Source organism: Sparus aurata, chromosome 20, assembly GCF_900880675.1.
Source record: "Sparus aurata chromosome 20, fSpaAur1.1, whole genome shotgun sequence".
Classification (NCBI taxonomy): Eukaryota; Metazoa; Chordata; class Actinopteri; order Spariformes; family Sparidae; genus Sparus; species Sparus aurata.
This window is the reverse complement of record NC_044206.1, coordinates 8,026,358-8,098,219: the sequence shown is the minus strand read 5'-3', so window position 1 is coordinate 8,098,219 and position 71,862 is coordinate 8,026,358. Positions and strand designations below refer to the sequence as shown.

The window sequence follows — 71,862 nt, the reverse complement described above, 5'->3', positions numbered from 1 at the left end:
CCTCGCCGTTGATGAAGGCGATACTGTGACATCCTCGACATTGACTGACAGGTCCATGCGAGGGCAGTCTTTTCCGGGAGTGAAGAGAAGTTCAGTTTATAAAGGCTGAGCTTGAGGTGATGCACAGTTGTCCAAGCGCAGATGTCTGCCAGACATTCCAAGATGCGTGTTTTAACGTGGGTGTCAGAGGATGGGGAAAAAGAGAGGAACAGTCGGGTGTCGTCTGCATAACAGTGGTAAGAGAATCCATGTGATGTGATTGCAGGGCCTTGTGATCTAGCGTATAGCGACAACAGAAGTGGTCTTAGTATTGAGCCTTGAGGGACACCAGTTTTTCTAGAGAGCTAGTTTAGACAAGGAGCCATTCCTATGACCTGAAAGGTGCGATTTGTCAGGTAGAATGTGAACCAAGTTAGAGGAGAGTCAGCGATGGCAATTTCAGCCAGAGAGGAGAGGAGGATGAGGACAGATGAGTGGGACGAGGCTGTGGAGGCAAGGAGGGTATCTGTGAGGAAGGCTGTCTCAGTGGAGTGAGCAGTCCTGAAGCCTGACTGATTGGAGTCAAGGAAGTCATTTTGTGAAAGATAGGAGGACAGTTGGTTGTAGACACCGTGTTCCAGGGTTTTAGAGAGGAATAAAAGAAGAGATGCAGGTCTTTACTTTGAGATGTCAGCTGAGTCTAGGGTGGGTTTCTGTGTTCAGGATTTAATGGGCGGGTCAGAAATCATGCAAATCATGGCCGTGTTACGTAATGCGGCCATGATTTGCATAAACCCGGCCCTGCTGCGGAAGTGGTATAAATACCTTCAGCGCGTCAGCTTCAGCGGTTCTCCCACTCGCCCCCAGTCTTGGATAGCATTGCTTACAATAGTTTGCAGCTAGCTAACCAGTCAACCAGTCAGCTAACCAGTCATGTCTCCTCCACATCACTCGTGCATCTTTCCTGGATCCCACAGTGTGCAGGGTGACAGCGCTGTTAGCTTATTTAAGTTTCCTTCGGATGACAACGTAAGGAAACGGTGGATCGATTTTGTCACCGACCCTCTCCATCCCGCTGACAGCGGGTGCCACCGGCATAATGTGGCCGCCGCCGCCGACCCTCTCCCTCCCGCTGACAGCGGGTCCCACCGGCGGTATGTGGCGGTAGTATCAGGGCCGCATTATTGGCGAGCCGTCCCAGTCTGAACGGATAATCCTGAGGCACGGAGCGAGGGCGTGTCGGTCTGACAGTCTGATAACTTCACAGGTTCTTCACTCAACTAAATACAGAGCAAAGCAACGTTACATTACCGAACAAAAGTAACGTAGTAACTGTAACTGTCTTTGGCAACTTATGAGGAAAACAAATACCACAGCTGTATGTGAAGAAGCGTCTGTCCTCCTGTCCGTCCTCCGCCTGTCCTCCCGCTCAGAAAACAGCGTTTGTCCCCGGCAAAAACTTTAACTCACCGTGTGTTTGTGACGAAAATAAATCACCGCGACCGCCAGCCCTCCTGAGCGAGACTTCAGGGAACTTTCCCCTAGAAAACAGCCTCCGTCCCCGCAAGTGACAGAGTCAGACAGCGTCCTGTTTACTGATGGTGATTATGTATATTTATGTAATTTAGCGTGAAAAACTTCACTCCATCACTTTCCAGGATGTTTGGTGGGTCAGGATCTCAATCACTACACATGATAACAGCATCCATAAGATTATAAACTGTCCGCGGGTTTAGATAGACAAGGGGAACACCTGGGGAAACACCGACGTCATTAACATGACGTGTACCGTCACACCTCTTTAGGAGCCGCAGTGCCAGCTCTCTGTGTGAATTCCCCACCGCACATGGGCATGGTTCCAGCACCTCTAACTGACACGCCCCCAGCGTTTCACAGTAGAAAGACGTGCTTGTTTTTCCATGATTTTGAGACCTAAATTTTATATACTTAAAATTGTTTTAATCTTTCAAATTTGGCTCAGTGGTCAATGATACATGTTTCTATGGTGTGACAAACTCATAACACAAATTTTTTGCCACTTTACACGGACTTTAAACACTCTTGTTCCTCTTTCTAAGAAATGACGGTGCACCAAAGCTTGTCTCAATTATATCAAAGAGGTTTCTTCTTGCAAGTCAGAACATCACTGTTAACTCCAATGGTTAGACCAGTGAGCGATTTATTATTCACTCACTGTCATATTTGGGACCCAGGATGCCTTTCTCCATTCGCTGTGGCCTGACATGTGGGTGTTTATCCATGCTGCCTTTTCTACTGGTACAAGGTGTGTTAATGACTACTAATGACTTTTAGAGTCCTTGATGTGTAACTTTCATGATTAGGAGAATCTATTGAATGTATTGGATATGACATTGAATAATACGCTTATCAGTGTTGAAACGAAAGTTGTATCTCTTATTCTGAAAAGTTAATATTTAAGGCACATTGTATATATATATATATATATATATATATACATATATATATATATATATATATATATATATATACATATATATACATATATATATATTGTATAATAATGATATTTCTTATTTCTATGCATTCTGGAGCAGCCTGTGATGTTACGATATTTATCCTATGACATTTGAGGCACTGCCTCGATCAATTAGTTTGTATGTGTTATTCACTGGCTTCAATGGATGTGTCTCTCAGTGACTTCAAAACATCACACACTCTTGTTCCTCTTTCTCTGAATGATGGTGCACTCTTTCCCTCATGCTAATCTAATTTATACCAAGGAGGATTCTTATTGCAAGACAGATCATCACTGTTCATGCCAAGGGTTGGACCAGCGAGTGTTCAGAATAACGTTATTAATTATTCACTCACTGTCATATTGGGACCCAGGATGCCTTTCTCCATTCGCTGTGGCCTGACACTTTTGTGTTTAACCATGCTGCCTACCCTCCATGCACAAGGTGTGTTAATGACTACTAATGACTTTTAGAGTCCTTGATGTGTAACTTTAATGATAAGGAGAATCTATTGAATGTATTGTGTCGAAATTGAATAATACACTCATCAGTGATTAAAAGAAATTTCCGAAAAGTTAATATTTTAGGCACAGGAAGTTTTAATTTTGCATGGTACAATAATGCTGTAGGATATTTGGTTGTCTACAGGCTATCAGCTGCACTGTACTAGTTGAGGGTTAAGAACAGATGTAGGCTAGGCTACGTTTTTCTGTCCATGCACTGGGTGGGGGTGTTCTGGTCCCCTCTGGTTTTTAGATTGTTATATTGTTGTTCATTCAGCATTTTGGGAAATGTGTTTATTCACTTCATTGCTGAGAGTTATATGAGAAGATCAAAACCACTCTCATGTCTGTACAACTCACTAATTAACAGGTTATATCTGTATCCAAAGTGTTATTTAGGCCTTCTATCTGTTATATATCTGTTAAATTCCAAGATTTTACTTTGACGGGGAATCAAGCTGGCAACATTTTACAGATTTTTGCTCATAAAAAAAGCTGTCCTGAAAGAATATTTTCCTTTTCCGAGAATTGATAATAAAATGGCTGTTGTTCTATGCATTGCAGTGTTTTCGCTTCAAACCAATGGCATTTACGGACCTTCTCCCATCTGCTGTATGGAAGCCTCAAAAGGGGCCTTTAACGAACATGTCACCGCCTGCTTTGTACAAAAGAAGAACACATTTTTTGGTTGTAGAGTACATGCTTATATGTAAGTACAAGGTAGTAGTGTCATCTTTTGTCCATTATTTCATGGTGTGTTAGGCGGTGCCACCTAGCCAACGCAGCTGATCATGAGCAGACAACAAAGAATAATATGATGAATGAGAATCTTTGGCACAACAATGTTAGTTTGACATGCTGGGAAAAGACTCTTATTGGCTTTATTTCAGAGTTAGACGTGAAAATCAATACCACTTTTGTGTATGTGTAATGTGCGACTTGTGCCAGAAGAAGTTTACCTGGGCAACTTTTTTGGTAGGTAATGTTTGTGTGCTAAGTCTAGAGGTGATGCTTTGCATAAAGATTGGTAGCAGTGGAGAAATAGGTAGCCCGGATCAGTACCTCTTCAACATGATGAGACCGTGTTTTCATCTACTCTTGGGAACGCTGTTCTAAAGCGGTCTCCCTAGTAGCTCAGTTGTATTACGTGATTGTAATTTAGTTGCTTTCTTGAAGAAGACCAAAATCCTAAAAGGAGGTAACTTGGCTAACAAGCATTGATAACAAGTGGGAGCTGTATTGTTTAAATAGTGTGTACTTTCTTATTGCATGTCTATATTGTATTTTTATGTTCAGGACCCCAGGAAGACTAGAGGCACAGCCTTGTGATTCTAATGGGGATCCTTAAATAAACATAATTATCTGTATCATCTACTTTTTGGGCCTAAATTCACCATTTTGATAATACAGATATTTCTGTTTAAGACACATTGTATATATTTGATTATTGTTTTCTTTTTTTTCTGTTCTTGCAGTCAGCCTTCATATTGCTTTTGTTTTGCTTGTTTTTTTTTTACTCTTCCCTGTCTTCTCAACCCTAAAGCTTTCGCCCTCCTCCCCCAGAGAGGAATACGTTGCCGTATCCTCTGACGGGTGTTCACTAGCCACACTGAATATAATGCATCACGACCATCTACGAAACAATCTGGACACTCTCTCCTTCTTTTTTTCTGATGTTTTAGAGCAAATTATCAACTTCCTCTTCTTAAAAGTACATTTAGATATGGTAATAATATCTTTTTATATGGATTTTTATTGTCTTCTAAACTAATAAAGAGTTTTAACCATTTTCTCACTGTGCTGTGTATTTATTGTATTTACAGTAAAAAAAAACCAAATGAAATATTCTTAATGTCTCTAGCACATAATATCTTATTACTTAAAATGACTTAAATTAACTTAAAATGTTTTGGTTGGTAAATTAAAATAGGACTTCATGATAGTAATGAAAATATCATTAAACAAGCCTTTAACACATTTACTGAAGACAATGTATCTACGTAGAGATATATTTTTTATCCTTATAGGTAGTCACAAATTAATTGGGTTGCCACTTAAAAGCAAAAAAAGTGTTTGTGTTGTTCCTCTTTCTCTGGAACTAGTATGTTTTTGTCCCTTTAAGTTAAACTCATTTGTAACCAAGGAAGTTTCTTCTTGCAAGTCAGAGCATCACTGTTTACTACAGAACCTAGAATAACGGTTATTGAACAGTTCACTAATGTGTCTAGTATGATTTACTAATGGTGTTGGTGTTAACTGAGGCATGCATTTATAAATGTATTAATACAATTATAAATATGCAATTAATATTATCTGATACAAGTCATATTAGGTACATATCCATGGTCAATGTAAGGCCTACAATAGATGGCAGTAAGCAAGCCCCCAGTTTGGAGAAGCAGCAGGAGTAAAAGCAAAGGGAAGCTCACAGGCAGCAGCAAAACATATATGCTAAAAAAATATATACTGAATGTATCCTCTTATTTGATGAGTTGAAGTAAAACATTTTAGAATTTTTCTGTGAAGCAAAAGTGTGAAAAAACAGGTTTATTCTTTTTAAATTCTGATCATTGCCTCTTCCATGATAATCCAGCCACCCGACAGGTGTGGCATATATGGATGCTGATTAAACTGCAGGATTAGCACACAGGTTTGCCTTGGACTGGTCACAATAAAAGGTCAGTTTGGGGTTAGGGATCATTGCGACATGGTGCAATGCATCATGATGAAATATGAGGTGAAGGCAGTGGATGAAGTGTACAAAAATGGGCCTCATCTGTGAATTCACATTGACATCAATAAAATCCTGGGTTTGTTGTCCATAGCTTATGCCCATGAAAACCTCGATCGATTAGTTTATTTGTGTTATTCAGTGACTTCAATCAATGTGTCTCTCAGAGACTTAAACACATCACACACTCTTGTTCCTCTTTTCTGGGATGACAGTGCGCTAATCTCATGCTCGTTTCATTTATATCAAGGAGGTTTCTTCTTGCAAGACAGATCATCACTGTTCATGCCAAGGGTTGGACCAGTGAGTGTTCAGAATAGCGCTATCAATTATTCACTTGTCATATTGGGACCCAGGATGCCTTTCTCCATTTGCTGTGGCCTGACACTTTTGTGTTTAACAATGCTGCCTCTCTTCCGTGCACAAGGTGTGTTAATGACTACTAATGACTTTTAGAGTCCTTGATGTGTAACTTTAATGATAAAGATCCATTGAATGTATTAAATAGAAATTAAATAATGCACTTATCAGTGATAAAAAGAAAATTGTATCTTTTATTGCGAAAAATGTATTTGTTAGGCACAGGATGTTTTTTTTGTATTGTATAATAATGGTGAATGTTTTTTTTTTATTATTTCTTTGCATTTTGGAGTAACCTGCGATGATGATATTTAGCCTGTGACCTTTAAGGAAAATGAAGATCTGATGCTGCTGTAAGATATTTGGTCTTCTACAGGCTATCAACTGCACTGTACTAGTTAATGGGTAAGAACAGATGTAGGCTAGGCCATGTTTTTCTTTAGAGGCACTGGGTGGGGGGTGTTCTGGTCCCACAATTGCTTTAAAAGACTGCTAGTTAGGGTTCATTCAGCATTTTGGGAAATGTGTTTATTCACTTTATTGCTGAGAGTTATGCTAGGGGATCAAACCACTCTCATGTCTGTACAACTCACTAATTAACAGGTTTTATCTGTATCTAAAGTTGCTTTAAAGCGAAACTTTAGCCACAATGCACAATCACAATTTTTGTGATTGTACCCAAGTCAAACCTTCGTGTAAAAGCATAATTACAACGAAAGATGCACTTCTAAGATTTACTGTATTTTTGTTTTCGGATCAAACTCATCTTCAATGGGAGTGCTTGGGGCAAATTAGCGTTAGCATCAAAATCGTTATTTTTAAAACACTAAGGAGGCTCGACACAACATGAAACTTAGTTCGTAGTATCACCAGAGTCTCAACACATGAACACGAGCATTGAGAACATTGTTGGTGTAAATAGTGTTTACTAAAAAGAAAGTTTTTGATCAAGTCATGTTAGCAGTAGCTTGTTCCGCTCCCAGTCGTCATGGCAGCCGAGAAGTATCGATCTCAGAATGCGACGTAACATGGAGGACAGTTAAGGTGGACGGCTACTTTATTCCGGCAACAACGCAACGCGAAGTCTCACAAGAATTTTCCCGCTTTTGATTTTAGTATTGTTTCTTATATGAGGCTCCTTTTTCAACTTCAAGGTCAGAATTGTTTTTCGCAAGTGACAAAACAACGAATTGTCCATGAATTTATATGGAACTAAGCTTTAGGAGCGGTCCACCTTAACTCTCATCCATGTTAAGTCGCATTTGGAGATCGATACTTCTCACTGGCAGGACGGCAGCTAGTGGAACAAGCATCTGCTAAGGTGAGTTGTTCAAAAACCTTCTTTTTCGTAAACTCTGTGTACACAAACAATGTTCTCAATGCTCGTGTTCATGTGTAGAGACCCTGGTGATACTACGAGCAAAGTTCCATGTTGTGTCGAACATTCTTAGTGTTTTAAAAATAGCGATTTTGGTGCTATAATAGTAGTGCCAGTAGTACTTCCATTGAAAATGAGTTTGACCCGAAAACAAAAATACGGTAAATCCTAAAAGTGCCTCTTTTGTCGTAATAATGCGTTTACATGAAGGTTTGACTCGTATACATTCACAAATGAGCCTAGGTTGCATTTTGGCGAGAGTTTTGCTTTAAGCCTTCCATTTGTTTTTTCTTCACAAACTTTCAGCACATAATCAATATTTGCTCTAAAAAAAAAACTTTCCTGAAAGGATATTTTTCTATTCCTAGATATAATAATAGTATGGCTGTTGTTCTGTGTATTGCAGTGATTTCTCCATGTACCCAGGGCGCATTCTCACCCCCAGGACCTGCTCCTCCCTGCTGTATGGAAGCCTCAAAAAGCACCTTTAACGAACCTGTGAACACCTGCTTTGAACAAAAGAAGAACACATTTCGGGGTTGCAGAGTTCACGCTTACGTGTAAGTACAGGGTAGTAGATTACACTCACAAAAGATTCACCTTGTGTCCATTATCTCATGATGTGTTAGCGGGGTCACCTAGCTGACACAGCTGATCATGAGCAGACAATGAAGAATAATATGACAAAGAGAATCTTTGGCACAACAGTGATAGATTGACATGCTGGGTAAAGACACGTCTTGGCTTTTTCTTTCAGAGAGTTTGAGGAGAAGATTAATACCATTTTTGTGTATGTGTGCTGAGTGTGTAACTCATGCCAGAAGAAATATAGTTTGCTTGCTAGGTAATGTTTGTTCACTAACTCAGGAGGTGATGCTTGGCATGAAGATTGGTGTCAGTGGGGAAATAGTTAGCCCTGCTCAGTACCTCTTCAACATGACTAGACCTTGTTTTCAACTACTCAGGGGAACACTGTTCTAAAGCGGTCTCTCTAGTAGCACAGCTGGATTACATAAACATAATGTGGTTTCTTTGTCGAGGAAGACCAAAATTCTGAAAGGAAGTAAAACCATCATCTTGGCTAATAAGCATGGATAACAAGTGGGAGCTGTTATGTTGGCTTTCAGTGCAGCGTTCAACCTGATTGAGCAAACCTTGCTTATTGGCAAGTTAGCGTTATGATCTTACACCCAATGCAAGTTCATGGTTCAAAGATGATCTCTTAGGAATAAAGTATTTTTTAATGCCAGCTTCTTATACTGCACTGTCACTGACTGGGATTCCGCAAGATAGCTGCCTGGGGCCTTTGTTATACTCCATCTCACCAATGACCTGCCAGTGTGCACAAAAAACACCAATGTATGCTGATGACACCGCTTCATACAGTGCCACGATATCGGTCTGTTTCTTCAGCTGATGCCCTGCAAAACATACAGTTTATGAGTGGCAATAGGCGCCAACAATATTGAACAAGTAATTATATTAAAACTTCTAAACACATAAATAACATAGTCATAAGCATCAAAATCTGACCTGAAAAAGCTGCAGGTTGTTTGAATTGAGCAGCTCATTTGGCACTTGGTGTCACGGCTGGTAAGTGAGCAACAGGAGTTGGACCCAAACACAGAAGAAAAGGCGAGGCAGCAGGAAAGCTTAGTGATGATTTCAAGAGAGCTCAGGTAGTGGTTGGTTGGCAGGTACATAGGAAAAATAAACAGGCTGGCAGGTTCACAAAAAAGTCTGGTTAGCAAAAACACAAATGCAATATGGAAACAAGGAACAGAGTATCATATAGGTTGGGGTGAATATACTGGGTTAACAGGTGAGCAGAGTTGGTTTGATTGTGTTGGAGTGGCTGGTTGACTGGGCAGGCAGAAGTGAGCAGGTGACTAGAAATGCAGAAATGTGTCATATTTTATTCTTTCCTGTCTTTTCATCCCTAAAGCTTTCGCACTACGAGGAACAATGATTGGTGTGCGGACCCAGAAGCCTGGTGGATCCCCCAAAGACTCAAGAGATTACAGCAAGTAAGTCCAATTTCACAACCTGTTTCAAATCTGTCCTCCTTAATTTATATCAGTTCTCTCTAACAAATACTCTTGATGAGTTAATGCCAAAATACAATCTGTTGTGAGTTTTTTCTCTTTCACTTCTTAGTATTTAAGAAGTCAAGGTTTTGACTTCAAATCAGATACAGTCTAAATAAATACATAAAGACTTTTTTAATCCTACAATATGGGACTTTTAACTAAAATTCTTCTCCCCCAGAGAGGAATACATTGTCAAGTCGTCTGACGGGTGTTCAACAGTCACACTGAAGATAATGCATCACGACCTCCTACGCAGGAATGTTGACATGTATATAATATCTTTGCATGAATTGTTATTGTCTTCTAGACTAATAAAGAGTTTTGACCATTGCTGTCTCTGTGCTGATAATGTATTTACAATGAAAAAGAACAGTGATTGAAATAGCACATACACACAAATAAACATACTGTTTGTTTTTTAAATCTGAGCCATTACATGACCACGTCAGCCGAGAGCGACGCCAATATTTCAGAAGTGGCCCACTTCTGAATTTGAATCAGCTGAATCTGAATCTACGTGTCTCATTCAGCCAGTATAGGGAAGACATTTCTGCACTGAATTAGCTGAAATGGGTGGTCATGTGACCCCCTGAATCAAATTCCCTTCTGGAAGAAAATGAAAATATTAATATAAAATTTGAACAAATAAAATGACATTTGTCTTGTTTGATTTGTACAGGAAGACATTTCTGCATTAAATATGAGTCAGTAAGTCATATATTTTTTGACTGTTGTGGAAAATCCAACTGAAGTCTTTCAAAAGACAGCTCAGCAGTCCAGCAGCATTAAACACGTTGAATAAATCATCCACAGACCTGTGTAGACAACCAAGAGAGACTATGACAGTCTCATTGTTCACATCACGTTATAATCCGCTGACATATGACCATTAAAAAATAATTGATTTACATCTAAACCGCTACATGCTGTTAAATTTTGTTACAAGTTTAGTAAAACAACGGCATATTTCACAGACTGGATTCAAAATATCAGACAATTCATGACATTATAACTCCAATTTAATTAAAACATTGTCATCTGGTTTGTGTATAATTACCAACTGTAATCTGATTATGTCATCCCAATGCAGTCTATGTCTACCCAACATCAAATTGCACATCCAACATCGCACATCATACTGGCCTCCCTGTCGATATGATCAACAGGCACTCCTCCATCCTCAACACTGTTCAACACTACCACCAGCAGATGGCAGTGCTGTCTCTTAAATAGCAACACAAACGATCTCAACATATGAATTTATCTGCACTTCATCGCGAAAACTGACAAAATTGCTGATCTAAAACAGTTCAATTGTTATTTGACCAAAACATGACGTAAAAAACCTTCCATCAATATCAATCAAACAAATGAGTCACGACCTTTGCAGAATGAAATCCTCATCTCAACACATCTCAGTGCTGCTCCAAACAAAGATATCTGCCCTCTGAGCTGGAGCGAACCCGTCTCAACCTGGAAGCTATCAAACAGACAAATCCAACTGCAATACACAATTCAAATACACTCACCATAAAGTGTTTGTTTAATATGATTTTTTTTTTAAAGAAAAGAAAAGGAAAACAAAGCAATTTACCACCTGATGCAGTAGGAATAAGTTCCTCTGGTTTGGTGCAGGCCTGTTTCCAGCTTCAGAGGGCAGCAAACCTCCGCAGCCTCGTTATCCACTCATCATCACAACTGTTACTGAATAGAATAATTTATTGATAGTCAGAGACTATGACATCATCTTTGCATCTATTTGAACCATGAGCACAAACATCTTTTCATTGGTTAGATTTGGACAGCTCAAGGCTCTTGGCTTTAAAGATGTGAAAAATGGGGGAAGTAGTGGGCTTTAGTGATCTGGGTTGTAGTTTATTTATAGCCTGTACAAGATCTGGGCAAGATACTGAACCCCAAACTGCTCCTGATGTGCTGGTTGGCACCTTGTATGGCAGCCACAGCCATGTATGTATTAATTACTGTAAGTTGCTTTGGACAAAAGCGTCTGCTAATTGGTATTTGATTGATGATGTGGTAAGAACCTGAAATACAATGTAAATAGATGCATTCAATTGAGCAAACCTTGCTTATTTGCAAGCTATAATGCTCCAGTTTTTACATCCAATGTAATTTCATGGTTCAAAGATGATCTCTGTGGGAGAAAGTCTTTTTCAATGCCAGCTTCTCATACTGGCCCGTCACTGACTGTGGGATTCCACAAGGAAGCTGTCTGGGGCCTTTGTTATATTCCATCTTCATTAATGATCTGCCAGTGTGTGCAAAAAACAAATGTATGCTGATGACACCACTTGGGACAGCGCAGCAATATCGGAGCAAGCTTTAAAGGTGCATTTTGCAAGATCTCGACATTATTTAAGTTTAAAACATTTAAATAATGAATAAATCCTACCAACAGAGTTTGGAGAAGTAGCAGTTCTGGAGGGGCGACAGTGAGTCACTGTAGCGTATTGTGTGCCGCAGGTGAGGGTGAGGAAATTGAGCCGTCCGGAGGGAATGGCTACCGCAAGTTTATAGCCTCAGTTAGTTATTCAGTGAACACAAAGATGAAGGGGCTGCAGCAGAGCCCCAACTTCCATTTCCTGCTGAACCTTTGTGCCAAATAGTGTTTTAAATGTGTAACAGAGGAATACCTAAATTCTCTCAAACCGCAGTGAACTCATTAAAGAGTATAATGTTAACTGAAATGGGAATGTAACTTGAGGTCAAAGATCAGTGAAGAAGGATGGCGGAGAGCGGAGACGTAAAAGCCCGACACCCAAACCCACAAAGGTCTAGATGGGCCGGCTCACCAGAAATGTTATGAAAGTGAAGCCCTCGGAAAAAAAATCAGCATTTTTATTCCCATTACTTCTTTTAATTTTGCCATTACATGTATCAAGGAACATCACATCATGTTAGGTGTATTTAACACAATAGCAAGTCACAGACAAACAGTCAGGCATAGCCCAGAACTGTTTTCAGTTTTGCGAGTGGATTACTTGTAGTGCAAATATCTTAAAATAATAGCGCAACATTACAACATGGTTCCAGACCCTACTGCTATTTTTTTTTTTTTTTCAAATACTGTCTTTGTCAATGGATTCTGGTGGCTTTGAAGAAAGCAGCATAATGGCTTCAGTTCCCTGCCAGAGAAAGGTCTGACCACAAGGTTAAGCAGTGAAAACATTAAAAAATAAACGATTCAGATTCAGATTGGGGCCATTTCTGGTTTATTGGCTGCGCCTTCACCTCATGCGCTACATGGGCTGGATGATCTGGGACAATGCTGCCAAAAAACAGACATGGCCATTATGAAAATGATGTAATGGCTTGTTCAATGACATTTTCATTACTATTATGGAGTGCAATTGTAATTCACCAATCAAAAATGTTTAAATGCATTTAAAAGTCATTTTAAAACTGTATTAGTGTGAAGATATTACGTGCTCCAAACATTAAGGATATTTAAGGATACATTAAATACACAGCACAGAGACAACAGTGGTCAAAAATCTTTATTAGCTCAGAAGACAATGATAACTCATACAAATATATCATTGCCATATCTAAATGTACCAATAAGCAGAGAAAGTTGATCATTTCCTCTAAATTATTAGAAAAGAAGAAGGAAACAGTGTCAACATTTCTGCGTGGATGCTCGTGATGCGTTATCTTCAGTGTGGCTGTTGAACACCCGTCAGAGCATTTGGCAATGTATTCCTCTCTGGGGGAGAAGAATTTAAGATAAAAGTCACATATTGTAGGAATGAACTTCTTTGTTTATGCTGCATGGGATTTGAAGTCAAAACCTGGACTTACTTGCTCTAATCTCTTGAGTCTTTTGGGGATCCACCAGGCTCCTGGGTCCACACACAAAACACGTTTGCTCGCAGTGTGAAAGCTTAAGGGTTGAAAAGACAGGGAAGAGTAAAAAAACAAGCAAAACAAAAACAGTATGTAGGCCGATAGCATTAATAGAAAAAAAGAAAAAACATACCAACTATAATCAATGTGCCTTAAACAAAAATATCTACAGTAGCAAACTGTGAATGTAGGCCCACAAAGTAGATGATACAGACGTTTATGTTTATTTAAGGATCCCCGTTAGAAACACAAGGCTGTGCCTCTGATTCGACTGGAGTCTGCCCTGAGAAAGTACAAACTATTTAAACATTTAAGCTCCCTGTTGTTATACCCAACATGACCTTGTTACCTCCTTACAGGATTTTGGTCTTCCCTGACAAAGCAACTTAATTATGCTCACATAATCCATCACCTCCTGACTTAGCACACAAACATTACCAGGCAAATAAGAGAGCCCACCTAACATTCTCCTTGCTTCAGTCATACATTTAGCACACATACACAAAAGTGGTATTGATCTTCTCATCTAACTCTCTGAAAGAAAAAGCCAATAAGAGTCTTTTCCCAGCATGTCAAAACTATCACTGTTGTTCCAAAGATTCTCATTCGTCATTTCATTCTTTGTTGTCTGCACATGATCAGCCGTGTCAGCTAGGTGACACTGCCTAACATACCATGAGATAGTGGACACAAGAGGAAGCTTTTGTGAATGTAATCTACTACCCTGTACTTACACATAAGTAGATACACAACCCTGAAATGTGTTCTTCTTTTGTACAAAGCAGGCGGTGACAGATTCGTTAAAGGCGCCTTTTGAGGCTTCCATACAGCAGGGAGGAGCAGGTCCTGCAAACACTGCAATGCACAGAACAACAGCCACACTGTTATTAAGTCTAGGAATGGGAAAATATTTTTTCATGAGCAAAAATCTGATAAGTGTTGCCAGTTTGATTCCCGGCCAAAGTTAAATTTTAGCACTTATGAAAACAGACAAAAGGTCTAAATAGCTCTTTGGATCTAAATAAAACCTGTTAATTAGTGAGTTGTACAGACATGAGAGTGCATTTGCTCTTTTCATATAACTCTCAGCAATAAAGTGAATAAATACATTTCCCAAATGCTGAGCGAACCCTAATTAACAATCTTTTAAAGCAATTGTGGGACCCAAACACCCCCACCCAGTGCCTCTACAGAAAAGCCTAGCCTACATCTGTTCTCGACCCTGACCTAGTACATTGCAGCTGATGGCCTGTCAAAGACATAATATTCTACAGCAGCATCTTCATTTGCTTCCAGTGTCATAGGACAAATATCGTAACATCACAGGCTACTCCAGAATGCAAAGAAATTAAAAAAAAAACGTTCTCCATAATTATACAATACAAAATTAAATCTTCTTGTGCCTAACATATTAACTTTTTAGAATAAGAGATACAACATTTGTTTTAACACTGATAAGTGTATTATTCAATTTCTATGCAATACATTCAATATATTCTCCTAATCATGAAAGTTACACATCAAGGACTCTAAAAGTCATTAGTGGTCATTAACACACCTTGTACCAGGATGAAGGGCAGCATGGTTAAACACAAAAGTGTCAGGCCACAGCGAATGGAGAAAGGCATCCTGGGTCCCAATATGACAGTGAGTGAATAATTAATAGCGTTATTCTGAACACTGGCGTGAACAGTGATGATCTGTCTTGCAAGAAGAAACCTCCTGCGTACAAATGAGGTGAGCATGAGGGAAAGAGTGCACCATCATTCAGAGAAAGAGGAACAAGAGTGTGTGATGTTTTGAAGTCACTGAGAGACACATCCATTGAAGTCTGTCAATAACATGAAAAAAACAAGCTCCTGTGTCCTGCTTGAGAAAAAGTCATGTTGTTGTCAATGGAGTCTGGTGGCCTTGAAGAAAGCTACATAATGGCTTAGGTTTACTGTCAGAAAGGGCTGACAGGAGCATTTTATTGATGTCAGTGTGCCATCTCATGGGGCATCATAATGCACCGCCCCATGTCCCAATGATCCCAAAGGTCCCAAAGTGTTCACCAACATCGATTTGTACAAATTTCTGCTCAGGATTTGGGAGAAATGTGTTTGTTTTACAGAAAAGATCTACAATGTTTTTCTTCACCTCATCAAATAAGGGGATAAGTTGCATTTATATTTCATCTATATTATTGCTGCTGCCCGTTAGCTTCCTTCTGCTTTTACTTCTAAAGCTTCTCCAAACTGGGAGCGTGCTGACTACCATCCATTGTAGGCTTTACATTGACCATGGATAAGAATCTGATATGCCCCCACTTCAAAAACAAATATACCTTTTAAGCAAAAGGTTAATTATATATTTTTTAGACACTGCAGACAAAACTAATCAAATAGTAAAATATCAACTGAAATGTAAATGTCACTTTGGGTCAAAATCAGCAAAGAAAGAATGAGAGCGGAGACCGAGGAGCCCAACATCCAAACCCACAAAGGTCTATCTGGGCCAACTGATCAAAAGTGATATCAAGGTGATTATTTAAAGGCAAAATGCAACACACGTCCATTATTGGGAGACATGTATACGTTATTTCAATAATAAACATTAACTAACAATTAATTAACTGGTAATTAATCTGCAATGAGCTGTTAATTATTTTTTTTACTGTATCAGATACTATTAATAGCATCTTTATAATTCTATTAAGAATGTGTAAATTGATGTTTCAGTTAACACAACACCATTGGTTAATCATACTAGACACATTATTTTACTGTTGAATAACCGTTACTCTAGACCCTGTATTGAACAGTAATGCTCTGACTTGCAAAAAGAAACTTCCTTGGTTACAAATAAGTTAAAGAAAGAGGAACAACACAAACACTTTTTTATTTTTTTTCAGTGGTTACCCAAGTTATTTGTGATACTGTTTTTCTCCTATAGCGAAATAAATATCTGTTTCAGATATATTTTCTTCAGTAATGGTGTGATGTGTTGAGAGACACTGTTTGAAAGGGTTGGTTTGGATTCACTGAAGACACAAAATATCACAAACGTACAAGTCGAGGCCAGAGACTAGACTAGATTTAGGAGTCCTAGAGTCCTAGACTTAATCAAAGCATGGCTGTTATTCTGTGTATCCACCTGTTTCCTCGGGAGCCTATGGGGGCTGCCATGACAGATAACTACTTCCGCCGGCGGTTTTCTGTTTCCTGTTGCCTTGCAACTGCATGATGGCCGCTGCCGCTAAGCTAGCCCTAAACAACTAGCGTTAGGTCATAAGTGCTAAATTGTTTTTAAAATGAGCTCAGGTACAACATGTGCCGTTGTTGGTTGCCACAACAATTCATGAAAATTGAAGTTTTTTTCCGAAACGTCTCGTGTCGTACATCAACCACTTAGACAAACTTGTCCGTGCCCTGCGCCCTGCACGCCATGCTGGAACAGGAGGAACAGAGACTAGCGCGGCTCGCGGCTTTGACACTAAAATACATATTTGGGTTCATGAATATCTTCCACAGAATAGCTGCTGCATGACTTTCCTAACCCGGCAACGTCCGAGCAGCCGCCTGTCTCCACGACTTCACTTTCCTTCAGCATTATCCAAGCTGTATATTTAGCTTGATTGACACTCTGGCTGGGCACTGCTGCCTTCAGAAATAACTCGCTGTGTTTCTTCAACAGTACTTTCCCTATGTTGTTACTGTGCAGGTAGTTGTATGCTTTCTGTGCTTTTGTAACTGCGTAATTCTCCGCCGTCAACATCTTCAGAAAATATAAGATAAGCATTAGACCCATTAGCACGGCATTAGCCCGACGTTAACGTCGGGCTAATGCCGTGCTAATGCTTCATGTCATCTGCCCACTCCGTGAGAACTGTCCTCACGACTTATTAAAACATCTGTACTGTGTATCCACCTCCGATTTTTATCCATTCTGTCGCTTTCTTTGTGTTAAAAACCGGTTTTTAGAGCGAGCATGACAGCTCCGTTAGCGTAAACACCGAGGTCAGCCAGTTCAACCGGAAGAGCATAACCGAATACCGCTATGAACCATGGGTAAACTCACGAAGTCAGGAATAAGGTGGATTGCAGTGATTTCTCAGTGTACCCAGGGCGCATTCGGACCCCCAGGACCTGCTTCTACCTGTTGTATGGAAACCCCAAAAAGCACTTTTAACAAACTTGTCAACTCCTGCTTTGAACAAAAGGAAAACATAGTTCATGGTTGTAGAATATGTGTAAGTACAGGGTAGTAGGTTACACTTCCAAAAGCTCCATCTTGTGTCCATTATCTCATGGTGTGTAAGGCAGCGTCACCTAGCCGACACAGCTGATCATGAGCAAACAACAAAATAATGATATGACGAATGAGAATCTTTGGAACAACACTTGTAGTTTGACATGCTGGGAAAAGACTCTTATTGGCTTAATTTCATAGAGTTAGATGAGAAGATCAATACCACTTTTGCGTATGTGTGCTAAATGTGTGACTGAAGCCTAGCTAGCTTATTTACTAAGTAACTGGTAAGTCAGAAGATGTAGCTTGGCATAAAGACTGGTATCAGTGGCGAAATAGCTAGTAGTACCAGTACCTTTTCTACATGACTAGACCTTGTTTTCAGAAACTCTTGGGAACAGGCCAAACTGGCATTAAATTGCTTACAGGTCAGCCCAACCTACATCAAAATATAAGCAAAAAACATGAAAATCTAGGGGAAATGCCCAATAAACAAATGCATCTTCGGGTTATAATTCACAAGTGCCTCCTACAAGCACCAGGGGAAATAAAAAGGTAAATTGAAGGTATATAGGGGCTTGGGTTTTTAAGGGGTTCCCAAGTAAACACAGTTTCCTCACTCAAAGTTGTGGGCAGCCAATACAATAAAAAAAGAGCCTAAACAGATCAAAGTTTCTAGCTGGCAATCAAAGGGTTCGCAAGGGCAGGTCAGGGACAGATTTAGACTGACGGTGCGAGCCACCTGTGTGCCATTCTCCCCCTCCTTTAAGCCTTCAGAAAAGGGTGTCATTACACCATGATCGGCTGGGAGGGAAATTCCTCAAGCTGCCTCCACTCCTCAATCAGGAGTCAGTCTCCCCATCTGTCTGTGCACAGGTGATCTGAATCCCCAGCAATTAGTCAGGACGGAAAATCAGCACAAACAAAAGAAACATAGCAAGCCTCAAACAATTGGACTGCTACAAGCTGAACTCATTTGTAACCGAGTAATAACTTATTAATGTGTCTAGTATGATTTACTAATGGTGTTGGTGTTAACTGACACATTCATTTAGAAATGTATTAATACAATTTAAAAGATGCAATGAAAATCTGATACAGCAACAAGCATTAACCAAAATGCTAATTGGACATGAATTACCTGTTAATTAAATGTTAGTTAATGTTTACTATTGCAGTAACCGGTCAGATGTTTCCCAATAATGAAAATGTGTTCGGGGCTCTTTTACATGTGTTACCTTTTGCCTTTAAATAATCACCTTGATACATTTTTGATCAGCCGGCCCAGATAGACCTTTGTGGGTTTGGATGTTGGGCTCCTCGGTCTCCAGTCTATGTCATCCTTCTTTGCTGATCTTGACCAAAAGTGACATTTACATTTCAGTTGATATTTCACTGTTTAATGACATTACAAGTGTCTGCAGTGCCAGAGATTAACAGTTATATATTGTACGAAAATATATGATTCACCTGTAGCTTGAAGGGTTAGTTCAGCTTTTTGAAGTGGGGTTATATCAGGTACCATGGTCAATGTAACAGCTACAATAGATGGCAGTCAGCAAGCCCCCAGTTTGGAGAAGCAGCAGGAGTAAAAGCAGAGGGAAGCTCACAGGCAGCAGCAAAACATATATGCTATAAAAATATAAATGCAATTTATCCTCTTATTTGATGGACGAAGTAAAACATCTTAGACTTTTTCTGTGAAGCCAAATCTTTTATTTCTCTCAAATTCTGAGCAGAAACTTGTTAAAACCCATGCTGGTGAACATTTTGCCTCTTCCCAGATAATCCAGCCACCCGACAGGTGTGGTATATACAGATGCTGATTAAACTGCAGGATTAGCACACAGGTTTGCATTGGACTGGTCACAATAAAAGGTCAGTTTGGGGTTAGGGATCATTGCGACATGGGGCAGCGCATCATGATGAAATATGAGGTGATGGCAGCGGATGGAATGCACGACAATGGGCCTCATCTGTGAATTCACATTGACATCAATAAAATCCTGGGTTTGTTGTCCATAGCTTATCCCTTCCTATGAAAGCCGCTGCCTCAATCGATTAGGTTGTTTGTGTTGTTCAGTGACTTGGGTGAATGTGTCTCTCAGTGACTTCAACACGTCACACACTCTTGTTCCTCTTTCTCTGAATGATGGTGCACTCTTTCCCTCGTGCTCATATCATTTATATGCAGAAGAATTCTTCTTGCAAAACAGATCATCACTGTTCATGCCAAGGGTTCGACCAGCAAGTGTTCAGAATAACGCTATTAATTATTCACTCACTGTCATATTGGGACCCAGGATGCCTTTCTCCATTCGCTGTGGCCTGACACTTTTGTGTTTAACCACGCTGCCTCTCCTCCATGCACAAGGTGTGTTAATGACTACTAATGACTTTTAGAGTCCTTTTGTGTAACTTTCATGATTAAGAGAATCTATTGAATGTATTGCATAGATATTGAATAAAATACTTTATCAATGTTGAAACGAAACTTGTATCTCTTATTCCGAAAAATGCATTTGTTAGGCACAGGAAGTTTTATTTTGTATTGTATGATAATGGAGAATGCTCTTGTTTTTTTTTTTTTATTATTTCTTTGCATTTTGGAGTAGCCTGTGATGACGATATTTAGCCTATGACCTTTAAGGCAAACAAGGATCTGATGCTGCTGTAGAATGTTTGGTCTTCTACAGGCTACCAACTGCACTGTACTAGTTAACGGGTGATAACAGATGTAGGCTAGGCCATGTTTTTCTGTCGAGGCACTGGGTGGGGGTATTCTGGTCCCATAATTGCCTTAAAAGATTGTTCGTTAGGATTCATTCAGCATTTTGTGAAATACGTTTATCCACTTTGTTACGCCCCTGATCTAGGGGAATCAGAGACATAGCATGATGTGCTGCTCCCCATTCTTCCCACTCTCAAGAAGGCCAGTGTCACAGGAACTTTTAAATTAAAGGTAGCATTTTATTTTTCTTCAGAGGGAGAGAAGGCCAAAACAACAAACAAAAACATCTATCTCCCTACCTTCCCTTTACAAATCAAGAGTATTAACAAAAAGACAAAATCTTACCTAACTCCTAAACAAGGGAAAACAGGAGAAAAAGGGTTAAAGAAAAGGCTTCTCCCTCCTACTGGGATACCACACACAATTGTCTAAATGTACAAAGTTACAAAAGACTCAGGTTGACAATTTACACTAAGTTTCACAAAACCTAAACTCAAAATCCTAAACAAGCTAGACACCGGTCCCAGTTGGACGTGGGTGAATGGTTGGAGAGGGAGACTGCAGTCAGCCAGTGGTTCAAAAAGGGCTCCTCTCCCACCTCTGGCCAATCCTGGAGCAGCAATCAGACGGCTTCAGCCAATCAGTAGGTCCAACCTGCTATCAATCATCCACACACACTTGGAGCAGACTGCTCACACACTTGGAGGAGGAGGGACAAAGCAGCATCATATATATATACACACACAAAATAATAATGACCCAGGGTCATAACAACTTCACTGCTCTGAGTTATACAAGAAGATCAGAACCACTCTCATGTCTGCAACCTCACTCATTAATTTCTATCTGAAAATTTTACTTTGGCGGGGCATCAAAAAGCTGGCCTGACAGAATATTTTACAGAGTTATAATATGGCTGTTGTTCTGTGCATTGCAGTGACTATTCAGCGTCCCAGGGGCAGGACCGGACACATGGGACCTTCTCCCAAATGCTGTATGAAAGCCTCAAAACACGCCATTAATGAACCTGTCACCGCCTGCTTTGAACAAAAGAAGAACACATTTTGGAGTTGTAGAGTACATGCTTATATGTGAGTACAGGGTAGTAGATTACATTCACATTCACAGCTTCATTTTGTGTCCATTATCTCATGGTGTGTAAGACGGTGTTACCTAGCCGACACAGCTGATCATGAGCAGACATCGAAGAACAATATGACAGAGAATCTTTGGAACAACAGTGATAGCTTGACATGCTGGGATTTACACTATGTGTGCGAAATGTGCGGCTTATGCCAGAGGAAATTTAGCTAGGCTAACTTATTTGCTAGGTAATGTTTGTTTGCCAAGTCAGGAGGTGATGATTGGCATAAAGATTGGTAGCAGTGGGGAAATAGCTAGCAGTACTAGCAGCTTTTCTAAATGAATAGTCCTTGTTTTCAACAACTATTGGGAACACTGCTCTCAAGCTGTCCAGATGGATTACATGATAATTATTTAGTTGTTTTGTCGAGGAACACCAAAATCCTAAAAGCAGGTAACAGGGTCATCTTGGCTAACATGTGGGAGCTGTAATCTTGGATTTTAGTGCGGCATTCAACCTGATTCAGCAAAGCTTGCTCATTGTCAGACTCTTTCCTGTCTTTTCACCCCTAAAGCTTTCGCACTCTGAGCACCAATGAAGAGTGTGCGGACCCAGGAGCCTGGTGGATCCCCCGAAGACTCAAGAGATTACAGCAAGTAAGTCCAATTTCGCAACCTGTTCATAATATCGCAATATCTGTTTTCATTTTTATATTCCTCTTCAATTTCTACCAGCTCTCTCTGACAAATATTCTTGACGGGTTTTTGTCGTAATACAGTCTGTTGTGAGTCCTACTTCTTAGTTAGTATTTAGGAATTCCAGGTCTTGACCTCAAATCAAATACAGCACAAGTTAAGACATTTTTTAATTCCTACATCAAGGGACTTTTACCTTAAATTCTTCTTCCCCCAGAGAGGAATACGTTGCCAAGTCCTGGGTGTTTAAGAGCTTCACTGAAGATAATGCATCACGACCATAGGCGCAGAATTGTTGACGAATTGTTCTAATAATCTAGAGCAAATTATCAACATCCTCTGCTTATGGGTACATTTAGATATGGTAATAATATCTTTGTATGGATTTTTATTGTCTTCTAAGCTAATAAAGAGTTTTGACCATTGTTGTCTCTGTGCTGTGTATTTAATGTACTTACAGTATACACAAATAAAATATCCTTAATGTCTGGGGCACGTAATATCTTGACACCTGGTAGAGTTATAAAATGACTTTTTAAATACATATAAAATGTTTTGATAGTCAATATAAAATGGGACTCCATGATGGCCATGTCTGCTTTTTGGTTGACTTGTCCCAGATCATCCAGCCCATGTACCACATGGAATGATGACACCTGGGTGGCCCCCTGTTTTCCAAATCTGAGCTATAATCACATGTCAGCCAAGAGTGAACCAAATAAACCAGAACCGGCCCAAATCTGAATCTCGACATTTCGAACAAACTTTGCTATCTGGGGTGGCTCTAGAGACTGCAATGTTAGTTGGTCCCTGTCTTTGGTACAAAGCCTCAACAATTATGGGAGGTGTTCCCATGAACTTTGTCACAGGCAACCCTGGTCCCTTACTTTTTTTTTTTATCTGTGTTAGCATCAGGTCATATGAATATTGGATTTTGAACAAATACTTGTTGGCATGCTTGTGTGAGCAGCAACTCCAAACTGAGGAACTGAAAAGGGTAAACATGATACCAGCTAATCATCAGCATGTCAATCATTTCGGTTGCCTTCATTGGTTGGATTGATTTGGCTAAGGCATGGAGAGTGAGATTAGCTCAAGAAAAAGCAATCAGAGGCAGAGAAGGGTGTGTATAAGCAAGAAAAGCATTCATAAAGACATGTCATGAGCGATCTTAGCATTCTGACATTAGCATTCAGCTTAAATGCCTGTTGTGCTTCCGTGAAGTCTAGACGAGCCAAACTAAACAGCTGTGTGTAGCTCTATAACTTACCCATAGCCTGGCAAGTGAAAAGAGGAGATCAAATCCAGTCATTATGTTTTCACCCCAATTCCGATGGAAAATAGATTCATTTTCGTAGTCTATTTCTGGAGCTTTACAGCAGAATATCGAATTGCAGCATTCTCATAAACAACTGAGGTCCATTGGGGAAACAAAACAAAAAACATAAATGGCTCCATACAGCTTTTTTTTTTTACACAATCCAAATGTGTGTAAAGCCTGAGATCCTGAATGGACTTGAAAACACAATATTTACACCCTTCACAAGCGAGCAAGCTTGTTTACCCCCTTCAGACAAGGTGCATGCTAACGCGTTTAGCTTAGCCGTTGCGGTTTAGGCTTCACCTTTAGAAGGGTGTAAGTATAAGGGTGTATTATGACTGAAATGAAACTCAAATGATCTCATATCTGTCCCTTATAGATATCAGACTACAGAGACTACTACCGAGACTACTATCTGCAGCTGTGCTGTGGCTCCCTGCAGATCATCTTATCTCATCTCCCTGGGTTAGGGTAACCTCAGCTATCTGTTTACAATTAGTAAATGTTAATAGAGAAAACTTCCAAAATGAAGTGCACAGTATGTTATTGTTTTGTTTTGGGCAAATCAAAAGCAGATGATAATGCAAGCCTATACAGTGTGGCATATCAAGATGTTTCTTCGACAGCATGATGATTACACACAATGTTCAATTCAGCGTTGGACATTCTAATAATCATGTTGTTCAATCAGAATCTTGATATGCTACGTGGATGGATTAACTTAAAGAGGCAAAGATGAGCTCACTTACACAGATTTTAACATATTTCTGCTCAGAATGTGAGCGTAATAAGAGATTTCTGAGCACAGAAAGACTTGGATGGTTTCCATCAATTTGTGTAAATCAATCAAATTGAAATAAGCTTAAGTATACAGTTAAATTGGAATATTTTCACTGCTGTACCCAGCTGTTAGACCTCTCTGATGGGAACTGAAACTATAATGTTGCTTTCGTTAAAGCTGCCAGACTTGATCTGTCAGTTTGTTTGTGACTTCGATGAATGTGTCTCTCAGTGACTGTAATAACCGAAGACAATACATCCAGATTTTTCTTAAATCCCCATAGGGAGGAAAGACACTTAAAAAAATTATCAGTTAACCATAAAAATGACAGTGTCTTGTTCCTCTTTCTCTGGAATGAGTGGGTGTGTGTTTTACCGCAAGCTTGCCTCATTTATACCAAGAATGTTTCTTCTTTCTGATCAGAGCATGACTACTATTATTTTACTACGAGGGGCGGAACAGTGACAGTTCAGAAGAAGGCTCTTAATTATCCGCTGTACCAGATATCTACTGCATAGCTGTCACGCTGGGACCCAGGATGCCTTTCTCCATCCGCTGTGGACATACTGTCGTGTGTTTAACCACGCTGCTTTTCCTCATCGCACAAGGTCTGTTTACAATCACTAATGACTTTTAGAGTCCTTGAAGTGTAACCTAAACAATAAGGAGAATCTAATGATCTGTATTGAATATAAATTGGATAGTACACTGGTCACTTAAGTTAATATTTTGGGCACAGGAATGTATTGAGCATTATTAGAGAAAGCCTTTTTGTTTCTTTGCATTTTGGAGTGTCCTTCATATTTTTATTTAAGATCTTTGAGGCAAATTAACATCTGATGCTGCTGAAGGATATCTGATACAGCAGCTACTAGTTAAAGGGTGCATCCTTCTATAGAATAAATATGTACATGCAAGGAAAAAAAACATTGTCACCTTAAAATAATGGCCTAAGTCCTATATTCAAGTTTTTCAAAAAACAGAAAAAGCTAAGTATATGATATTTATTAATCATTTCACACAAAAAAGGTTATGATAATAGATGACTATTTACAAGATACTATGTCTTGAAAAGCTTATACAATTGGCTAAGTCACTCTGCCTTGTAACTTGGGCAAAATGACGATACTCTTGACATAGACTATTATACTACAGGGTTAGGATTGCATGATCGGTTCAAGTGAGGATGTGGATAATTTTAGCAGAAGCTGTCAGCATCAGAAAGAGCTAAGCAAAGAAAAAAAAAAAATTGAAGAAGGTGACGACATTTAGTCTTGCTTTGGTGTGCGAGAGCATTGAGAACGGGGATGTAGGCGACATTTTTCTGCTGATGTGTGGTGGTGGTGTAGTTCTGCTCAACAGTAGCTTGAAACGATGGCTAATCAGGGTTCATTCAGCATTCTGTAGGACGTGTTTATTCACTTTATTGCTCAGAGTTGGCAGGGTCTGTACTGTACAGTCGATATGATGCCACGGCTAGCAGCCTGGTTCGCTTAGTTTAGCGAAAAACAAGCTGAAAGCTAGCCTGGCTCCATTTGAATTGGCTGACTGGCACCTCTTCAACTAATTACCATGTTATACCTTTATCCAAACTGCTATTCAAGACATCTTTCTTTGTTTCTTTATGAATACTGACAATGTAACTTTTGGTGGGGAAATAAAACTAGTAGTATTTCACAGATTTTTGCTCAATATAGCTGCCCTGAAAGAATATTTGTCTCTGCCAAGACCTTAATGCATTTGTTGCTCTGTGCATTGCAGTGCATCCTCAGTGTTTCACGGCTCGGCCCAGAGGTACAGGACTCGTGTCTCCTGACTGCTGTATGAAAGCCTCAAAACACGCCTTTAACGAACCTGTCACCGCCTGCTTTGAACAAAAGAAGAACACATTTCCAGGTTGTGGAGTACATGCTTATATGTAAGTACAGGGTAGTAGATTACAGTCAAAAAAGCTTCATCTTGTGTCCATCATCTCATGGCACGTTAGCCGGTGTCACCTAGCCGACACATGACAAGATCAATACCACTTTCGTGTGTTTTTGCTAAATGTGCGGCTTATACCAGGAGAAAGTTATCTTGGCAAGCTAATTGGATTAGTTAATGTTTGTTTGCTAAGTCAGGAGGTGATATCTCCCCAGCCTAGTCTGATTAAGTGATTACAATTTATTTGATTTGTCGAGGGGGACCAAAATCCTTAAAGGAGTTAATAAGGTCATCCTTAGGAGATAATATTAATAATAATAACAATTATTATTATTATTATTATTATTATTATTATTATTATAACTTTATTTATATAGCACTTTTCAAAAACAAGCTACAAAGTGCTTTACAATAAAACCTCTAGGCAGGGAGTTCCATAGTCGAGAGGCACGAACATGTTAGATGTTTCGCCTGCTGATACCAGAGTAAAGTGCGTTACAGTAGTCCAGTCTGGAGGAGATAAAAGCATGGATGACCTTTTCTAAGTCAGCAGAGGACAGGAATGACCGGATCTTTGTTAGCTGTCTCAGTTGGGCAAAGCATGACTGCACCACTTTAGTCACCTGAGTATCATAAGATAATTCTGAGTCAAAGATGACACCGAGATTGCGGGCCTCTTTTCGAACATTGTTAGTTAAGGCGCCCAGACTAGAGGAGAGCTTGGTATAGTTACTAGTGCTGGGGCTAGAGGGGCTCATGTAACAATGTCTGATTTGCAAGTTCATGGTTCAAAGATAATCTCTTAGGAATAAAGTCTTTTTTAATGCCAGCTTCTTACTGCACTGTCACTGACTGTGGGATTCCGCAAGATAGCTGCCTGGGGCCTTTGTTATACTCCATCTCACCAATGACCTGCCAGTGTGCGCAAAAAACAACAATGTATGCTGATGACACCGCTTCATACAGTGCCACAATATCGGTCTGTTTCTTCAGCTGATGCCCTGCAAAACATACAGTTTATGAGTGGCAATAGGCGCCAACAATATTGAACAAGTAATTATATTAAAACTTCTAAACACATAAATAACATAGTCATAAGCATCAAAATCTGACCTGAAAAAGCTGCAGGTTGTTCAAAATAGAGCAGCTCATTTGGCACTTTGTGCCACGGCTGGTAAGTGAGCAACAGGAGTTGGACCCAAACACAGAAGAAAAGGCGAGGCAGCAGGAAAGCTTAGTCATGATTTCATGAGAGCTCAGGTAGTGGTTGGTTGGCAGGTACAGCGGACAAATAAACAGGCTGGTAGGTTCATAAAAAAGTCTGGTTAGTAAAAACACAAGTGCAATATGGAAACAAGGAACAGAGTATCATTGAGGTTGGGGTGTATATACTGGGTTAACAGGTGAGCAGAGTTGGATTGATTATGTTGGAGTGGTTGGTTGACTGGGTAGGCAGAAATGAGCAGGTGACTAGAAATGCAGAAATGTGTCATTTGTTATTCTTTCCTGTCTTTTCATCCCTTAAGCTTTCGCACTACAAGCAACAGTGTTTGGTGTGCGGACCCAGAAGCCTGGTGGATCCCCCAAAGACTCAAGAGATTAGAGCAAGTAAGTCCAGTTTCGCAGCTTGTTCATGACATTCCACTGTTTGTTTTCATTTTTCGATTTTTACATTTTTCCTCTGTAATCTTTCAGTTCTCTCGAACAAATACTCTTGATGAGTTTATGCCGTAATGCAGTCTGTTGTCAGTTATCATGTCTTTCTTCTGACTATGCATTTAGGGATTCCAGGTCAAATGCACGAAAATAATGACATTTTAATGTTTCCTCTTCTCCCCCAGAGAGGAATATGTTGCCAAATCCTCTGACGGGTCTACAACAGCCACGCCAAAGAATAACACATCACGACTTTCTACGCGGAAATGTTGTCTTCTTTTCTTTTCTAGTCATTTGGAATATGTAGAATATTCAGATATGTTAATAATATATTTGTATGAATCTTTATCTGTCCCAATAATGTATTCACAGTTTATATTAGGGTTAGCCTTAATGTCTGCAGCAAGTGACGTCCCCATACCTTTGAAAGTTTTCAATCATGCACAGTCATGCCCCCATTCAGCCCTTTTTTCATCTTTTTTTTTTGGTCATCCAGCGTCATCATCAGATCAGTCATGCAAATGCTGACATTGTCCTCTGTGTAGTGCTGTTTGTGTGTTAGCTTGTTGTTAGCAACACGCTAAACTGAAATATTAACAGTCGAGGGATGCAAATCAGTATATCTACTCAATTACTCAACTTGAGTACAATTTCAAGGTATTTGTACTTGAGTTTTCCCACTTTTTCGCAACTTTATACTTCCATTCCGCTGCATTTTGGCGGCAAACACTGTATTTTTATTTCTGCTAATCAGAAAAGTGCTAATTGTTGAATCTGATAGTTGGCCAGGCGTAACATAGTCTACAATATACATGTAAATATACTGTTTGTATAATTTACTTTTACTCCTACTTTTTATACATTCAGTAAATGTATTAGCAGATACTTTGAGACTTCATATGGGGGATTTTCCCTTTAAAAAGAGTTATATCGTCTTTACGTTCACTCTAGTGTGACTTTTGGGTACTTTTTAAAACACTGGATATTGAACATGGTAAACATTATAGCTGCTAAACATCAGCATGTGTCATTGCGGCGTCATCGCGGATCCTGCTGCTTGTCTTGCGTTGGTTCGGTTGGTTGGGTCCATGCTGCAACGCCGTTCTGCTGTGAAGCTCCAGAAATGTTTTGTGGACTACGAAACGTCACCCCGCCTTACATCAGCATGGGGCGTGCGTAGATAATGACTGAATTTTCTTTTTTTACGTGAACTTATCCTTTAAGCATTATCCAACAAAACTGTCATTATTGATATTTGCCAGTGCACTTTGGCACATCTGTCTGGAGGAAACAAATCCGCTCAGTTATTTGGTACAATGTATTATGAATGATGAGACAAATGATCTCATAACTGCTGTTAATAAATGGCTGGCTACAGAACAGATTTGTATGATTTTGTAATTGGTTGTGGGATGTTTAAGCTCAGGCTTAAGGGCCTCGGACTGCTCATCCAGATGTTTTGGCCGTCCCTCTCTGCGGCTGTGCTGTGGCTCCCTGCAGACCATCTTATCTCCCTGAGCACACATTCCCTCTACAACAAACACTCCGCCTTTACAACCGTCTTCATATACGCGGTTCAGCAGCAGTTTGCTCAGTGAGTTTCCAGGATCGGCTCGTCGCTGTTCATGACTGGACCCAGCATGCCTTTCTCCGTTAGGATTGGAGTGCGTCTTTGCGCGTATTTAACTATACTGCTGATCCTCCCTGAACACGGTGAGTGTAACTTTCAAGTGACTTCTAGGGTGATTTAAGGACAGCTGAGAAATGGTGTGAAATAGCGCTTTATAAAGCACAGATCGGATTGAATGCCATTGTATCACCGCAGACGCATCACTGTCATCATGTTCAGCTCATTTAATCTAAACGATGAAGGAGATCATGCGGGGAGAACAGGAAGGGCCAGAGTTTCTGACGAGTTCACCTAGAGCCTGAGCTGAACTAGCTCAGAGTCAACGCCCGTACAGTCGGCACATTGGGCAGCTTACGGCAAATAAACACACAGGGTCCAGTGGTCAAATTTGCACGAATGATGCGGGGTGAATATAAATGTCCTTGTCGGTCCAAACACACATGGAGCATGGGGATGTAGATTCAGGTAGACGACAACGTAAACCTGTTCAGATTTGTCTTCTGAGAAACTCTGATCCACAAAATGAAAATGTATATTTCGAGGCCTGCTAGCTGACGTCAACGTTGCTCACACTAGCCAGCTAATGTTTGGGCAGTACAGTGTCCCGGGTGCATACTGTACAACTCCATTTTTAGGTTTTTGTTCTGCAAACTGGCAGCTACCAAGACTCTTGATGAGACACAGGTCTACGCCACGTGATACAAACAGCGTGCGTTATGGTACTGGCCCACAAACTTGGCCCAGCTGGTCTGACTGTCTGGTACGCTTGAAAAAATCAATATAAAATATTCCAAAACTGAATAAACAATCACAATATTGTTTTTAAGGAGAATAGATACGTTTTTCGTTCATTTTTCTACCTGCAAAATATGATTTGACTGCATAAAGAATATGATCAGTATGACCTCTAACTCGCAGAAATTGGCCTCCATGCGTTAACAATGTATTTGTGCTTATCCTGTGTGTTTGTGTTGCATTCCAGGGCGTCCTCAGTGTTACAACCCCATGCCCAGGGCTCCAGGACCTACACCCCCCTGCTGCATGGCAGTCTCAAAGTCCCACATTAATATGCCCATCGTCTCCTGCGTTGAACAGAGGCAGAGCACATTTCGTCACTGCAGGATACACGCATTCATGTGAGGAAAAGCCTGCGCCCGAAAACACAGGTCTCATTTTCTGTCTGCGTTTCGGTCGTCGACCCAAACTTTCCAGGCGTGGTCGCACAAATGTACAGCTGCGAAGACATGTCGATCGAGAACAATGGGCCTCATTCACCAATATCTTCTTAAGAATCTTCTTAGATTCTTTCTTAAGTTGTTCTTAAGAGGTTCCTTAAGAAAACCCTACGTCAGATTCACCAACTCGTTCGTAAGCCCCAGAATTGTTCGCAGCTGTGTTCTTACATTGATGAAAGCGGCAGGAGCAATATATATGCCATTGTTTTGCGGGCCTTGGATGGAGAAATGCCACGTATAAATATGGTGGGGGGGGGGGGTTACTAATTGATGGCATGTTTCTAATTTACTTGATTTATCTTAAATCATTGGCACATTTAATTTATTTTAGAATTTAAATTCTTTGTAAATTACCAAAAATATGAAATAAAGAAATAAATGAATAAATATGACAGAATGATCACTGTAATATTGCATTTTATTGAACTACACAAGAGAAGAAAACACAACCATGCCAACATTTTCGGCACTGAAATGTGCGTAAGAGTACTCCTGAGTGTTCGTAGGATTTGTTCTTGCCTAAGAAAAAATCCTAGATGAGAAAAAATTCATGAATGCCACAATCTTCGTAAAATCTTCGTAAGTGGGACTTGAGAACAAATTTGTTCGTAAGAACAGTTCATGAATGAGGCCCAGTGCTCTTTACGGAATGTCATCACCTCAAATTACATTTTTTTTTTTTTTTTTATAAGGAAAATGTAATCGTTTGTGTCTCTTATTTGTCTTTGCAACTCTACAGTTTCACCACTGCCAACAAAACAGACCACTGTGTGGACCCAGCGGCCACATGGCTCCCAACGCGATTCGAAAGGTTACAAAGGGTAGGTCTAATGTCATGCTGCAGATTCTGTTTTGTTTTGCTCTAATATTTACATTCCTTTTTTATTAATTGCATTGCAGTCCTAGATTTCCTGTTCCCGCAATAACAATAGCCCTTTTTTTTTTTTTATCACATGTGGCTAATCAAATACAGCACGAAAAGGATCGATGTGAGTTCATGTCTAATTTCCGATCGAATCGATGAGCCTGACTTGTTTCTCCCCACAGAGACAGATCTGTTGCTACCAGCTCTGACGGGCTCCTTAACAGCCAGGAGGAAGAGGACGCAACGTGAAATCTACACGTTTACTCATTTTGGAAGATCAGTGTACAACTTTGATCTATTTATTACATACCGAGATATTTACCATGACTTTGGAATTATCTCACTGTACAGCTATTTACACAAACCTTGTAAATCTGTGGGGGATTTCAAAGTAAAGTCTGATAAATTCTTTATGTTTAGGGAACAATGTCTAAAGGCCAGATCAGGCAGACATGTTGACATTTTTATGCAATAGAGGACTTTTAGTGTATCAAGTAGAAGTATGGTAATATTTTGTATTTTTGTCAATGAAAAGACCAAAGCTGATGGTTTTGTGTATGGGCTCAGTCAACCTCTGAAATATCTATTGTTGTCCAAAATGATTAGCATTATTAAAGACACTTAGGCGAGGTCAGCTGTTACACTCTTTGTTCTTTCATGTTGGTGAAAGAAATAAATGAAAACTGCAGACATGATCTTTGCATTTTCAAAGGTTTTTTTTTTTGCCAGCTGACGTCCAAACAGCTCTTAGCACTTCCAGCTGCTGACGCTACCTATAGCAACCTACCGTCTTACATGATGGCCCTGGTGAGCCGGTCACCAAGTCACATTACAGCAGTCATTGAAAATCAGATCTGATGTGCGGGAATGGGATTTTGACACATCGGCGTGTGACAAAGTGCTAAACTACGAGCACCTGACACAAGGACACATGATCAGAGCATGAAAACAATATTTTTTTTATTTTACGCCTGTAAGGGACAAAAGGAACAAAACAATCGAAGCAGTTGAGACCGCTTTAATTCCACATCTTTCGTAGTGGATTTAAAGGGCAACTCCACCAGGTTTACAGATTAAATTGAGTAGAGTAAATCAAGAAATTGCCTTCAGCTATATCACTCAGTGGCTAAATTGCACTGTGGGTCATGTAGGCAACAGGCTGTGAAAAGCGGTCCACTGGCAATTTGTAGGATTATATGCAGCTTCCTCTGGAGCCATAAAAGGCTTTATAACATGTTTCACATGTGCGAGACCTGCACACCTCTGAGACCTGTTAACACCCTTTATACCATGGTCTGGGGGAATACTTGATTCTGATTGGCTGCAGGGTGTCCATTAACCCCTGATATATGGACACCTACTAAGTAGTTCCAGTCAAATTGACAGTTCACCGCTGTAAATCAATGCGCTAGCTGGCGTATCAAATCTGAATATTTTATTTACAGCACTGAGTTCAGTCCGTCAGTCCTTCAGTGTCTTATCCTCTGAACACCACAGGGTGGCGACTGTAACACACAAGCTGCAGAAAGTTCACTTCCCCTCTAAATTTACTGATACGCGAATAATCTCACGTCCCGTTTGCTGTTCAGCTCTCTGCTTCAGGCTGCGGCCACAGTAACGTTACACACGGACGGTCATTTGTTTGTGAAAATCTTGATATTGATTTGGGGACAATGACATGACTGGATAGTTAGCTAATCGTATTAGCTAGCATACTGTCAAATTATATTAACTGTCTGTCAAACGTATGCAATGTTATTGACTTTGAATCTTGCTAGCATAGCGTTAGCTTTCTGGCTCATGGCTGAGTGGACTAGAATATCTCCCGTTGCCAAGTCGTATCTATGATCCGTCCTATTTGCTGGAGGAGTGAACAACGTCTCCGTTGCATAAGAACCTTACGGGAGAGTAATGATTGTTCCAGGTATTAGTCAAACCCTCAGGCGTTACCAGGGAAACTAAGTTATGGCTTGTGAAAAACTTTATATTTTGATTGTAAAACGCATGAAAATGTAAATTAATGGTCCGAATTTATTTTCTTTGGCAAGTGACCATGGTATAAGCGGGATAATGCCCGACGAGGTGTCCATGAACAGAAGTTAATGGACTTCGCGGAGGCAACCGTCCTCCGCGCCTCCGCGTCGTCCATTAACTTCTGTTTATGGACACCTCGTCGGGCATTATCCCTTACCCAATGTGAAAAATTGGTGGAGTTACCTTTTAACCGTTTCATGCAATTGTAATACCAATAGTTGGCCAGCAGATGGCGCCATTGTGACTGTAGCAAATGCTCTAAAATAATGAACAAGTTGGCAATTCACATGTCTGATACAGAAAGCTTCAGTTCGCCCATCATCAGCTAACAGAACTGGATCAATGGATTAAAAAAACGGTTGTTTTTTAATCCATTTTTAATGAGTGGCTAGCTCTTTACTGGATCTACTCTCTTGGTCCCTCAAAATAAGAACAAAACAATGCACGTAATGTGTTAATCTTCCAGCAGGTGAGATAAAAATGAACACACCTATGCAGTTTATTTTAAATAAAAAATATTCACTGAAATGCCAAAACAACATCTCCATATATTATACACTTTATCTTATTTACACAAAGGGTCGATACAATAAGCGCCCAGAAACATCAGACAAAAAGGCCGCAATGCAGCGCAGTGTCTTCCTGAACATCCTGAACCCTCAGAGCACATCATCATCCTCATCGTCACTCTCACAGCACTCTTCGCCTCTAATGTGCTTTTGCGGGACTCGTGCCGTCAGCTCATTAACAACAAACTGTGCGACGCGTCAAGTTCACAGCAAACGCCGCCCTTGCGGGTTTTTGAAAACAGCGAGCTGTGTTGCCGTAGCGGGTCAGGGTTTGGTGTCCCCGTCCGCTTGGCTCGGAGGAGGATCGACCAGGTCCTTGAATCCCAGTTTCTCCAGAGGCTCCTTGGTCATCAGCTGGCTGGAAAACACGAGAGAACAGAGGGAAGTATCCGGTTCTGATGAAAAGCAGCGTGAACTAACTCCCGTCAATAGATTTAGGGATTCTGTGCTGTATGACTAATGAGGTCTCTTACTTGTCCATGCGGCACTGCAGGTAGTCTTTGGACTGCAGTCGGCACTTGGAGTTGTCGAAGCTGTTCTCCCTCAGGCATTTCATAAACGTCTCCTTGAAGGCTTTACACTCTCCTGGAAGAATAACGAGGCACTGTCAGCATGAAGGTCCAACATGTGGGTTTCTGCTCAGATATGTCGCAGCCTGGCATAAACTCAGACATTATTCCTCTGATCCCCTGTTTATACATTACTAATTTAGTATGGATTTATTGTTATCTACCTGAGTAAGGCTTGGTTCCAACCACTTAAGATCATTTCTTTTACGACACAAGTTTTTATGTCATTAAAAAAAGAACGTTGTGCATCAGCTTGGCTGCTGTGCCTCTTAAGTGTTCCTATGGCACTCGAGTCAAGCATCTGCATTCCCAAAAAAGTGAATGATGTGAAGACACTTCCTGCTGCCCTGAGGGTTTATCCTGAATCCTCAAACACTTTTCGGAGCATCTGGAGGAAGAAATAATCCGTCTGCAGCACAGTATAAAAACAGTTCACACGTTTCTCAAGCTGTGCCTCTGTTTACTGTCCAGGTGTGTATAGATATCACTTAGAATAATAATACAATCAATCATATTTTGATGAAATATAAAATATTAATATATAAAATATAATATGAATAAAATATATACAAATATTTCTGGCTGCCATATTTGTCATTTGTATATATTTATTTTTGTAGACAGCTTTGTTCAGTAATTTTCAAGTCAGTTCGTGGACTGAACGACATAACAGGTATGGGGAAGATGAAATGAGAATTGATTATACATTGACACAGTGTGTAATCGGTTTGCAACCCTACATTTTGATTATTTTAACTCCTGCATTCATTTTCTTATTAACCTCACTCAGTAAGTAAAGTCAATAAGAAACGTATGTTCACTCCGTTCCTACCTGTTTACCAGCTACCTACCTGCTCAGTATCAAAAAGTCTCAAGAAACCAATATTCCAGTATGACAGTGGACATCACAGGGTTTGATAATCCTGACTTTTTATTTATTTCACTGTAGCATTTCTCTCCTGTTGACCTAAAAACCTTTATTCTACTTGTCAAAATACACAAAAAAGGGCAATTTCGCCGCTTTTTTCATGTCTAGACTGCACGAGAACAGGTCCAGATCAGAAAACACTATATATAAGACTCATTAAATCCATACTTCTTTATCTTAGAAAGGCTAAAGACTCTAAAATACAGTTTAGGATTTGTGAAACTTTTATTGAAAATGCTAAAAAAAAAAAAAAAAAAAAAAAGGGCCAGTTCACAGCTGTTTTTATGTTTAGAGCACATCAGACCATGGCCAGGATCAAAGTGTTATCAAGTCATTTCCTGGGATTTTAAACAGTAGACATCTTTGTTTGGAAACTTGTGGTTATCAATGTCACTTGCATGTAATGCTAATATACAGGAGACACTGACAGTGGCTCAGTTAGCAGTTGCATTTTAATAGCAAGAAATATCTGGCGTAAAATGTAACAAATATGTCAAATGCTGAGAGCTGAGAGATAAGAAAAGGTAGTTTTTAACCACTCAGTGTTCGTCTCTGCCCTGCTAAACAGACAGGAGGAGGTGTCGCGTGAGACGAGAATGAGTTATTTAACCGGGGCAGAGCCGACATGGCGGGCTGCGTGTTAGCTTACCGAAGTGATCCAGAGGGAACGAGCCTTTATCAGGAGCCCGAGGTCTGAAACTCTTCGACCCGAAGTTCATGGCGGTCGACATCTTTTTTCTGCGTTTAAAGACACAAATTCGTATCGAGCTGCGAGTCCCGTGGTCCTCCGGTGAGATGTCAACAGCAGCAGGCTTGACCCCGGTGTCGCGTAAATATGACGTATTGTCTCAGGGCCAGCTCGGTAGACAGACATTAGTAGTCGAGCAAATCGCATCGACCATCGATCAGGTTTTCGACAGAAGTCCAGCTTAGAAAAAAAGAGATCTCAACAGTTCGTGTTTCATTTTGTCTTTGTGAATTAATATTTTTTTTTAACACGTTATCTCGTGGACACAACTTGATGAACAAGGATCAGGTAAAGACGAGGAAAATAAATTGATGTTTCGATTCTGTTTTTATTTATATTTTTTTTTATATTTATTTGTTGATGTTGTTCGTATATGACAATTTGCTTGGAGTTGGATTATCACTGGATTAAACAAATTGTATTGGATTTTATTACCAATGAAATCAGTTAGACCCAATCAGAATTAGACCTACAAACTAAAAGTGACCAGTGATAGTGTAGGCTACTATAAAACAAACAATACCCAATGTATAAATGAATCTTCCTCTGGCTTCATTTTCCTCCTCATAAACTAATAACGCAGACGTCTGGTGGACACCATCTGATGAGAAAGAACCAGTGATAAAGGACAGTCCTGAAAGAATATAGGTCAACCGCACACCGAGGCCTCCTGTGAAAGCATTCTTAACACCATCCTCTAAGAATGTCATGTTGAGAAACCTCTCACCACGAACTGCAGCTTAATAATAGAAACAAAAACATAGAATTGTAGTAACTCAGTCATGCAAGTACAATATCAACTGACTCACATATTTACTGTTTTGATTTCTATTACACGTTCATAGTTCAATTCATATGAATCCAGTTCCTTCCATGTACTTTTCCTCTTGAACTTAGGTCTTCAGTTGTTTACTGTTGTACTGTTTCATTATGGATCTGCAGCCGGCAGCACTTTTAATTGCACCAAAGAAGATATTACCCACGAATGAAGGTTTGACGTTTTAATACTGACATTTTAAAAAAAGATTTAAAGGAAACATCTTAAGTGTTAGTACTGTTGTTGTTGCAGATAATGGCTTTTTTCAAAGAGCTGTAGACTTCTTTTTTTTCATGTTTTGGGGATGGGCTCTGATGTTCCGGCGCTCCACCGCTGGATGTCTCGCCTCCATTAGATATGAGAATGGATGGAGGCGAGAGAACACAGACAGACAGGCAGGGGAGGGAGGAAGGAGGGAGGGAGGAGGAGGAGGTGGTGGTGGTGGTGGTAACATATAAGCTTGATTATCATGCAGTGAGTGAGAGTCGGTAATAGAGCGATCACTGAGAGAGAGAGAGAGAGAGAGAGAGAGAGAGAGGACTCCTCCAGCGTCGGGCTCGGATCGCTCAGTCCCGTCCGCTCTTTCCCTCCCTCCTCCACTTCAGATCGGAGGTGACAGGTGATCGCTCGGTCTCGTCTGTCTGTCTGTCTGTCTGTCTCTCTCTCTGTCCATCTGTCTGTCCGTCTGTCTGTCTGACTCCCGGCAGCGGATGTTCTTGGCCAGGCTCCTTCTTCTTCTTCTTCTTCATCTTCTTTCCACCGCGGTGAGGCTGGACGGATAGAAGTCACCATGGCGCAGGAACCGGAGGGGAACAACCGGCTCCTGCAAGACGTGCTGGTCAGACCGGGCAACGATACGTGCGCGGACTGCGGCAATCCAGGTAAGCAAAAACAAATAAATAATTACATTGAAAAAAAAAAAAAAAAAAAGCTTCCGAACCCCATCCGAACCGGGTTCCCGTGCAAGCCGGTGCACGGAGAGCCAACTGGTGCTTGAAAAAACCCAACAAGTCTGAGTGAATTCCAGATATGATGACAAAGGGCCCGGCCAGGCAGGACACATGCACCTGGAGACAGCCTTTTCTTTTTTTTCTTCTTTTTTTTCTTCTTTGCAGGTGTAATGAGGCTGAGCAGACATGGACTCCGGACTGAGCCATAAACACATAAAGCAGTGTGTGTGTGTGTGTGTGTGTGTGTGTGTGTGTGGCTGTGAGGGCGCACAAAGACATGTCAACTGCCCCCCATCCACAGTTATTACTGTTGTTACTGACAGTGTGTGTGGTGTCATCATCGTGCTCCACAGTGTCAGCAGCCTGCTCGGTAATTACCGGTGTGTGCATTTTTTGTTTTGTTTTGTTTTTTTGATTCACATGTTTGTTTTCCATTCACAGGACACTCATTTCACCTGATTATCCTCTATTAAGCGGCCTCATCCCCTTTCTCCCTCTCTCCATCCTCTCCCTCTTGTTAATCCTCTCCCTTTTTACCCCCCCACCCCAACCACCACCACTACCACCCCTCCTTTTTCTTCTCACTGAAAATGGCATTAAACCAGCTAGCGGCCACAGAGGCTCCAGTTTCGGGCCGTGCGCCCAGCGTTTGGAGCCGAGCCGGCGCCCAGGATGCCTGTTTCCTTGGCCCCGGCTGCACAGCTCCTCAGAGAGGGACTGGCTGTAGTGGAGCAGCTTTTTTTTTCTTTTTTATTCCGGGGAGCCAGAGGCACCCTCGCAAATTTAGACGGCTTTGTCTGAGTGGAGGGAGGACACTCGAAGAGGGATTTCGTTTTGAACCGCAGAGGTGTTATCTTGTCGAGGAATAAGCAGAGATGCGGCTCGCGTTGGGGGTCGGTGCTGTCTGTGTGTGTCGAGCTTAAAAGTGTCTGAAATTTTTATGTGGCCTTTTTTGCTCCTTGGTACCACCAACTTACATAATGCATTCCAGCCTGTAGCCCGGTTCGTAAAAGCTTTTGCACAAATTGTCGGAGATGCCCAGTTTAAAAGATGGTTTAATCTGCTGGTTTTTAGCGTTGGCAATGGATTCAATGGATTGCCATTGAATTTAGTAGAGACAACTGTGGTCCCCAAAGGATGAATCCCAGTGGCTTTGGTGATTCCCTCCAGTTTCCTGTAGCGTCACCAGCAGGTTAAAGTTTTTACCGATCCTGTGAAACGTCAACATGACGGATTGGCAGAAAACTTGGAAGCGCGTGTTCATGGTTCCCAGAGGATGAATCTTAATGACTGAACAAGTGAAAGGTCTTGACAGCAAGTGAATGAGTTCCCATGTAGTTTGATAGAGATATTCCTGGCCCCCACAGGGTGAATCGTAATAACTTTTGCGATCCCTTAATTCCTCCTCTACTGCCATCATTATCTCAACACTTTAACCTGTTCAACAGCCAGAAACTGTTGGATTGATTGTAATGAGATGAAGTAAAGACATTCATAGTCCAACGAGGATGAATCCTAATGATAAGGCGGTTCCCTCTCTCTTCCTCTTGCAACAGCTGATCCTGTGAAATATCTCAACATCAACATGATGGATTGACTTCAACAGCAGACAGCAGCATGGAGACAGGTGACAGCGTCACACTGGTTGCCTCTTCGTGCGTTTAACTTCAGTCTTTCATTGTAGCTCGGTTTAGACTGAACAATATTTGAGCACTGCTCGAATGGAGACAGTCGGAATTTATGGCTAAGCTCTGCCGATCGGAGCTGGAGCTGATAAACACCTTGAACTACTGCAGAGTCATTCCTCACTGAAGACAAAAGCAAAACGTTACGAGGTGTCAGTGGGCTTAGTCTCCAGTTTGGAAGTGGTTTTTAGTCTTGTTTGGGGAACACTGGCGCAGTCACCTCTACCCACATATCCTTATTGAACCTTTGGGATCCATTCTTTTGATGTAGGTTCTTCAAACTGTTGTCCAAGGATCCACAGTGCCTGGAGGAAACATTGGTTCCGATTGTTCCCCTGCTGTGGTCGTTCATGAGTTTTGCCCGGGCAGAAATGCCACTTTCACCTTTGCAATCATTACATAATTTAGCCTCGGTGCAGCGAAGGTGGGACTGTGTTGTGGAGCAGTTGCGGAATAGTCAGAGAAGAGTGGTAATTGCAGGGTGACTGATCGATCACAGCTCAGAATATCTCAGCTTCCAAAGTGACTCATGCACGCTCTCTCATCGCTCAACAAGTGCTGAGATTGCCTTGAGCAAGGCACGTCAAACAAAACTGATCAGCGGTCAGGAGTACAACTTTGCATGAATCCGACAGCTGCTTTCTCCCAGATTTGCATGTGCAAACGCTGGGCTCAATCTGTCAAATTTCCGGGGAAAGCAGACTGAACAGACGAGGGGTGTTTCGGACGGCCATCCATCAAGCAAACCGCTATCTCTCTCCTCCGCTTCTGCTACCAGATCAGGCATTCCTGGGCTCATAATTCACGTCTCATAATGGTTAACATATGAATTATTGATGCTGGTTTCGGCAGCTCCTTCCCAGATGGGGACCGGATCTTATCTCAGTGGCTTTTCCAGAAAAAAACATCACAGTTTCATTACAGCTCAAAATACCACAAATCATCTCAACACAGCAAAGTAAACAGACAAACATGTACCGGACTAGAGCAGATGGGAACTACAGTTACTAATGTTCTTTAAGGTATTACGTACGTTTAGTAGGCTGTAACAGGTAATGTAGGTCTGTTGAGATATATATATATACATATATATATATATATATATATATATATATATATATATGTATATATATATATATATGTATATATATATATATATACAGAGAGAGAGAGAGAGTGTAGGATGGTAGAGACTGATATATGATTGACATGGATCATTGATGATTGATGTTAGCATGGTCACGTTACTCTTGAATTAGTTTTTTATTCTGAATGTTAACTTGCATAACCCTTCTAGTTTTTTTTTGATTGGGGCTAATGACAGTGTACCTTTGCTTGTAATTTGATTACATGACCCTAATAACATGTAAAGAGTTAGTTACCCCTTTCTAAATATGCAACATACAGAGCAAAAAAAAGAAAAAAGAAAAAAAGAAACTGACTTCTTCAATAATATAAATAAGGTGGTAAACGATAGCCTCCCAACTCGGGGGTTAGAATCTTTCCCACAGGTCGCATGGTGCAGTTATTTTTTGGATAAATTTCTGAGTTATTTTCACAATTAATGGATTAATCATGTGAAAACATTTAGAAAAAATGGTCATCACAGTGTCACAAAGCCCAAAGTGATGTCATCATAAATCATAAATGACAAAAAGAGACACAGTAAAAATGTGCATGTAAGAAGCCGGAATCAACGAACGTTTGCCATCTTCGCTCGAAAACATGACTAATAATGACATTTTAGTTCCCATTTTCCTGTTAAATGTTCCTGCAGACCACAAATATGCTGAATCTTTCCATTGTTTTTGCTCCGGTTTCACATTTCTTTAGGTTCACTTGACATACTCGATTGTGTGTCGTGACGATGCTGTGCTTATGGCCTGGTCGGGTTTAGGCGCACTAGATGACGGTTAGGAAAAGACCATGTTTTGAACGGTCTGCTTCTTGCGAGCCACAAACGCTCCTCTTGTTCAAAGGATCTGAACTGTGGTCTGTAAAGCCCCCGACCAGCCCCTCCACCTCCTGATAGTAAAGTCAGCTCTTGTGAGCTTAACGTGAACTTGATATGACAAGTATTGTTGAAATTTCGATGTGATATGTGTCAGGATCCCAGTTTTTTATGGTCTCGTTTCCTGTTTTATTTTGAAATTGTCCCAGTCCCGTTATCCCTCCCAGTGTTTTTACGTTCTTTGCCTCAATCTACCTGCTCTTCATCCCGTCATCAGTGTCTGTATGTAGTTTTTGTCCTCGCTCTTGTCTTCGTCAGTTTGTTCCGTGTCGCTCCGTTCTTCCTTGACCTTTAATTCTGGCGGTGGGGTTGGACGGCTTAGGTCATCCTTATGCAAAAAACTCAGTTTCCAGTTTTGGGGTCAAAAATGTTTTTGACTGGTCGCACGGCTGACAACGCGGAGACAGAGATGCATTTGAAGATTTAGCTGGCCTAATTGTGGACATGCTCTCACACACACTACAGTCAACAACAACCACCAAGTGTGTTAACAAAAAGACAAAACGACTAGCTTACATGGCTACAACAAGTTTACATTAACCAACCAAAAATCATTTAGACGTGACTGTTGCAATGTTTGGTTCCCAGTCAGAAGCATCACAACAGTCAATTTATTTTTGCATTGCCGCATTAGCAATGAAGGGGCCGAGGACCTCTAATATGGCCGCTGCTGCATTCCGTCACATGAAATCCCTCCATTGTTTCTGAATCTGCAGGGCGACAGAGGAAAGGACAGACTATCACATCATCGGCGGTGACCCGTCTGTCCTCCCTCACCTCCGCCTTATCTCCCCATCGCAGATACAGCATCCGCTAGGCAGACAGAGAGCCTGATCTAATTGGTCTGCAAACGCACAAATTGGCCGACACGGCTTGGGCATTATTTGTGCTTAGTCATTCCACCTCTGCCTTCCTTAGCTTTTGCCTTTTTCTCCCCCTACCTTTTCTCCGCCTGTGTTCTCAGACGAGACCGCTCAGAGGCTGAGCTGGGAGCTTATAGGGCAGGGTTTTTTTTTTTTTTTCTCTCCGTAGCTCAGCAGCGCTGTGGTTCTGCCCTTCGCTAAGGACACACAAACGAGTTATTTCCTCCAGAGAGAAGCCTCAGCAGTCCTCTGAGGTGTGAGGAAGGTGTTTGTTGAAAAGCAGAAATGGCAGGAAGGTTGGGGGGGGGGGGGGGGGGGGGGGGGGGGGGGCTGGGTGGGGGTAGGCTCCTATGGAAGCCCGCTCATGAATTTCTGTACGATTTTCCAGTGATATATAAAGGGAATGTTGAAGAAGCACATTTTTTCTAATGCATTTTCCCAATGCAACATCAGTGTCCTTGTAGAAGCTGGTGACATTCAGTCGAGCCCTGACCAAAAAGTGTGGTTGCTGTGCAGGTTGAGGCGAATGTTGCCTCGTTTCATGTGCAGTCGAGTAAGAAAATTCAGTGTCGACTAACGCTCGTAGGCACAGGTTTCCCGGCCGTAGCTCAGCTACTGCATTAACTTTCGTGTGTTCCCCGTGCGGTAAACTGACTGACACACATCATGTCTTTTTACATAGCCAGCGTCACCGTCTATTTGGGAAGTAGTTAATGTGGGAGTTGCACCTTAAAGGATATGTTTACCCAAAATAAGAATTCAGTCGTTATCTATTAAACCTCTTGCCGATGGAACAAGCAGCAAAATCAGCAAAAAAACACAAACATACAGTGGTTCCACACAGCTCGTCTGGCGTCGTCCAAGTCTCTGCAAGAGATCCCAAACTGATTTGAGAACATATGATCTACATCCTCGAGTTGTGGTTGAGCACATGCACCCACTTCGGACGCGCCAACTCCTTCAGCTGAGCAGCTACAGTGATGAAAGGGTGTAACTTATGTCTTTTCAAAACAGGCTTCCGGACACTTTCCTTACACCAGATGAGCTGCATGGTGCCATTTTTTTTTATGTTTGAATCTACTTCAGTTGTTGAGGAGAATGCTGCAGGAGAAAGGCTCTGCAAAACCTCACCCGGCTTCCCATCTGCATGGTTGTGAGCAGATAATGGCCGAACTTTACCGCTGATACGCCGATCATAGCTCTGCCTTCCATCACCGTGCCATGGGAGGGCGAGAGCAGTCGATTGTGAATATGACTGGATGTTTCTGGCTAGCTGGTCGCCAAGCAGCTGATAAATGAGCCGCTGAATGTGAAGCGCGAGCGAAGCAGCTGATGCCAGTCGGCTAACGCGAGCAGGACCTCGGTGCTCAGCTAATGCAGTGCTCCGTTTAAACATGGAGATTGCATGATAGCACTCATGGTATTTAGTATTTAAATATACGGTACTCCGACCAATCAGAAGGAATTTGGGGCTCAGTGTCTTTCCCGAGGACACTCAACATGTGGACAGGAGGATGTGGGGATTGAACCCTGTGATTAGTGGACGAATCGTTCTACCTTATGAGCCCAGCCCTGTGAGTGATTACCATATGACTTATTCGAAGGGGCGTAAGTAGCTAATTACATCTGTAATCAAGACATTTTTTGGGGTGCTTCTAGGGTGCTATTTTTGCAGCCAACAAAGCTATCCGATCAGGCCAATGAAAACCATGCGATGCAGAGAAAAAGCAGGAAACTCTGCAACTCTGACCGTCACCACTGATTTGGAGAAACGGAAACCTTATTTGATTGAAAGTCCTTGTCAGCGCTTGGGATTAAACACAGCAGGCCCGATGTGTAACGCAGATGTATTTCACCTGCAACGCACATCCCTCGCACACAGGGGATCAAACAGGACGCGTTGTGAGAACCCGCCGCGAAACAATTACCAACACTTCAACAGATTCAAGGAGAAGCCTTGATGCGTGCGCTTATTTAATGTTCACTCTTGCGAACGCATTCAGTCTGAAAAGTCAGCCTTTGGAAATGAAGGAAACCTTGATGATTTTCTCCTGAAAGCCTTGGGCCCTTCGTAGATTCAAGTTAAGGCTAAACACAGGCTGCGTCAGATCTAAAGACTATTACTTCTGCTGTGGATACAGAATACTCAGCTAGTGCCTGAGGGGGTTTTTATGCCGAGACATGAGAGGGTCACAACCTCAGCTGGACCCGCTGTCTAGTCATTAACCCTGATGACGACGCAGCCGCTGACAGGCTGATGTGTAAAAAAAAAAAAAACGTCCAGACGTGCGAATGAACTGCAGCAGATGCAGAAAAGTTGCCTGCGAGCGCCCACGGGCACAGGGGCTGCCATTGTGTAAATGCCCCCTCATTCATTTATCCTGCATCTGCCCCGCAGTAACGCCACAGGCGCTTCTTTCTTCAACCTTGTCAAAAGCTCTGCTGTTTCGGGGCCCCGCAACTCCTGCAAAGAAAAACCCCCTCCACTTTCCTCTCGACGATCCCTTGGAGATGGAGCTCTTTGACGAACGCACCTTTTTCGCTGCGATAGTGCATGTGTTGCTCACAGTGAGCCTGTTGAGAAACATCTTCTACCTCAAGGAGGAAGCCCTGTGTGTGTGTGTGTGTGTGTCTGCTTGTGTGTGTGTGTCTGCTTGTGTGTGTGTGTGGTTAGTTAGTCATGCAGCCACAGTAATCTCCATGAGTGCTGTCTGCTCCTCTGTAAGGCCTGACTCAGACAGCGATGACTTCACCGCTGAATGGCCGGTTGTGTGGTTTTTCGTGTCAGCAGGGTTGTGTGTAGGTGTCCACTCGCCTGCGTGTGTGTTGCTGGCTAAAAAAGGACTTGTAACGAATTTTTTTTAAAAAAAGGAAAAAGACAAGAGTTTTGATTTCTTCGCGTCAAGGCACCATCTTGTTGCCTGATCGCGATCCAGGGTTACTAAAAGATGAGTCGGCAGTTATTTACTCAAGTATTGCCTCCCTGTCTTTGGTTTAACGGAGATCAATCGCGGGAAGATTATCGTAGACGGCAGCGACGCCGCCCTCGGGGGGATCTTGTGAGCGTTCATCGTCTCTCCGCATCATGAGGAACCCACGCTCTTCCTCCCTTTCCCCTCCTCCTACATCTCCTCCTCATCTCTGAACCTCTCCTCCGCCTGCTTCCCTCCGCTGGGCTCCGTGGCATCTCCATCTAGGCTTTCTCCAGCCCCAGGAGGACGGGGAAATGCAAGAATAGTATTTTTTTCTTTTTTTTCCCCCCACCCCTTGAGAAACTACACACACTCGCAGTGAGTGCATGTGTGTGTTTGGCTGCGGTGCGCCACGCTGAGGGCCTCCTTGTGTGAGAAAAAGCAGCTGCAGAGAGAGAGAGAGAGAGAGAGAGAGATTGATGGGCGGATGGATGGATGGGTGGATGGATGGATGGATGGATGGATGGTGAATAGGGTGATTTTTGCCTGTTGAGGACATGGAACACTCAGTCATGCCACAATACATGGGGTGATACATGCATGGAAAATGTGACAGGCTGATATCAGCTGTTTATTAATCATCAATCACGTGACAATATCTGGTCTCAGAAACGCAGTATTGATAGGGCGCTCATGAACTCCATCGTTATGAACCAAGAAGCTAAAGAAGACATTGGTATTTGTATGTTTTTGTTTTTTTTTGGAGACAGCAGTGATCGTACTTGGACTAGAGGCTGGAGTAGGGACCATAATGACCATAATTTGCAGCACCAATATTACGCTGTACTAAAGAAGCTAAACAAGTCGAGTAAAGAAGCAGGGACATTTTCCCATAAGCTTCCATACATTCTGACTTCTTCTTGAAACCAGTGGGGTCGCTCCCGGCTGGGCATTAGAGAGAGTGCAGGTTTAAGGCACTTTTGCAATCGCGTCGCTTTTCAGACCGAAAGGCTCCGTCCACTTATTACATTGTCAACACTTTTGGTAATCCAATAAGGGTTAGTGATTTGTATGGAACGGATGGCAACGTAGCTCCAGCTAGCTTACTAAAGGAAAGACATATTGCCTAGGGCAGGAATGCTGTCATCAGCATTGGAGAAGGTGTTTTTGAGACCATCACCATCCAATCCAGGAAGTAAGAGAGCTGGAATAAAAAACATTTCCTGGCTAATGTCTGGTCACAGGAAAAGGAACTGGACAAAATGGGAGTCAGGCTGGCAAAACAGGTGCTGCTTACATGCAACCCTATGCTATGTTGTGCAGTGATGAATAAATGACATTGTACCTTGTTTTAGCAACACGGCTAAGAGTCTACTGGGGCTTTAGCAACTCTGCGATGATGTATTGTTTCAATTGCTAGCATGCTCAAAATGATAATGCTAACGCGCTGGTTTTTAAGCAGGTGTGATGTTTGCCGTGTAAGCCATGTTATTTCAGCATGTTAGCATTCTAACTTCTACGCTTTTTAGGGTCGTAATTTGGTCATAAGCCAAATTATTTGACAAATAAAAAAATATGACCTGCTGAAGGCCCGAACACCAAATGTATTATCTTTCATTCTGTCTGGGGAAATGAATGTGTGCACCAGATTGCGTGCCAATCCATCTGGTGGATGTTGAGGTACTTCACTGGATAAGTGTTAACTTGGACCTGCTAATAGAAAAGTGAATGGAATCAGTAGAGTCTGTAGGCTTCGACCAGATTTGACGCCAATCCATCTGATATGTGTTGAGATATTTCAGTCTGAACCAAACTGGTGGACCAGTGAGACAGACCAGGCTAAAAATAGCAAACCTTCACTGGTTCGAGCTTTATGAATATGGGGACTTTTTACTCTGTTTCGATATTATAGTGAGACCAACTCTTAATCTGACAAATACAGCTGACCCAGAGCTCACACTCAACACGGTGCCAGATAAAGGAGCCCACATTTCACACCCTGTCCTTCCTTTTGTACGCTCTTTTTGGGGGTTTTTGGGGGAAAAAAGACAGATAATTCTTAGATTATTAGATAATTCTTGATTTAACAATTAGTGTAGATCTCTGTCCCTTTTCTCCATGATACTGCACTACAGTCTACAAGAGCTAAACGACCGCAAAATAGAAACGGCAACAAAATGTGGTGCACAGGCTTGTTAAAGCTTTTTTTTTTTTTTTTAGTGTTATTGAGTCATTGGCAGGTTTGCCAGTATGAAACAGGGACAGATGGACATCTACAACTGGACATTAACTGTAATTAGTTTGTTGTTTGGATTTAAGCGAGTAATTAATTATGTTGGAGTCGAACCAGCAGGCCATATTTGAGAAACACACTGAGGTAGGAGAGTAATTATTTCTCTGGGTGTTTTTTATTTTGTATTTTTTTGTGATTTGTGAGCGAGAAAGAGAACGGTGGCACTAGCTTCGCGTGTTGGGTTTTGGTTGAAACCGTTCCGCTAATCTTAGTTTAAGGGTTAGGCTACTTTCGGTTGCCAGGTTTGACTTGAGGTAGGGCTTGAAGTGCTCTGATTTTCAAGCAATATCAAACGGAGCGACGCCTGCGAGCTAGTTCAGGCGGACAACTGGAGCTGTGGCTATTTACACATGGCATGCCCATGTCTACATACATCTACCAGACCCGCCCTGTCAATTTGGCGCCCACCACCCCAGCATCCACCTGTAGGCTCCGACTGGGGGGGTTCTAGATATTTTGCTAATGCACTCCCTGCAGCCATGTTTACATAGAGATACTGGGGCGCGATGAGATCGGAGCTTAGACGCCAAACTCTAACCGTGTTTTGCCGCTCTAATAAACATTTAAAACGTGAGCTGTCGGACAGAACTGTTTTAATGGGCAATAATACTAATTATTTATATGGAAATGTGTTTTTAATCTTCTGCCAGACATCATTATAGGCCAAACAATTACGTGCTCGAGACGGATTAAGTGGCAGTTAAAACAAACAGTTCTCACAGCCTTCAAAGAAAATGATCATAACTTAACTACGGAAATTAGTAGACGGATTAACTGATTGTGGAATGTATTATTAGGTCTATGAATATTACCTTTTAATGTCAGTTGCAGTCAGAAAAAACACAAATTTCATATTCTCGAAAATAGAACACACATTTTTCCCTGTATATATATAAACAAACAATAAGCTATTAATTGAATTATTATTTTGACAAACACATTCCTCTATATTGACTAAACTCCACCATATTTACTTTGTGTACAGATCTCGGGGAGTGATAAAAATAGTATAAAGCCATCTGTGGCTCCAAAAGGAAGCTGCTCTTCATCTGATAAATTGCCGCCAGTGATGTCACTCAGTGCCTAAGTTGCATCGTGGGTAATGCAGGCGTCATGTCTTAAAAATGTTCCGATGGACTCATTATGGACAGTCTGAAAACATATGGTCCAGATAGAGCAGAATCAGAGATATCGCCTTTTTTTTATTCCACGCATTCTTCTTCCTTTTCAAAACCTGGCACCTACATTACCCACAATGCAACTCGGCCCCTGAGCGACACAAACAGCTTCCTCTGAAGTTACAAAAAGTTATATAGCCTACTACTTTTATGTCATAGGCAGAAGTACTTCCCAATGAACCGTGAACTGACTTTAATATGTCAAATTGGTGGAGTTACCCTTTAAACAGCTGACTGTTTCAGCTCTAGTTCATAATATTTTGACCAGGGTTGCTTGCCATTGATCAGTTAGCTAACGTGCACCCTGAAAATATTTCAACCACCAATCCGATCATTTCCGCCAAAAGGGCAAAAGAATAATCTGCATTTTCATCTTTTTCTTCTTCGCTCTCTAATTTTCTGACACTTCTCACTGCGCCCTGCCGCCGTCTCCGACGCGCTGCATCTCCGACTTTGACGTCTTCATTTTCACCGCCAGAATCAGAGTCTGCGTGCGATACAGTGACTCAGATGTACCTTTGCTGAACACCCACGGATGCTGCTGCTGCCGCTGCTGAATCACATTGCAGGGAGACAAACAAAAAAAAAAAAAAACAGTCTTTTTTTTTTCCTCCCTTTTTTTTTGCACGTTCTGTCTGACTGCTGATGAGACTCAGTGTTTCTGGCGCTGTAGTCAAAGCGCGCGTTGCGTCACATGCTCGCGTCAAGCAGCATATGGTGTGTTTAGAGACGATGCGCAGGTGTATGTGTGTGTGTGTGTGTGTGTGTGTGTGTGTGCATGCACAACGGGGTGTTTTGTGCTCTCCTGTTATCTGGTCTCCTTTTAAAGTACAAAATATACCGCATGGGCATTAAAAAAAATGCGAGTGTGTGCGCATGTGTGTGTGTATTTTGTGGTCTGGCGATGCAGCTAACCTGATAACTACCTCGGCTGACTTCTGATCAGATCTCAGGGCGGTCTGCTTCCTGTCAGGAGGCTAAATAGGATTTCCCCCAAAATCACATTTTGCCGCCCAGCTCTCCGTTACGAGCGGGGACTCGCTCGACCAGAGTCCCCTGTAATATCTGCTTCATTTACTCTGCTCCTGTTACCTCTATAACACTGCCGGCATCAGCACTTTCAGTATTTATAGCCTGAACCGTGAGCGTGGTGTTCTCTTTGTTGCAGCGCTTTTATGACAAGATTTTCTCACCCCCTCCTCCTTTTTTTTTTGTTCATCTCTCCTCCATGTCCACCACCAACCTCCTGCACCGCTTTGCCTGATTTCATTTCCTCTCTCTCTCTCTCTCTCTCTTCTTCTCTCCCCCCCCCCCAAAAAAAAACTCACCTCCCCTCTGTTCACCTCTCCCTCTACGCTATCCCTCCTTCACCCTCCTCCCCTCTCTCTCTCGCTCTCTCATGCAGAGCCGGACTGGGCGTCGCTGACTTTGGGTGTGTTCGTTTGCCAGGCCTGCTCGCTCCTCCACCGGAGCATCCCCCACATCAGCCGGGTCAAGTCGGTGCAGGACACGTGGGATGCCAGCGACGTGGAGGTAAGGGCAGTGATGGCAAACATCCGCCGCAAAAACACGTACACATCCTGAATAAAACAGCGCTTTCCCCCCCGTCTCTCAGAGGACTCCTGACAGTTGATATTTGCCTGGTATCACCTCACCTTATACCCACAACCGAACGCAGATATTTCAATCGTTTCGGATTCTCATAAATAGCGTGGCTCGACTCTGTGAATGCCAAGTGTTCAAAATTGCCATACAAGGCTGGCTCTTTCGCTCTAATTGTGGGTGATTTTCATTGACTAAAATGTCAACCAAGACAAGGGGAAAAAAAAAAAAAAAGATTTTCACACCACTGAGGTGTACATCCTGTTGTTGAAAAGCAGCAGTAGTCGTGTGGGGGGGGGGGCCCACAGCGTTTAGAAAATAGAGGTGTGTCATCAGCGCAGAAACCATAGTAAAAGCAGTGTGTGGTGATGGAGTACAGAAGATTAGACAGCAGGAAGAACAGGGGAAGTTCGCCCGGACACCGACATGCAGAAAGACCAAGAAGCAGCCGATAGACTGAGAGAACGTCTGGTGTCACCGTTTTCTTAGAGAGGTTTTCACCCTTGCGTAAAAGCTGCGCTGTCCATGCGGTAGAAACACACAAACGCCTTCCTGGCCGGAGGAAAAACAGAACACGGGCTGTGGTTTTCCCCCTTTTTGCTCACAAGGTAGAAAGCCCGCAACACCCAGAATGCACCAGAACAATGACCACTCCCCGCTGCGAGTTGGGCGGTGCTTGTTTTCTTGCCTCGGCCCATTTTGAAACAGGACACAAAGGTAAGGTCGGGCCCACACCACAGGAGCTGTTTCTAAGCCTGATTTGCCCCTCCCGACAATCGGAGGAGAAATCTGGGCAGAGGGCTCGTCGTCCCGAATCTGGCGCTGTGCAAAAAGGAAACAAAATCTCCCTCCCGGCACCTCTGAAGCACTTTATTTCTTGTTTGTTAAATCAGTGTACAAAAGTGTAAAAACAACATGTGGGTTTGCAGGGGTTTTGTGTGCCAGACTTCATCTCGGGTGAGACAGGTTGCCGGGCAACCGGCAGAGACTCCAGGAAGTTGCTAGTATCAAATTCTCATTTGACTCTCTGCAGAAATAAAAAGAAAATGGCATATGTCCCCAACTGCTCCTTTAAGAATGATTGCAGAAGTGGTCATCGCGTGAGGCCAAATGCCGAACATACTGACGGGTGCATAGTGATGTGTATGCAATGCACATTTGGTATGTGAATGGTCTGAATGTGCAGACAATAGAGACAAAAAAACATCGAGCATGGCGCCCACGGTGGCTCCAGTGTGTAAAAACTGCATTTTATGTGATGCTGTTGCTATGGAAACGGCCCAATCAGCAGACATGTTCTTATCAATATGGCAGAAATTCTGCTTGATTACACATGCTGTAGGTGCGGATCTTAACTGGCACTGCCGGCTGCAGTTTATTTTATGCCCGTATGTCAGCGACCGGGTTTGGGAAAAGTGTAGAATAGGTTCCAGCTGGGATCAGAGTTTGCGTCGTTTGGTTTAACACGGCCGATATCAGTTGGTTTAAAATGCTTTGTCGCCTTTCTCCGGACATGTTTGGTCCCCCGCGCACCACGATGATTTTTTATCTCCTGAAGAACACTGATCTCCAGCTGACCCTGACCTCCGACCTCCCTGTTTTTTTAGAGGGAGCACATTTCCTCACAGGGGTCAATATCATTCCGTCAGCGAGGCCGTTCGCGCTCTTCCTCCCGCGTGCCAAAAAAGAAGCCGAGCTGCAAGAAGAAATCTGTTCAGCAAGAAATGGGGGTTCTGTGCAAAGTATTTGTTGACATTTTTTGAGGCTGTCATTTGTAATACTCGACAAAAATGTGCCGTCGCTCTGCAGGGGAAGTGTGAAGATGTCCTTTGCATGGATCATGTCAGTGCTTTAACACCACCGCTGGGTGACAAAGAGGACTTTGGGGGAGGTGATGCCGGTATGAGTCATGAGGAAAAAAGACGGGAGGTTGAGAGTGTGAGAGGACAGTAATTAGGATGTGACGGGGATTTGACTTGCAGGAATAATACAAAATAATAAGATAATTGGACCGGATTTGGTTGAAGTTAAGGGGAAAAAAAAGGTTCTGGCCTTCCTTAATTTTGGTTTTGTGAGAGTTTAGGGGTTTTGAGGTGCCAGATTTTTATTGTCGAGACGTCTGGAGCTGCTGTGGTCCCACTTCAATAAAAATACCTGCAATGAGAGGAGACACTTTCGTCTAACAGCCACAGTGTTCACTTTATCAGCCGCACCCAGCTAATACTTGGAAGGAGCGTCTGGAGTCCAACAAGGTGCCACAATCTGTCCCACGGGAGTCTTTGCATCGTATTGACTTGCAGTGAAAACTTGACTAAGTTCCTGCTGACATTTGCTATTCCCTCTCATCATAGAGGTACCCGGGATGTGACACCTGACGGGAAGTCACTGTCAGAGAGCTATCACAAGATCAGTCTGTCTTTCATTACTCTGAGGAGAAACTTCACGGATGGTAAAAGCGTTTTACAGCCAAAAGAGATGACAGTAACCTTAACGGGAGGTGAAAGGACAGCAGTTTGGGGAATTAAAAATTGTTGAATATAACTTTGTCTTTATCAGACAAATTGAAAGAAAATTAAAACATTACTCTGATATAATTAAAAAGAAAATCAACCAAGATGGTTAAGAAAAGATAAAGAAAAGATGGTACATACTTAAAACTAAAAAAAAAAAAATAAATAAAATCAGGAACCTAATTTACAAACCATGTCGTGCTTAAACCATGCATATAATCACTTCCACAAATAGCCTCTGATTTAGTCATTTCTTCTTAAAGATGTCCCTGCGTTTGGCACTAAACTGAGGGTTGATTCATTGCCTTGGTGCACACTGGGAAGCTTTCCCACAGAGATGCTGCAGTACTTTAAAGGGGCGATGAATAGGATTTTATTTGAACATTTAAAGAAATGAACTCAAACTATCGACAGAGCGTGATGAAACAGCGACGTAGTCGTTATGTCAGAGGCGCCTTTGTACAGACATATCCACTAAAGTTAGCATGGCCAAGCCCGTCCTGTCTCGTAACACAGCTTTGAACAGCAAGAGGTACAATTCAGTCTGGCTCTACGCGCTGTCTTTGGGAGGTTGCTGAGCACGGTTGAGTTAAAGCACAATTGCCCACGCTGACTCCCCCTTTAAGTCAGGCCGTCACTCTGCTGCACGGCTAACTGAGCTAACTTGCTAACGGCAGCTAGTCACCACCAAGAACATTCCATTAAACCCAATGTAAGCGCATGGGAAGAAGTATTTTTGGGGCCCCGGTGCATTACACGGTTTGGCCACTGTGAAAGAGTATCGTGAGGAGCATTTAGCCATAATGCTGCCCCCTGTAGTTTTGGAGCTACCTTTGGCAGGTGGCTACTTTTTTACAAGTCGCCCCTTAACCTCATCATCGGTGATGTTTTTTGTTTCTACCTGAACTACAGTTATATTTGTCCACACAAGCATGAAGGCTACTTGGACTGTCAAATGGATGTGGTTGACCGTATTTGGCATTCTGTATGTAAATGAGCCTGTACGTGCACGAGCAGATGGATGTAGAACAAATTACATTTATTTCGATTCTTCCTGCGTGACAGTGGGAGTGTGCACGTCCGGATAAATGAGCCCCCCACCTCTTCGTTTTTTTTTTTTATTTCGATGCCACGCTAGAAGAGTGAAAAATCAGACTCCCTGCAGCCTCGCCCGTTGTTGCCATGCGAATCACGTTATTATGAAGAGTTGCTTATTTTATTGAACAGCAACTGAATGACACGTTCCGTAGATGCTCGCAGCTCGCGGTCCGGAATAGTAAGCAGTGAAGATAAAGGGGAGGCGTGACAAATAAAGTGGGTACTGAGAGACGAGGTTATGCAATATGCTCCTGCTCTTTTTTTTTTTTTTTTTTTTTTTGCTTCGACGATATTGACACCGTGCTCTTGGCGTCACGTCCCACGGGTCGAAGGCAGCCGGTGTGTCACGTGGTCATGACTTTCTGTAGAGGTTTGTGTTTTTGGTTGGATTTTTTTTTTTTTTGCTGCTGCTGCATGACCTTCATAATAAAACACCACAGTGCTGCATGCCTTCCCGAAGCCCCCTCTGAGGATAAGAGAGGCGTGTTGAGGGATTCAGCCAGCTGGATTGGACTCAGGGATTATCCTTGGATGAAACGCACAATAGAGGGACCGAGGGCGGAAGGGAGACACGTCCCAATGCAGTTTAACCATTTTCCACAATTAATCCCATAGCAATGCCCGGGGCCTCATCGTCAACTGAAGTTCTGTCATACTTAGGATTTTCTATGCTTGTCTCATTTAAAGTTTAACGTTATTTTCCCTCTCCTATTGTAGTTGTGTTGTCACCATTCTCCAGGGCTTATTCTTTGACATGTCATGGCTGCTGTTATTTGAATCTGCTACAAAACGCAGCATTATTTTTTTTATACCTACGATTTTACAGCGTCTTTAAAGGAACAAAGATGTTGCCTTTCTCTTCATTTCATCTCATTTAATTTTGAAATGACAATAGAAGGAGACGTAGTACCCCATGGAAGTGTTTGCCAAAATAAAACCACCTCTAAAATCCGACTCGACAACTCAATTGTGAATATGCTGAAAAATGCAGCTTGTAGAAAAAAAACACTGTCCATTCCACTTAAGTGAGTATGTGACAGTGAACAGCGTTCATGTGACCAGGTTGTGTTTTCCTGTCTCCCCTCTTTAGCTGATGGCTGCTATGGGAAACAATGCAGCCAAGGCCAAATATGAGCAGAAGGTTCCGGCTTTCTACTACAGACCGACACACAGTGACTGCAAGTAAGTGCTCATTCATTCAGTTGTGACTGTTCAAAACACGAATACTGGCATGCAAACATGATATTTATTGAAACAGTTTATGTCTTAACAGAGTAAATGTCTGCCAACTCAAGCGGCCTAGCTAATTGCTAGTTAGCTAACTCTTTGCTAAGGCTAACTGAGCATACCGCCCCTAAATTAGGCCTACTTCTGTTTTGGAGAACAGGCTAGTGTTAAAAACTGTCTGTTTAGCGCCAAATATAATTTGAAAACAGTATTTACTTTACAATGACCTCCTTTTTTTTGTCATGGTAATAAAATATTTTACCATTTGGCGATAGTTTTGCCAGTCTGTTCCCCGCTGAACTTCCACTACGACACCAGTGCCATGCAAAGGTCAGTGTTTGTGTGTCAATGTGTAATATAGCCTTTTAATGCAGAAAATATCAGAGGCGACTGGTAAGTTCTCTTGTATTTTGACATCTGTTTTTTCCTTCTGTATAGTGAAAAAGATAGAGTGGATTGGTGTGTCCTTATTATTTACTGTCGCTAACAGGAGCTAGCTGGCTTCAGCTAAGCTTCATGGGTGCCTTTTTCATGGAAGAAATCTTGAGATGTACTTCATAGTGGAAAATTAAAGGTGTAAATACCAACAGTAATGATGGCTGAATAGAACAGCCATTTTATTGACGATTGGTAACACTTGTGCTTTTCTTACAACGGCAATTCAGCATCTCGTACCGTGCAGCTCAAGACAGATTGTCCCCATAGATAACTGCGATAAAAGAGGGTTTGACCTTTTGTATAAGGGATTTTTGAAGGTTTTATATTAGTAAAACTTCACAGAGCTTAAAAAAAGCTTGTCCCAATCATGTGCAAAGTCTACACGCAACAAGTCAGCGTGACCAGCTTGAAAAACACTGATGTGCACGTGCGCAGGAGCAAACCCAGTGAGGTGAACAATTGTCATTCAAGCGACCGGGTGCCATGTTTGAGACTGGTATCCAGCCCTTATAATACATACATGCCGACACACAAGTTACTCCTGGATGATGCAACAATCACATGGGTTTGTGGGGGCCGCCACTTTGAATTGTGTCAGTTTCATTTCCAAGGAAAATCATGTGTTGTTTGTCATTTCAACACTTCATGTCGTCATACACGTGGTGCTGAAAAGTACCAAGAATTAACCTTGAATTCAGAGTAAATTGATTTAAGCTGCGGATTGAGTTTTCAGTTTTCTCATCAGCCGTCCTCTCCAGCTTGCAACACTTTCAAAGGACAAAACGCAGAGCAAAACGATCACACTCCACACTCTTCTTTAAGCTCGGGCTTTGTCTCCATCACCCCTAAGCTGTCTCTTCGAAACGCTCCACTATGTTCACTAGCCTACGTCTTACTTTGCCCTGCGACTATTATGTGCCAGACAGGTGCACAGTGGGGATTTTAAGACTTTTTTGAGTTGAAATATGTGCCTGCCGGTTCTGGAAAACCCAAGCAGGAAAGTTTCAGGTCTTAAAACCTCAAGAATATGCTGAAAGACGATACTATCAAACGGTCTGAGAGCTGAGGGGATCCTGCAGAGCGGGGTGTTGACATTCTCTGGCTACAGTGCTACCAGCAATCCCTTTAGCATTAGACTAGAGTCATGTGATTTATTCTTGCTTTGAAAGTATTGATTACCGCGGCTTTAAAGTGTCGTTGCTCCGTGCGATGTCGGCCCCTTTTTGAGCCGACAGTCCTCTCTGCCCACGCTGCCTGTGACTAAACGTGGTGAGAAAATGCTGAACGCAGAGGCAGTTTTGTGCCGATTAGTGCAAAAGTGATGCACCATGCAGCGCAGTGGCACGGTGTTACTGTAAATTTATATTTAGTCCAGGGTTTACACCTCTGACTTTGTATATCACTTAAATGTTACTTCCTCTTCCTCTTTGTGTGTACAAAAGGGCTAAAAAAAGAAATCTCACACCCCCTTGGACGAGTTCATGCTGCTTAAGATCTTTGAGTCACAGTTGATTGGTCGAGCTCAAACTTTTCTGACAACATCAACGTTATTATTATCGAACACTTGATTTATTCCCCCCCTTTTTTCTACCTTTTTTTCGGACGTCAGATGCTTTGATTTCGCGAGCTGAGGCAGTCGCACTTTTGGTCGTCTTGGACATTTTTAGCCTCGTCTGTCCACTTCTCTTCTGCGTCTGCCTCCTTCCAGCAAAATTTCATCACAACAGACAGAAACAGAACCGAGAACGGTAGAGCGAGAGGAGGCCTAGATGAGAGAGAAGTGTCTCTCTCAGTGTCTGTGCCATGGCGCTGTTTGTGTTCACTCGCTCTGCTCCCCCGAGAGCCACGGGGTTTTAGTGTTTTAAGATCCAGTGTCACTAGAAGGCGTCGTTCAAAAGAAATATCTGCTAAGAGCAAGACATCTCACTCCTTGATGCTGATGGAACGGTTGTTTAAATCCTGCTCGAGAGAGAAAAGGGGCAAATAAAGCGAGAAATGTGTCAAGATGGAGAGGATGAAAGCAGTTTTAGGGCCTGAAGAGGGGGGGGACTGAAAGGTTGAGAGAGGTAGAGAAGGAAACAGGATGAAGGAGATTGTTGGCATGGTGATGTGCCGACTGCTGCCATTTGTTTCTCCTCATGCCGGAGAGGAAGGCTGTCCAAAAACTGTGATTGCTTCCTTTAATATGAGGATTTGGTTAAAAGTGTGGAAACAAAGGTAGTATTCATATTTGACTCTGAGGGATTTATGTTTCAAATGGCATGAACATTTCACACCACGGTAATAGTGACCAAAATGATCACGGTTATCGGTATACCCCGGTATTTCTAAAATGTCTTCAAAATGTTGAAAAAACACTGATACAGTGGTAAATTGAAATTATTTCACCAAGATTTATATTCAACTAGATTTATTATATATTCAGTAGTCAACAGCAAGTACTATCTCGTCTTCCCTCCGCCATGTCTTCACTCCATAACAAGTGCACGTTGCACCCCATGGTTATCGCCCGCAGCGGTTACCATGGTAATTAAAACTTAAACGGTAATCTTCACTGTCGGGAATTTTACTGTGGTTTACCTTGACAACACCGGGTTACATCCCTACGTGCTCAAGGGGTTATGGTATTTCCTGCATTTTTAAAGGTGTGGACACTTGAAGTGACAGCTAGCCTCTAGCTTGGTGATGTCAAGGAGACTAATCCTATATGTCCAAGTTTCACAGAGTTGATTAAAAAAAAAGTTGAATCACTCTGCCATTGTAATAATAGGTCAGTTTTCTGGGAAATACACTTTTTCGTCACCACAGTGTCGATAGTACCAGGCTGTGTTAAATCTGAAGCTACAGCCAGTAGCCGGTTAGCTTAGCTTAGCCCAAACACTTAAAAGAGGGGGAAGCGGCTAGCCAGGCTCTGTTCAGATGTAACAACATCAGCTACGTTATTAGCAAATTGTATGCTGTTTGATCAATCCAAGCAAAAAAAAGTGTAAAAATGCCACATGGTTTTATGGAAGGTAATAGCTGTTTCCTACTGTTGCAAGTCTTTAAGCTAAACTAACTAGCCAGCAGTGGCCTTATATTTTCTAGTCATAAGAGGGTTTATCGATCTTCTTGTCTAACTCTCAGCTAGGAAGCAGAATAACTCGTTTTCCAAAATGACAAATGCATTCCTTTAAATAAACAAGTAAATAAATCAATCAATTACTACATGCTAATATATGACTAAATTGTGTTTTATTCCTGTAGTCATTTCACCTCTACAGATGGTATGAAAGCAGATACACTCACAAATACCATTTAAATACCATCCCGTCATATCTGAATGAATGCCAGTGTTTGTGTCAGAAGTCAATCTGTCCATTAGACTATAAATTCTTAATCAATGAAAACAAAGACAGATGATGATGCTACAGTCGCTCATTTTTGTCCTCATTCATCGTATGTGGCGGCCTGCTTCTCACAGCAAGAGCTCCTCGGTTCGTCATTTTATAAGGACAACAGGAGTTAAAACTAGCTGATGATTTCTTTTTTTGTATGTGTGGATTTAAAAGTCAGCCTGAGTGGGAACAGTTTCATACTGTATGTGTGTATATCGGGGGCCCTTAGCGAGTGCAGCTGAAGAGGCAGCTAACTGTGTGTGTTTTTCCACCTCTCCAGGCTGCTGAGAGAGCAGTGGATCAGAGCCAAGTACGAGAGGAACGAGTTTGAGTTTATCGAAAAACAGGAGCCTTACTCAGCAGGTACGTGACATGTTTGCATTATTACGCTTGTGAGGACCCTCGTCCAAGATGATTTTTTTTCATGCTTAAGCTGATTTTCCTCATTACTACCCCTTGGATTGCGACAAGACGTGGTTACACAACTTGGATATTTAATGATTAATGGTCTCAGCTATGCAGAAAACATTTTTGGAAATACATGTTTGCTTTTTCTTTGAGAGTTATTTGGGGAGATTGAGACCACTCTCATGTTTGTATCCTATATTTGAAGAAAAAGCCAGGCTACTAATTGCTTAGCTTAGCATAAATAGTGGAAATAAGTAGCCTGGCTTCTTTTAAAGGCAAGAAACTCTGCCCTCCGGCACCCATAAAGTTAATTCATTAACTTAACATGTTCTGTATTCAGTTTTTGCAAACAGTGAATGAAGTGACTTTCAGTTAAGTTAAGATAACCATTGCCAGAATGTAGTTTTATATTGACTGTGCAGATATGAGTAGGCCTCGGTGATTTGACCTTAAAATGATATCATGATATCTTTAGGCCATATCGCGATACACAATATATACCTTGATATTTTGAAATCTCCTCAGAAGCACCTCAGTATCGCTAGGACGGGGTGAAGACAGGTAATTTTTTGGATTGAGTGTAGCTCAATCTGGAAGTGGGTGGTGCTTAGGCAGGATGTGGGTGTGTCTAACCAGGAGTTGCAGGAGAATTGCTTTGGGGTTGATCAAAAGTTGCTGTATTGGTGATTCTCTGGAAAGCTATTTACAGAACAGCCTCTGACTTGAGCTTCCAGTCAAAGCTCTAATCACAATAGTAAGAGAATTATTTGCAGACAAGGTTTGCTAACGCCCTTGTAATAATATCAAATGGAGAGGCTGCTACCTTGTTTCTATGTGTCATTATCACTGACGTCTTCTAAAAGTGCGAGAAATTCTGTTTTTTGCAGGAGTACAGTTAGAAGTATAGGAAGAACACAATCGCTCATATACAAAAAAATCGCAGTTGTATTTTTGTGCCAATCTTGCGTTGTTTACCCTTCGATAAGCAGAACCTTGAAAAACTCCTCGGACAAACATTTCCCGGCGGATGCCAGTAGCCGGAATTAAATTACCCTGAAACATCCATCGACCTTTCCAACATTCATTCTCATCCTTCTTCTCCTAAGTGGTTGTGTATATGTTTGCAGTTTAAAGTGCCACTGTTGTATTCGAGCAATGACACTTTAATTGTCCCTGTTAGTTTGGTTGTGTGTGTGTGTGTGTGTGTGTGTGTGTGTGTGTGGGTGTTGAGTGAACAGCATTTGTATGTAGAGGCCGTGCGCGTCTAACTCGTTTACATTTCACAGTCATGTCGAAGATGGAGCCTTTCTGATTGGCTTGCGGTGACCTCATGTGTTTATGGTTGCGGTGGGGCAGCGTGCACACACGCGCGCATACATGCAGACGGGGCAACGGCACGAGTCGTTCCGTCATCTTTGTTTGCGTATTCAGGCCCTCTTCATCATTCGTTGCGAGGTGCATGACATTGCCGTGTGTGTGTGCGCGCGCACGTGTGTGTGTGTGTGTGTGTGTGTGCGCGTGGGTGCATGAGTGGGCATCTGAAATTGACTACCGGCAGTAACCCGGCCTACACAGCAGCCAATGTTTATATTGATCCGCTATGCAAAGGATAGGAGGAAGAAAAGAGTGTCAGTGAAGGCGGCGAGGGTTGGGACAAGGAGGGTTATTGATTGATGAGGTAATGCCGGTGTAGGTGACCGTCTCAAGTCAGAGAGTCACAGATGGAGCAAAATGAGCGCAGAGGATGAGAAGACAGAGGAGAGGCAATCAATGGCGGTGTGCCTTGAATGAGAAGATGAAGAACAGCGCAGAAGAGGCATGACGCTGTGTGTGACTTTGGCTTTAATGTTCGGCGTCAAACCCTTAAAACTGCTCAGCAGGTCCATCAAACTCACATTGTGTTTGAAACGAGCGCACAGAATTTGGCTTTAAAGCTGCACAACTAGATTCTTTACATCAACGATGGTTAAAATGACTACGAGTAATGTCCGAGAGGTTGCTCATGGAGACAGATCACAAACCAAACTCTCCAGTTTCCTTTAAGGTTAAGGTGTGTTTTCATGTCTTTTAGCTGCTTGTTTTGGTTTTCGGCCCACAAATAAAACTGAAAGTAATCTACTGTGAGTTATCCACCAAGCACACACATTGTTTTAATAATGCCGTGTCATATTCCAGTTAAAGCAGTGGCTCACCCGAATCACAATTAAGCAATTTTGTAACTGCGGTCTTGCAAGTTAAAGTGTGAAAGTGGAACAAAACTGTCGTCGTGGCTGGATATCAATTGAATTCTCTCATTTTTCGCAAATCAGCTCTCGAAGTTCCTCTTAATTAATTGATTTCCCCTCTCGTCACGCTCTTCCTCTTCCACACACATGGTTAAACTTACTATTTAACATAATATATCCTGCGCTGTGTATTAATTCAGCAAATGAACTTCTCTTTCATCGCTCGTTTTAAAACACTCCAGTTATCGCGATGAGTCTAATGGCTGTAATGTAAATTAGTCCCTTCTCCGGAGCACCACCTGATTGTGTTTAGTCATCCTCCGCCCATTAAGCCACTAGAATAGATACAGATTAGAGGGAAAACACTTCACAGCATGACTTAAATAGAGAAAAGGGAGTAAAAGGAGGCAGTGTGGCCAGAGCTGTACACCAAAATAGACTGAAGAAGAAGAAGATGGAGACATTACAGGCTGTAAATAGAAGCAGCGTATCATTAACATGAAAAGAGGATGTTCTGAGTTTTGGAGACGATAAAAATCTCTGCGTGCTGCCTCGTGCTGCATCTCTTGGATGTTGTGTTGTCTCCCTCCGTCTCCGTTTCCTCGCTCCCCTCCTAAACACGATTTCAAACGATCTTTGATTTGAGCTTAACTGGGGGATCGTCTTGCACCGACCAGCTACAACATCTCACCATTACTGTTATTAATGCCTCCTCCGTTTAATCTCTCATCTGCTCTGATGGGATTGTGATACCATCCTCCCAACCGCACACACTTTTCTCTCTCTCTCTCTCTGTCTCTCTCTCTCTCTCTCTCTCTCTCTCCCCGTCTCTTCCCAGGGTACCGAGAGGGGTTTCTATGGAAACGAGGAAGAGACAACGGTCAGTTTCTCAGCCGAAAGTTCATCCTGTCGGAGAGGGAGGGAGCGCTGAAATACTTCAACAAGCAGGATGTAAGCGAGATGATACAGCAGATTTCAAAGGGTGTTCACAGACACACAGTTTCACTTTGGTAAAAGCCTGCCATACTCAGGGATTTTAAGACTTTGACCCGTGTTCCTTTTTTGTGATTCGCGCGTTCCTCCACCAAGGCGAGGGATCCCAAAGCGGTGATGAAAATCGAGACCCTCAATGCCACCTTCCAGCCGGCCAAGATTGGCAACCCCTGCGGCCTGCAGATCACCTACCTGAAAGACAACAGCACAAGGAACATCTTTGTCTATCACAGTGATGCTAAGGTACACTGCTAATTGTCACTTCGAACATAAAGCTGACACTACTTTATACAATAGTACAGAATCAAGTACCAGAGGCGGGATGCCTTTACCATACTGGAGGCAGCAGTGAGTCACTATGATCCTCACGCTTTTCCATTGCTACTTGTCACTTTGGTCATGGAGGTGACACCATCTAGTTCAGAGAATATCATAGATCAGGACTAAACTGACAGAAAGGCACGGTGCGTTTTAGACTTGCAGTAAACAGGTGGGGTCGCATCCCCCTCAAATTCAAAGAATCTTTTCGCTGCTCACAAAAGTGTTTCCCGCAGTGGCACAACAGCGTGCTTCTTGTAGACTCCATGTCAAGTGTTGGATTACAATAAAACAGGGTTAGGGTTAGGGTTAGGGTTATACAGCTAATACAAGGTTAGCGGCATAATATGCGTGCTGCCTGCTTTACAGATTCGGAAAAAGGTACCTTTTACGTAACATGGCAGCCAGAATGTATTCGAATAATGGCACATTTCGGTGTTGTTTTGGCTCTGAGACCGTTACTATGAGGGGTAACATGCTGGCTTTTAGCTTTAATTCAACGTGTCTACATCCATATTTAGTGAAAAGGGCAAGGTTTGTCTTACTGTTCAAAAATGGGAGTCGCTATGCTACAGTGTACGACCAGTACAGGGTTCAGATAACCTCAGCACTCATAGGTCTCACAGACATTGTTTTATTTCAAAGATCAGCCCACAGGAAAATCTACAAGTTATCCCTGACTGGTAATAACCTTCCGCTTGAATCGTGCGTAGCCTGTAAGCTAGTTAGTGCGTGTCTCTCAGGTCCGCCACTTGCTGCTCCTTCTGCTGCTCTTCATGAAGCGCGTTGAAAAAAAGGGCGCCGCATCCGACCCAGCGTCCAGCTGTGGGGTCTAAGCATAGCCTCCCCCCCCGCCCCCTCCCGCCCCATGCCGGCTGAGTGTGGCGCTCCCATGTGGGTAGGGATGAGGTCAGAACCCAAATGTCAATGCACATTCCACGTGTGGGCTGACTCAACGCAGACGGATGCATCTCCTGTCCTTTTGTTGTGCACTCGCATCCACCGTGAAGTGGTGATCAAAGTATTAAATGTTGCCTGGTTTGTAGGATCAACAGCGAACCTTCAGGAAAGTATTTGTAAACGCTACGGTAATAATTGATTTTTATTGGTCCCATGATTTCTGTTCTGTTCCCTTGGAGGGTTTTTTTCGGAAAGAACAATTCAAATTTAGTACCAATGCTAGGGAAAAAAAAAGGGACACATGCTCTGAGCCGGAACACCAAGTACTCATTTATTTTGGTTTTCAAGAAAGAACTAGGAATTCATAAATAGGAGTTTGCCCTCATTCTCCATTCAAGCAACATTCTGATTTTGAACCTCTTTATGTTTGTGTGTGTGTTTGAGTCAGAGAGAGAGAGAGAGAGAGAGAGAGAGTCCCACCAAAAATGAGAAGATTAGAGGGAAGAAAGAGACAGATATTAATAACCATCCTGGGAGAGAGTGGAGCCTCAGACAGGAATAGCGCTGCTCCCTCTGCTGGCTGAGCGCTGTCACTGACGGCCGTGACGGAGAGAGAGTTCATCGGGTTCATTCGGTGTCACTGTCGCTCTCGTTCAGCGGCAGAGTTATCGACAGCGCTGCAGCATCCACAGGGCCAAGATGTCATTTGACTGCACCTTACTGTGTTGAAAAAATACCTTCGCCGGCATCTGGGGGAAAAAAAAAAGTTTCACCCAGACTAAAAATACATTATGTGAATAGACAGCGCATGGGGGTTACAGCAGGACATGTTGTCACTAAAGGTGTTTTTTTTTTTTTTTTTTTTTTTTTTTCTTTTTTACAGGAGATGGTCGACTGGTTCAATGCTATCAGAGCGGCCAGGTTCCACTACCTACAGGTGGCCTTCCCCGGAGCGAGTGACGAGGAGGTGAGGGCGACTGATTTAACGTTACGGAGCGTATTGTCGAGAAACCAATGGTCTTTGATCACCTGAAATACCTGAACCAAGACTGGGACGTCAGGAATCATGCAATTTCTGATTGCAGTCTTTCTTTTTATGTCACTTAATTCTTTAATCATCTTGTAATATGTGAGAAGCACTAATCGTAATCTTTTTTTTACATTTTTTATTAAGCTGGTGCCCAAACTGACCCGAAACTTCATGAAGGAAGGCTTTATGGAGAAGACGGGTCCAAAGGTTTGTGTTGTAGTCGTGCCGTCTGGATCCTGAGGAAATGAGGACAATAGCTACAAATATGCATTTCTAAAATCCCCTGGCCACGAGACACAGCCTCAGAGAAGAGCACTGAGACAATAAAGCAATCTGCAGGGACAATGCTTCAGTCCATAAAGATTCAACATTTGTGTATAGCGTGCTAGAACACTTGGCTGGAGCGCGGAAATGTAACATGATGAGAGATCGACATATGTACCACAAATAAGACATAAAAAATACTAAGAGATTCTCCTCCAGATGTGTTCTCTTGCACCTCCAACAATTCGGCGGATAATATCGTACGGAACTGTGGGTGCACTTGCAACCCCTCAACACGTTGTATTAAATAAGCAACATTTTTTCGAACACACTGTTATTGAAATTATCGTCAGAATGTGAATCACAGTGTTGACGTACATTAATTGTTTTGTATAGATATGTATTACAGTTAGCATGCTAACCAGCTGGCCCCGACATGTCCGGGTCTGAAAGACCTCCAGACTCCCAGTCCGGACCTTGAACTGCACAGCCCTCTGAGCTACCTAGATAATGGCTGCTACAGTTAGCAACAGGTAGCCTTAACTCTCGCAATTCGCTGCCCCCTTTGTTTTGAATTGGACAGCGTGTCCATTCTCAGATGTTTCACCGTCAAGTGATCTCTCACCATCTGAACGTTTATTTTGAAAAGGTTTTGATGGATTTATTCGAACAGCTGAGGCCTGAAAATGTAAAGAATCTGGTATTTCATGTGAAAAAGAGCACAGATTAGGGATAACTTAAAACAATGTTACATAAATCTTTTTTTATATGTTGCTATTTTGTATGTCAGAACCACTTTTTTTCGTTCATGTTGTGACTGCCCCCCAGTTTGTAAAACACTGATTTAAAGCATACTATACAGCTCTATAGATGGTTCATTATATGATAGCTATAGCTCATACTGCAGCCTTTATTTTATTGTAATTATATATTTATTTTATTTATATATTCATATATATTTAATTCTTACCTAACCTAGCAAAAAGGAAGACTTCAGTTTGTTAAAAGTTTGTACTGAGTCTGTTTTTTTCTCTCCTCAAAGTGCAATTGTCTCTTGCTCTTCCGCAGCACACAGAGGGCTTCAAGAAGAGGTGGTTTACTATGGATGACAGGAGACTCATGTACTTCAAAGACCCTCTGGTAAGGAGACCTGACCTTTCCTTCAGTCCTGACTGATCCCTTTAGTTTGTTAACACAACTTTGACTTTTCTCTCTCTCTCTCTCTCTCTCTCTCTCTCTCTCTGCTTCCCAGGATGCCTATGCCCGTGGCGAGGTGTTCATCGGCAGTAAGGAGAACAGCTACACCGTCCTGTCCGGCCTGCCCCCGTCCACGCAGGGCTACCACTGGAACCACGGCATCACCATCGTCACGCCCGACAGGAAGTTCCTGTTTGCCTGCGAGACCGAGGCCGAGCAACGAGATTGGATAGCTGCCTTCCAGAGGGTCATCAATCGGCCGATGAGGCCACAGGAATATGCAGGTGAGGAAACCCACAAACCCACAGGACCCCTTTATTCCTGTTTTGTTTTTAGTGTTTATGGTTTCATGTTTTAAGGTCCCCTGTGGAGTTTGTTGACTGCTAGCTGCACTGTGCTAGAGTGCTTTTAAGCGTGGGTCTCTGTATGGTTGTATCTTTTAACACACAAGGTACAAACCAAGCAACATAGTGAACATCATCACAATGTATTTTGTGTCGTAGACGATCCCCTCTTTTGTTAGAGGCTCTGTTTTTATATCGGATCGTACATGTGTTTCCCTTTATCGCTTTTATGTTTTCTCTCTGTTGCTGTCACAGTAGTATCAGGGGGCATTGTTACTGTATTTAAACAACACATTGTGCTTCCAGTATGGTTGCTTTATAATGGAAGCCCCTCAATATGTGCAGACAACTCGTTAATTTGCCTGTGTAGCCCTAGTGGCCCAATGGATAAGGCACTGGCCTCCTAAGCCAGGGATTGTGGGTTCAAGTCCCATCTGGGGTGACTGGCAGTTGATAATTGTAGTGTCAGTTGAGTAGGGTCTTTTACCTAGCTCTTGGTAGTCCTATATCTTCCAAGGCTGGCCCACTCTACTTAGCTGGCTGAACTCTTCCAGCTGCTTCCTGTCTGACACAAAAATATCTTCTCCATCACAGAAAACCTATCTCTTCTTTGAATGAATAAACACTGAACAAGCTCCGACATAACGCCAATCCATCAGAAAAGTTGTTTCCGAATCAACAGTGAACTTCAACTTCCTTTGCAGCTTGTCACACATAAATCCTGTTGTGCTTCCTCAAAGCCACTGTGAAGTACTGTGGTTTAAATGTCACAGTAGCGTCAGGGGCCATTGTTGTCTTTCCACACAAGTACTTTTGGTATAGTAACCCTTGAGTCCTACGTAACCCCTGGTAACTGTATAACTGAGTAAGTTTCAGTGACATTCATTGCATTCGATGAAGAAGTTCTGATGTAACTGGTGATATAACAGCATCTTTGCTAACCTCATGAGGAGCAGTCTTTTTTTTTTTTTTTTTTCAAATGAACAGTACTTCTCTTGCTGGTCATAGTTCCTAATAGCATGCCGACTGGTCTGAACAACTCACTGGCCTCCTGTGTCAGCGGCTGACACATATGCTTCCCATATTGTTGCCTTTCAAGTGGTACCCTCTGCATCAGGACACAGGTAGGCCCCTGAGAAGCCCCAGTGACCTAATGGATAACGCACTAAGCCAGGGGGGTTGTGGGTTCAAGTCCCATCTGGGGTGACTGACGGCAGAGTGAAGCCGTCCCGAGGCTAGCAGGCAATCAACCATAACTGCTCTCTGCTAACAGTATTTTACTGACAGCTGGGCAGTCTCTCACTGCTGTCTGACTTAGACAGTTACACGGCTCCTGGTGAGTTCTAGACAGCTCCGAGCTCGATGATTTCCAGCCTTCCTAATTAAAATACAATGAACGCCACTCAAATCAGACTTTTCTACTTGTAAACTCGGAGCAGATCCATCTACCTCCACCTTCGTGACAGTGGGATGCGTGTGGAATTCATATATAGACTACAGTATTTGTATTAGGCTAGTAAATGGACATTTTTAGATACATTTTAACTATAAAAGTGCAGTAAATTAAAATGCGCAATGGTGTCTGATACCTCATGCATCATTTTTCCTTTTTTAAATTTTTATAATGAAAGGAGGCTGCACTGCTGGTGGTTGCCGAGGGAAATTCGTTTTGTGGCAGTCAGCCATGTTTAGTGTGGTAGTAAGTGTGGTAATTATTACATATGTTATCTGTATAGAAAAACCAGAGTCATGATGCCACATCAAGACTAGCCTCTGTTCCACTAGCCTGAGAGATGCAATCTCTCATCAGCATTTTTGTTATCGGCTTCTCTAAAAAAAAAATGTATATTAAAAAAGCTTGTAAGACAGTCCTGTTAATGATTTGATGTATTTTAAATTTTTATTTTTAATGACAGTTGGGATAACGGGCAAAGATGCTTGGAACTGCACCCTCAAAGTCAAGGAAGAAGTGTATTAGCGATCAATGCAAGCAGCAATGTAAACAAAAGTGGGTTCAAAAAAGATTTTAAAAATCAGCTCTGGAAATGTTTTTTGAGGAATGATATCCATATTATGGTATAATGTGATCTGTGGAGAAATTATGATTGTTAACGTAACTTTATTTGTACTCAGAAAACTTCACAGGGTGCCTTTAATTTCAGCTCCTGTAAAGCATTTTGTATTAAACGTGCCACAAATTAAAGTAAAACGACACGTCTTGTTTAAAGCTATGCTAAATTAAAGGTCGAATATGTGATGATTATAGTAGAAACAATAGTTTTGATGTGTATTTCTTCTGTTGCAGTGACATCTACAGAATTTAGCATGCTAAGCAGCCATCCCCATTCCTTCCCATTCAAAGCGCCAATGCGAGCAGCGTAAACACCAACACTCCTCTCGGGCCCCAAGCTCCTAATCTGGACCACTAGATTCACAGCTAACTGAGCTAACTAGCAAAAGGCAACTCTAGTTAGCAGCTGTTAGCGGTTACTCTGATGACATGCTGCCCCCTGTTAGTTTTGAGTATGAATTCAACGTGGCCAGTTCTGACATATTGCCCCTTTAAACTGTTGTTCTGTATAACATTTTATGTGTCCTTGCAGTGGAGGCCCATTTCAAACACAAGCCTTGAAGACCACCGGAAGCCACAGCTCAGCTGGATCGGCCCAGTCTCAATCAGATCAGAGACAATCCCAACGTGTGACCGCAGACCATGGTGGGAGGTGGTGGGGTGGGGTTGGGGGACAGAAAGGGGGGTCTTGGGATGGGCCGGAATCAGAAAAAAAATGTTGGACTAAAACGAGACAGCTTGACTCAAGTCTGTCTGTGTGTTGAAAATTTGAACTCTAATGGGACTCAAGGCCCGTCATGGGTTGAAACGTTGGTGATCAGAGGCCAAAGGGTAGATGATGTCATCACTAATGCGCCTACCAACCCTGTGCTATACATTATCACCCTTCCATTCCCCCCCGACCCTCTCCCTGCAACAACCCCCAGATTTTGTCTTGTGAATGGTTCATTCTACCTGTAATCTAATGTAATTATGTAATCTAGAGTCATTTCACTGGTTGCTTAACAAAGACAATGCATTGTTAATTTATTGAATGTACAGTTTTGATGACAGTGGCTTACCGTGTGTGTGTGTGTGTGTGTGTGTGCGCGTGCGCGTGTGTGTGTGTGTGATGTTTTTGTTGAGGACGCTGTGAGGTCGAACCACTGGCACTGGCACCCTGTTATACCTGAACCTACAAAGTGCTGTTAACAACAAATATGCATAAAAACCACACAAACTCTCAGTGATCACCGTCGCTGTTAACGTAGCCGGAGGTGGCTGATCTGCATCCAGACAGGGTTCTTTTACAACCTCAATCTGACAGCTGTTCTCTTATTTATTTGTACTGTTGAACATACTGAGTCATCGTAGACAGTTATCGCTGCTTTAAAGGATTGTAATGTGACAGGATTGTAATTTATATAACACTTCTACAACAGTTTTATTTACGTTTTTTTGCATCTTGTTTTAAAGACACGTTGTTGTGTTGACGTTAAAATCACAGTGACAGTTTGTTTCATTATAAAAAATGTCAAGATTAATACAGTTGAAGCTGAAACCCCGTGTCCGTGTTTGATTTCTCCTCAGTCGTTACGTCTTTTCAAATGTGTCTTTACTATATATGATACAAATGAGACAGAGTTCAACTCAAGGTGGAAGTGATTTTCCCGGTTTAATTTGGATCTTATTTGAATACATTAACCTCTCATTCTTAGTGGTAATAATAACTTAATTATTGAAAAAAAAAATAATAATGTATTGCCATATAATGGTTAAAATGCGTATACGCATTTAAATAATGTGGGCTAACGCCAGATATCGAAGCATTTATAGCCATTCATAGCCCCAAGGGAAAAACACTTGAATACATGAATTTTTAACTGAACCCCCAGTTTAGCCTTGTGTGTCTTGTCAGATTTTGTTGTAGTGTAGTAATTTCTTCAATTGCCACCAAGGTCCAAATAAAGTTTAAGTGAACTGAATTGAACTGATGTAGGCTGAAATAAACTTGGAAATGACCCTTCCTTTTTTTTTCTGGGCATGTTTACTGATAATAGCAGCGCAGTTATGAACACGCAGTTACACCCATTTATCCTGCAGATGGAGCTCTTGTCGTGCTTCGAAAAGGGAGCTCACGTCACCGTCCACTGTTCATCTTTATGCAGTGAAATTGCAATGAAGGGATCTTGCTCCACAAGACACATTATTGACCACACACAAAACATTTCACAAAGTGCTCACAAGACTTTATTTAACAGTGATTTTCGCTGAGGCTCACCTCACATTAACATGCTTCTCCCTCCAAAACAGTAACTGCTATTATAGCAGTTGCTGTTAAATAAAGTCTTGTACCCCCAGTCTTGTCTTGTAACCAACCTGGTTACCATCACCATGGCAACCGCGATCAACCGGGCCAATACAGAGAGACAAATTTATCACTGCGAGACAGCTATGCTTAAGCGTGCACTCACATGCACACACACACACAGTGTATTTCCCAACATTTTAACATTTTATATATAACTATTATCTTTTCATTCACTCAAGCCAGGAACTAAATAAATTGAGATTGAGATTTATTGAATTTCTCAGTCCAATTCAGAGTATTTGACTCATTCTCATCTCTTCACATTCCATCAGCTGCTTTCCTGTTTTAAATGCTTCATTTTCACCCAGCTGTTACGAAGCTTCATTCTCTTCATGCGAGACTTCAAATAAAGCCACCAATTCAGTCTGGCCTTAGTTTTTCAACAAACCACACATT

General features: G+C 42.0%; 3 protein-coding genes and 1 non-coding gene across 4 annotated transcripts; 3 read left to right on the top strand and 1 right to left on the bottom strand.

The window, feature by feature from the left end:
• Nucleotides 1-24,743: 24,743 nt before the first annotated feature.
• Nucleotides 24,744-29,254, top strand: LOC115570829 (C-C motif chemokine 2-like). The gene is made up of 4 exons (XM_030399587.1): nucleotides 24,744-24,856; nucleotides 26,010-26,166; nucleotides 27,698-27,779; nucleotides 28,013-29,254. The coding sequence occupies exons 1-4, from the start codon at nucleotides 24,787-24,789 to the stop codon at nucleotides 28,037-28,039; spliced, it is 336 nt and encodes a 111-aa protein (XP_030255447.1). The 5' UTR covers nucleotides 24,744-24,786; the 3' UTR covers nucleotides 28,040-29,254.
• Nucleotides 29,255-34,038: 4,784 nt separating this feature from the next.
• On the bottom strand, nucleotides 34,039-36,522 carry cox19 (cytochrome c oxidase assembly factor COX19). Its single transcript, XM_030399769.1, has 3 exons — nucleotides 36,307-36,522; nucleotides 34,634-34,745; nucleotides 34,039-34,518 (listed from the first exon to the last, which is right to left on the bottom strand). The coding sequence occupies exons 1-3, from the start codon at nucleotides 36,386-36,388 to the stop codon at nucleotides 34,425-34,427; spliced, it is 288 nt and encodes a 95-aa protein (XP_030255629.1). The 5' UTR covers nucleotides 36,389-36,522; the 3' UTR covers nucleotides 34,039-34,424.
• A 1,157-nt stretch (nucleotides 36,523-37,679) lies between these two features.
• Nucleotides 37,680-70,656, top strand: LOC115570936 (arf-GAP with dual PH domain-containing protein 1). Its single transcript, XM_030399768.1, has 11 exons — nucleotides 37,680-38,103; nucleotides 50,520-50,647; nucleotides 55,415-55,506; nucleotides 59,647-59,729; nucleotides 62,838-62,950; nucleotides 63,089-63,235; nucleotides 65,094-65,177; nucleotides 65,385-65,447; nucleotides 66,573-66,644; nucleotides 66,757-66,985; nucleotides 69,649-70,656. The coding sequence occupies exons 1-11, from the start codon at nucleotides 38,013-38,015 to the stop codon at nucleotides 69,675-69,677; spliced, it is 1,131 nt and encodes a 376-aa protein (XP_030255628.1). The 5' UTR covers nucleotides 37,680-38,012; the 3' UTR covers nucleotides 69,678-70,656.
• Nucleotides 67,415-67,487, top strand: trnar-ccu (transfer RNA arginine (anticodon CCU)). Its single transcript has one exon. It is a non-coding gene; the product is annotated as a tRNA-Arg (tRNA).
• Nucleotides 70,657-71,862: the final 1,206 nt, after the last annotated feature.

Bases quoted from the DNA above. Each gene is read 5' to 3' on its own strand.
- LOC115570936 (XM_030399768.1), top strand. From the start codon at position 38,013: ATGGCGCAGGAACCGGAGGGGAACAACCGGCTCCTGCAAGACGTGCTG. The intron at 55,507-59,646 runs GTAAGTGCTCAT...CCACCTCTCCAG, and splicing joins CCGACACACAGTGACTGCAA to GCTGCTGAGAGAGCAGTGGA. The intron at 65,448-66,572 runs GTTTGTGTTGTA...GCTCTTCCGCAG, and splicing joins TGGAGAAGACGGGTCCAAAG to CACACAGAGGGCTTCAAGAA.
- cox19 (XM_030399769.1), bottom strand. From the start codon at position 36,388: ATGTCGACCGCCATGAACTTCGGGTCGAAGAGTTTCAGACCTCGGGCT. The intron at 34,746-36,306 runs GTAAGCTAACAC...TTATTCTTCCAG, and splicing joins GTTCCCTCTGGATCACTTCG to GAGAGTGTAAAGCCTTCAAG. The intron at 34,519-34,633 runs GTAAGAGACCTC...CGTGTTTTCCAG, and splicing joins CTGCAGTGCCGCATGGACAA to CCAGCTGATGACCAAGGAGC.
- LOC115570829 (XM_030399587.1), top strand. From the start codon at position 24,787: ATGCCTTTCTCCATCCGCTGTGGACATACTGTCGTGTGTTTAACCACG. The intron at 24,857-26,009 runs GTCTGTTTACAA...TGTGCATTGCAG, and splicing joins GCTTTTCCTCATCGCACAAG to TGCATCCTCAGTGTTTCACG. The intron at 26,167-27,697 runs GTAAGTACAGGG...TCATCCCTTAAG, and splicing joins TGTGGAGTACATGCTTATAT to CTTTCGCACTACAAGCAACA.